Raw genomic sequence first — 60948 nt, forward strand, 5'->3', positions numbered from 1 at the left:
ATATTTTCTTTATTCTTCTCGTGGCTTCTTCAAAGCCGTGTTCCAACATTTTTCTTTCTTCCATTTTGGCGTTTCAACCATCATTTGTCAAGATCAACTTCTGCAACATCTTCTTCATTCTTCCTTGGCGGTCCCTTCAACATTTGCTGCATCAATGCTTCTAGATGTAGCTTCTAGAAGTTGCAGCCAAAAACTTTGACAGTTCCTGCAATTACAAAATTCGATCCCACTCCCTCAACACTGTTAACACAAGACGGTTGCATTTAGGTTCACTCTTTTTTTATTATTATAATAATGTTGTGTATTATTAAATGTTAATTAAGGGTCTTTTGTGAGTCCAAATTTAAACAATGAGGATGCATTAAACACAATGTATTAATTATATTATTTAATGCAGGTATATTATGTTAATATTGTATTATAATAATATTGACTTTATTTAATATTACATTGTACTATATTCATTTTATATTAATATTATTTAAATTTATCATTAAATTATTCTTTTACATTGATTATAAGTATAATAATAGTATTATTGCATAAAATAATATTATAATATAATTTATAATTTTATTTATTATAATGAAAATTAAAATAGAAATAAATATATTTAATACTTCGTTTGAGCCAAAAATTGGTGCATTACAGAGACCTGAGTGGAACTCAAGTTTGTGTAATACTCAAGTTTGGTGCTTCTAAAATTTCCAATTACAAACATATTAAACAATAAATTAACGTGAACAGTTATAAAATACAGTGTAACATTATATTTTCCAAACACACCCGATAGAACAGTTCCAGCCTCTAATGAGCATGGAAGTACCACACCAATAAAAGCAACAACCAGTGAGCATTTTAAATACATGAGTTTTTCACACATAATCAGATTACACGGATGAGCAAGCTTCTCGCACAAGACACTGAAAGCCGATGCATCTAATAAATAAACATTACGAGTCCACACAGTTGCAAGCACTCCTGTGGTTCTCTTCTGTTTCAGAGATTTAAAAAGGCTATTAATCAAACAGGTTTTGCAATGCAATAATAATCGATTATGTGAGTACAGAAATAATAAATGAGTAATGGTATTTAAACAAAAATATCAGACAAAACGCTGACAAGATCAACTGTAAAACAGATTAACAGAGTAAAGCAGATCAGCTTTACCGTTACTTATATTAGCATTCTGTTAGGTTTAAGTTTTTTAGCATCATCGGATACAGTTATGAAGACATACAGTTTTTTTTTTTTTTTAAATTCAAGCCAAAAAACGGCGAATCAAAGTCTCAGAATTCGTAGAAAATTAAATTAAAAAGAGGTTATGCAATTGCAACGTACCGATAACAAGAAAGAAAGATAAATTTCACCTGAACATCTCGTCAATCACATGATGCTGCAGGCATTGGGGAGATCTTCCATTAAGGCACTACAAAAGTTGTGAAGCAGCATTAGATCTAACACAATAAAAGCATTCGATGAATTCAACATTCATCTGTTATACATTGAACGAACTAATTAATTAATAATACCATATATTTTATATATGTTATGACTCCACCGGTGCTCATTGAACTGACATTTGAATAAAAAGATCTAACACAATGGAAATAAAAATGACTCAATACTACAATCCGGCACAAGTTTTGAATCAACACTGTAATCCCGCATGCGCTTTATCACCATTGCATCAGCTTTAGGCTCTCCATCATTTATTTTTCTAACACACTGTAACAAGTTTATAACATTATGGAGTACCTTTTCATTACTGACGCTTCATATGTGTAACATGGCTCCAGTTCGTTGCTGTTAGGAAAATCTGAGAATCGGATGAATTTTGAACTGAAAACATCCTTAGTGGCATCATCATCCCACGCCAGTTGGTTCCACCATTCTTCTCCTCCTATCAAAACTGTATTTCTTTTCCCACTCTGAGAGTTCAAAGGGAGTTTTTTGAGATTTTGGCACTGACTTACATATATACTTTCGAGGGAAGGAAAGGCCATGGCGCTGCCGCATATACTCCTCAGTTCTGGAAGACCATTCAAATTCAGTTGCTTAAGATGAGTGAATCCAATTATGGGCTCCTCAGCTTGATGATTAGCAATTATTTCTTCTAGTAAGGGACAGTTAGTTGCAAATAAGAATCGAAGGAGAGGAATTTTGACAAGGCATGTCAAATATTGCACGGAACAATTGCTGATAAATAGATCTTGAAGGTTCTGAAAATCGCCATCGTGCAGCATTGTTGTGATAGATGATGTTGAAGATGATTCTGGGGTCTTGATGATCAGTCTTCTGATACAACTCTGTAACTTAGAGGATGATTGGAATTTCTTCCTAGACTCAAGAGTTGATAAGACGACACTTACATCTTGAATGTGTTTCAAGCTCTCCAACTCAAGCAGTGACGAGACACTAACACCAAAGACGGATGACTTGTCTTTGTATGATTTATAGTGAACAGTTGGTACCCTGCTGAAAACCTGTAAAGCTGAAAGCTCTGATAACAGTCCTTTCGGAATTGCCTTCAGTTTCTTAGTACCATCTAGCAGTAGGATTATCAGTTTACAGCATCCCTTAATCTCAATTGGCAACTCTGATATAACTGTATCTGACAGATTAAGATACCGCAGGTTAATCAGTTCACCCTTCTGCATAGGCAACTTTGTCAAGTTCCCATTCCGTGACCACTCAAGAACTCTCAAGGCAGGCATCGATTGAAAGAACCATTCTGGGAGTTCCTTCATACTAGCATACCTTACGAGCAGAGTTAAGAGACGGGGACAAGAGGGCGGCGCTGTGGTGAGGGATTTTTTAAAAAATCTCCATAATGAGAATGGTCTCGGTGCGAGGGATGTAACTAAAAAACTCCACAACGATACTCGTACAGCCTCATTCCAGGTAACACTTTGTTGTTCTATAATCAACTCATCATTTTCAGGCTTTGAAGCCAAAATCTTGTTGCCCTCATCTTGGGAAGCTATCCACAAAGCCAAATCCCGAAGCAGATCATGCATCTTAACATAATTTCCAAAGTAAGTTTGAACCTCTTCCAATAGACAAACACCTATCAGACTATCAATTATACATTTGCCTTGCATTCGAGCAACAGCAATATTATGAGAACCACGTAAAAGTCCCTCTCCAATCCAAAGATCAACAAGTTCATCTTTCCTAATAAGTTGGTTCTTTAGGAATAGCGAACAAAATAAAAAACAAGTTTTGTGGGTTTCACTGCGCAGGTGATCGTAGCTGAACTTCAAACGAGGAAGGATAAGGTCCCCCATACCTGGAAATTCGGCCGGATAATTTCTCAATTCCACAACTGCATTTTCCCACGCATCACGGTTTCTTCTATTCGCCATGGCTCCTCCAATAGTGATAAGAGCAAGCGGCAACCCTCCACACAGGTCGGCCACAGTTTCAGCAAGTTCTAGAATATCAGGATGGGAGTTGAGTACATCGTCCTTCACCATGAGTCGGAACAAATTCCATGCATCATCTGGAAGCAAACAATCGACTTTAAATTTCATTTGATCACCCATCGCGTTGCACGCGTCCTCCATTATGGTTGTATATACTATTTTCGATCCATTTTGAACAGGAACACCCGCTTCAGCTAAATTTATTGGTCCTCGTAAGTCATCCAGCAACAAAGCGAACCTTCTCTGGCTTAACCTCTGGAATATTTCTGCTGCCCTACCTTGCTGATTTTTGTTATCCCACACTTCATTCGGTATCGCTAGTCTGTATTTTAAAACTAACTGAATTGTCTCAATATTTATTACATCTGTGTGCGACTCAACCAAAATCACCCGATCAAAGTTACGCCCGGCATTGCTGAACTTGTGGTTGAGGTTTCTTAACAGGGTAGTCTTCCCCACCCCTCTTATCCCATACAAGCAGATGATTCTCACACTATCGTCTTGAACGTATCCCCAAACTTCATTCAGTCTAGATTCCATGCCCACAGTGATTTCCTCTGGTAACATCTCCACAACAGGCGGAGGCGGCGGATCGGCAACATCTTGGAATCCATTCCCGGTTTCTATTAATCCCGGCAAAACGTCGGTCATCCTAACTACTTTTGAACTAACACTGTATGCCGAGTAACAATTCCAGGAACAATGACCTCGCAAGCATAGCTTTGCTTTCTCATCTACACCTCTCTGCAAAAGGGAATTCACTCTCTGGTTTCTGTCATCATCTTGTACATATCCCAACCAGTGTAACACTGTCGGTCTAGGCACGTAACCATCTTGTCTTGCTTCCTGGACCCTTCCATTGACTCCACCATAGACGCCTTGGAGTTCACCTTTTTTCCCGCTCAAAGTATTTACTTTTTCTTCGAGATCACGGATGTAACCGTAAACATAGAAAGAGCACAGGAAGCAATCCCTCAGAATGGTCCAGATGTCGCCCAAAATCATGATTTTGGAAGGCTACGAAGACAGAAACTGAGAAATATTGGAAAAAGGCGTCCAGTTAAAATCTTGCTTAAGTCAATTGGGAACGAAGAATATTGAGAAATGACTAAGGGGTGATTAGTTTCTGAGGTGGAAGAGAACGAAAAAGGTTGGTTATATACATACACGAATAAACACCATAATTGATCAATTTCACCACTAAGGATCCTTCTCATTATTATAATCTGAGCACAACTTTTAAAATTTTAGAATTTTGTTATTTAGGTATTCCTGATATTTTTTTTTTGTTTTTTTTAGTTATAGTCAGTGTTTTGATTTTTTTTATTTCTTGGGGAATAGTTTACCCTACAATAGATAAAGAGGTCTTTTTATTATTTTCATAGTTTCCAATTAATAAAAATTTCTCTTTTATAATTTTCTTTGAAATTGTCTATTAAAATCTCTCTTGTAGAATTATTTAGATTCGAACGAAATCTAATCACGGTTCGATTAGAGTGTAATCTAATCACATTAACTTGGACCAACACTAAAAAGATAACTAATGTTTATTTACCTTATTAATCCCACTTTCGCAACCTCGCTCCGTCACAACTTAACTCTAAAAGATCATTTTAAATATGAATCACACAAAAATATTATTTCTTGAAGGTTCTTTTACCATGTCTAGTCTATGGTTATCACATGATGTAATATTTTTCGTATTTTATTTATTTACTCCCAAAAATGATTTTGCTTTCTCTTGTACAGTTATAGCAGTGATAAATCATATATTATTGCATATGATTTATTCTGTACAATCGGATGTAGTATAAAGGTATTTGTTAAAATAAGTCACGTGGGTTCTGGGGTGTTTTCGCTATACAAATATTTATGGTTCCATTCCAGATCCCCTCCCTCGTTCCTTCCTTTTTACTTTTATTGCTCATTTGTCTTGGCACTCATGTTTTCTCCAATACCGTGGTGTTTGGTTTAAAGAAATGGAAAGAGAGGAGAGGAGTATTGTGGAGAGTAGGGGACAAAAAAGGAGATGAGAAGAAAGTAAAATTGAAATTGATTGTTTAGTTTAACATAGAACTTTAAAGGGAAAGAACATTACAAATTTCTTTTTTGAACTAGTTTACCATTTGCCTTACATACTAAACTTTCAACATTAGTTATAAATATAATACTAAAACAAATTAAACAACTAATAAATAAAATAAATTGAAATTGTATTTAAAAATTATTTATTTAGAAAATAATTTAAATTTTAAAATCTCATTGCCAAATAGCTAATCATTGTTTGGAATAGAGTTTTTCATCTCCAAGATTACACTAAAATGATCAGAAACTAACGTTCTACTCATTTGAGAAATAAAAATATCCAAAAAATTTACAATTGTGTTGGAAATAGAAGAGTTAAAAGTTTCTCAGATATTTACAATGAGGTTTGAGCCCAAAAAAAAGACATCTAGTGCCATTTTCATTACCCTAAAATTGTAGATCGGCTCTTAGAAATTCAGTTGGTATAAAAATTGATGAAGAAATCATGTCGACAACGGTGGTCTGGCAGCTTTCCGATGTCTGTATGGCGGTGGTCAGTGATGATCTACTAATAATTTCTAATTAATTAAATAATAGATATATATTATTTCTTTTAAACTATTTATTATGTCACTTTAACTTATTGAAGAACAACATTGAAACTTTTCTTTTAAAATTATGGAGCAGAATTAAAATTCCTCAATTTCATTGATTTTAATTTCCTTTAGAAATTGATTTCCAATCAACTAGGACCAACCAAACAAAAGAATCATGAAAGAATATGAACTCATCTCCTTTCCTCTCAACCAAACATCACCTAATTCAAGCTAAATTAATCTTTCGTTGTTGGTGTTAACGATTGACAAAAAAAAAAAAGAACACATATAATTTCTTGATAAGCAAACGGATTAATTTAAAGACAAATTGGCCACTTGATGGCTTAATATTTAATTTATTATTCTCTAACTATTCACAGTTGAAAATGTAAATGCAAACAAAATAAAGATCCTTATCTTTAACATGGAAAGAAATAATTTCTTGTTGACATTATTTTTTTTATTAGTTACAGACAGGCAAGAAATGTAAGAAAATAAAACGAACAATCTAACGTCATTTTCTTTATTTTTTTGTCCTAATTTTGTATAATATTAATTTGTTTTGTCCTTCAGAAGTTGTCGATTATGGTAGCTTGTTGGCTACATCATTGCGATGACCTTTTTTCTGATATTATTCTTTTTTTGTTAAAAAAAAATCTAATCCTAATACCTTATACTTATTAGATAGTTCAGTGTAAGGTGTTGACTGACTTTTTTATTTAGAGTGATGATACAGTCACAAATTATTGTACAAACTTATCTTGTACAAACTAAAGTAGCATTAATTCATTGGTTGAATGAAAATATAAAATAATAGAAATAAATCATGTGGGTCAAGAGATATTTAATTCAACTAATGAATTAACACCACATCAGTTTATACAAGATAAGTTTATACAAAAATTTGTGGTTATACCATTACTTTTTTATTTATGGTAATATTTATTAATGAACAATATTATCAATAGTATGGATGGTTAATTGCGGTTTGGACCGGGCTAGGGTATGGCCTAGGCTTTTTCATATTTTTTTAATTATTTTTTTAAATGATTGTAAATTCAATCATGGATTAAAGAAAATAAGTATTTTAAAATAAAATAATAAATAAAGAAATAAATTAAATAAAACTCAAAAATTTAATTTTTTACCACAAATGTAATTTTTTAATACTTAATTCTCTAATTTAAAAACCTTAATTAATTAAGATTTAAGAGGAATTCTCTAATTTAAGCATCTTAATTAATTAAGGTTTAAGGTTTAAGAGGGGGTCTAGTATTATAATTTTAAGTTTTTTTTATCATCATTGATTTATGAATTAAAGATTTAAGTTTTTTATTATTATTATTATTTAGATTTTATTTTCTATTTTAATTTATAAATTTAATTTAAAAAAAAAAAAGAGGGTCGGATCTAAGCCCACGAGCCTAAGCTAGTCCGAGAGTCAAGCTGGCACAGGCTTTTTTGCCAAGCCTAATCACTAGAATGTCGCTACCAATACCATTATGGATCATCAATGTAAGTATATATACACTTACTAATTAGCAGAGTTGATTTTAGGGTCTTGTGCCAAGTCAATGACAATTTGGTGTTCTAGACTAAGCTGAATCAACAGTATGCTTGGTTGTGATGAACATTATATACTTGTTATAGGAACTAAATAAATATTTTTATTTTTTAAAAATTAAAATTACTATATTTTTACATTTTTAAAATAGTGAGTCCCACCATAACACTCACTATTCTATTAAATGGTAAGAGTCTAACTGCACAAGTTTCTTGGAAAAAATGAAAGCAATGTGCACGAAACACAATTTGATTCTTGCTAACCTTTTTACTCATTTTTATTGCTCGTCTCAGCGTGCATGTTTTCTCCAACAATTGAAGCTAAATTAATCATCTATTATTGATGTTAACCATGGGGGAAAAAATAATATCTTGATAAGCAAGCTGATTAATTAAAAGTTGTCAAATAGGGCTTTTGATGGTTAATTTCAACTAATTAAGCACTGTATTTTATACCCTTTAACTAATCCCAGTTGAAAATACGATTGACATAACCACACGTTATGTTAATTTAAATGGGACTTGTTGGCTTTTGCATATATCAAGACAAAACTTCACGAGATTCGCTTGGAAAATTTTAGTTTGTTTATTAATTACACGTAGACATACATATGGAAGCATGGTGTGCTTTTTTTTTTTTTTTCCTAGTGGATTTATATGCAGATAATGTGATACTAATCGTGAATCAAAGATTCTTTCAACTAATATTCATTAAAATAATAATAATAATAATAAACTTTAAACTATGTTTCATCATAGATTAATAAGATGAGCTCATCTAACCTAATAATTAAATCTATATATGTGATCTAATTTTGAAAAGAGAAAGAAAGCATCACAACATTAAATTTATAAATGACCACGATTATAAAAGACAAAAGGAAATGAAAATATTAAGATTAAATAATTTTTTCTGTTGAAAATTAAAGAAAAAAAGATCAAATTTTTTTTTGTCTATCTTTCATCGCAAAATGTTATTTTTGTCGGGATAAATTTCAGATTTTTTTTTTTATGAATTGATTGTCTTTAGATCACTTTTCTTATTTTTTAAAATCTCAAATTATCCCTTTTTTTCAAAAGATAAAGGAAAATTAAGGGTGGGTTAATAAATTTTTTTCTTAAAAAAATTTGAGGTTAAATTGAGATTTTAAAAGGTAAAGTAAATAATTTTAAGATAGTCAAATTCACCAGGGATAATCCAAATTAGTCCTTTTTGTCACGGTTGTGTATGCTGCCACAAAGCACTTCTTTCAATTGATTAAGAGATCGAGGGCACTTGTTTCGTTTAAGGAATTTCTATGGGTTCAATAATTTTAACATGCTGGTCATGAATTATTATTCCAGATAGTTGCTGAAATATTTCCCGGGCATCAGCTTGTAGTATTATTATTATCATTATTAATTTTTCAGAGAAGACATTAAAGTAAAGATATAGCAAAAGTATAAAAATAATATAGATTTCAATACACTACCAGATAAAAATAAAAAATAAATTTTTTAATGTACTTAACTATGTGTTTTTTTTAATATTTTATTGAAATTCTTACTTTAACAAAATAAGAATGTCGTCATTAGAGAATAACTATCACACACACAGACTCTCTCTCTCTCTCTCTCTCTCTCTCTCTCTATCTATCTATCTATATATATATATATATATATATATATATGAGAAATGTTCCAGTCAGGAATTTTAAAGTGTGGGAAAATACGGGAAACCTTTTAAACCGCATGGTTTTAAAGGTTTAAAACTGTAAGCCTTCAAAGCCGTGTGGTTTTAAAGCTTTCCCGGACTTTCCCGCACTTTAAAATCCCTTATCAGAAAACTACTATATATATATATATATATATGCTTGTGTGGTATTGAACATAAATCGCAAAATAATTTTCTCAAATGATGATTTTGTAAAAAATTTATGTCACATTTAATTGTTTCATCAAAGGGTCTTCAACGGTATCAAATCTGGCACCTTTACTTTGTTGTTTTATTTATCTTGCAGATCACGACGTTCGATTTCTGAAGTCATATAACATTGTCCTAAGGAAGTTTCACAACCCGATCTCCATAAACCCAATCACATCGTTAAGGCAAATTTGGGGATCAACACACTCTATTTACTTATAAAAAAATTAAATAATTTTTTGCAATTTGCACCCACTATTTTGAGCAAGACAAGCAAGGCTTAAAGGAAACCTTAGGTGAAAGAAAAGGACCTAAACAAGCCGATGCCATAGCATCCTTTGGTTAGCACCAATAATAATCTGGTTACACCGCTGATAATGAACAACGACGGACAGTCTGACCCTATTATTAAAGTTAAAATTCTCTGTGCATGAAGCACAATAGAAAATTCATTAATCTTTTTTCTTTTTAAATCAGAAAATGGTTGCTAGCCAGTTTGTGCGAACTCAGTGTCAAGAAATAAATGATATCCTAATCTTTTTAATTCTTTCTAGCAACATCCTATTTGATCTTCAAGCTCTAATATCATTTTATGTTGGTTATTTGCTTGAATCAATAGTTTCAAAGAACAAGTATACAAGAAAAATAAAAAAGAAAACAGAGCACATACAAACAAAGGCAGCTGCTAAGTTACATATAATATTACTTACAGTAAACTAAAACTTGTTAACCATTATCTCCCACTCTTACTAATTTCACATGTTACAATTTTTATTATTTTTTTTGTATTGGGTAATTTTTTTTTATACTTATTTCAAATGTTAATTTTTTTTATTAGGTAATTATTTTTGAATTGTTATAAATTACATATGATGTATCGTTAGTAAGACCCACGAACCATAATTGATCCTTTCACAATTATGGGGTCAAGATTTCTTCCCCGCCACCCCTCCACCCCAACAGCCCAAATAAAAAGAGTACTAAAACTCTCCATGTTTATGATTCCAGTTAACTCCACTTGTACTGGTGTGTACATTTAAAATCATATATATTTTGTGACAATAGTTGTTTAGCTAGCTAGTTGTTAAATTTTTCATATCTTTTGCAACTTAATTTTTGAAGTATTTTAAAGAAGATTTTAATCTAATTGATTTCTATGAAAAAAAATATCATAAAATTTTTGTTTGTTGAAAGGCTGACAGTCCTCTTTAGCATTGAGGTGCTGAATCTTTTGTGACAAGAGTCATTCAGCTAGCTAGTTTTTAAAGTCTTGTATCATTTGCAACTTAATTTTTGAAATATTTGAATGAAGATTTTAATTTAATTGATTTCTTTGAAAAATGATAATAAAATTTGTATTTGTTGAAGGGCCTGAGGTCCTATTTATTATTGAGGTGTTGTATTCTTTAATTTACAGTTTCTATAAAAAAAAAAAGTTGTAATTATGAATTAAAAAATAAAAGTGTAGTAAATATGATTTTTGAATAATAATTTTGACAAAATTAATAAAGATATTGTAAGTTTTTCATATAAAATGATGAATCATATCAACTTTTCTTTTAAACATAAGAAATAGAGTTTGTCAAACACTTTAGTACTTACTGCCCAACCTTAATACGGGCCTCAGTAGTTGACTTGGTAACTTGCTAACCCTTGTTGATTTTTGTTCTCTATAAACTTTATTTAATGTTGAAGACATCAAAACATTTAATATGATTCAAATTTAGTCATATACAATTTTTCTTACTAGACATTGAATATGATTCACTCTTAGGCCTCCTTTAGGATTGAGGTTGAAATTCTATAAGTTGTTTATTTCATAATTTTGACAAAAATTGTGTTGGGTAAATTTTTAAAAAACTACTTATTAAGTAATTTTCTCTATTTTTACAGCAGCTTTTAAAAGCAGTTAGGTTATTTTTTATAAGTAACATATTTAATAAGCTATCACACCTTTTTTAAAGTTTCTATTATAATTTTAATATTATAATAAAAAGACAATTATATATTATTTTTAGGGGTGTTTAGAATCTAATTCTATCCACTCAATTCATTTGATCTGTAGAATTTTGATCCGTAAAAATCTAATTTCTGGATTGATGGATTTGATTGGATTAAAAATTTGATAATCAGCAATCGATGGATTGAATATGGATTTACAGAAAATAAAAAGTATTTATTTAATTAAAAAATAAAACTTGTAAATATGATATTAGTACTTACTAGTACATAAATAAGTTAAAACATAGCTACATGAACATCATATTATATCTTATCCGATAATATATAAAATAAAAATAATTAAATAAACAAATATAGCTTCCTAATCAGTTAATTTCATGTATTGATCTAAACAAATGAGGTTTATTTCTTTTTGATGTGTTATATTTTGAAACTTAAAATTTATTTTCTAGTTTATTTAAACAATTAATTTATCAAACATCAAATTGTTTCTTTAATATACAACTTATTTCATTTGCATAGAAGAAGTAACTTATTTTATCAGCCACTGCAATTCTAAACTGGCCCTTAGTCATTCAGTCGTCTTTGATTTAATGACCAAGATAAATTTGTAAGAAGAAAATCCTTAAAACATTTTATTTAGAAATGAAAAAATTGCAGAAATTGCAGATATTTGAATTTAGCTGTTCAGATTTTTGTTAAACTCATTTCTATTTTGGCTCCATATTGAAACAATATGCGGCAAATGACCATATTTTTCAATATTGAAAAATATTGAAAATAAAAATCACTTGAAGCGTACAAATGACCATTGAAACAATCGTATGATATTGCTGAATGATACCAATCTTGAGTGAGTCACACACTTTTTTTTTTTAATATGCACGTGACTATTTTCTCCTACAAGTTTTATTTTTGTTATTCCTCTTGAAGGTAATGCCAGGACCAAAATTTTTTACATAAAAAAAGATGTATCAGATGCAACACGGGTAATTTTCAGATACCTCCCCTGAGGTTTACCCCTGCTACACTTAGAGAGAAAGTATGAATATATTGACATATAGCACCCCTGACGTATATAAGTGTTAGGGAGCCGTTTGGTTTGAAAGGGTGATAATGTAATTGTAAAATTTTACAATTTTTAAATGGTTAAGAAACAGTAAACTGATTAATCTAAACACTTGCATCCTGCACAATAGCTGCTGAACGAAAGCATTGTACATACAAAATGCACAGTGACAAAGCATGGAACACAATGAAAACCAAGGGGATAGCGACCCATCTCTACTTCTTCTCATGGGTTGACTTTCATTCCCATATAATACCCACAGGTTTCAACTTATATGAACTTAAAAAATACAGTGAGAAAAATTCTCTGAGATTAAGCATGTCAAAAGCTAAATTTCGGCCACAACCAGCATCTGAGCAGTCAATCAATGAAGAACGCACCAGGTGTGTATTTCCATAAAATCTGTAAGCTTAATTTTGGTTTAATTTATTCTGGGATTCTGTTCAATGGGTTGCTAGTTTAGTTGACTAGTGAGCTTTTCTCTTACGAGTTCAATTCTTATTTGGATGGTGCATGTGCTAATGTAGAAGATCCCGTAATTGTTTAGAACTTGTATAAGAGGTTTAGGCTTTGTCATGAGAGAAGGTAAAATTAAAAATGGCAAGGCTTGGGCTGGAACTCAGAGATATTATTCCATCATTTCTTTCGGCAAGCATAGAGTAGATATTTTGGGTACAATGTTGGGAGGTTTTCTTTCAGTTTTTATGAGTACACAATTAGAATATGTGGTTCATATGGCTGGTACAAAGAGCTTCACAAGGCTAGAATGTAATACTTGCGACTACCCAAGGTCTGTGGTTCATATGCCAGTTTCAGGAACTTGCTACAATTGGCAAAGTTGAAAGGATTGCTTATTGCATTTTTTATATTCTTGTTTGATTTTAGGAATTTAACACTGTATCATAAGCAAAGTTACTGAGATTTACACATTTGTAGATGCCCAATATGCCCAAATACTAATAATAATAGCATTAATTCACTCATCAGTCATGTAATATCAGAGCTTAGCATTCTGTGAACTACTATTGAAAGGGATTGGATTGGTGGTGCTGAATTTCCCACATTCAAGAGGTTTTTCTTCTGTATTGACAGTAGTAGAAGGAGATTTTTTGAAGGGTGCAGGTCATTCATTGGGGTTGATGGCTGTCATTTAAAAGGGCCGTATAAAGGTGTACTCCTAACCGCTGTCAGCATTGATGCAAACTATGGAATTTATCATTTGGCTATGTGTGTGGTTGACACTGAGAATAATGAGTCTTGACTGTATTTTTTGGAAAAATTATATGATCAAGTCGGCTGTAATGGTGGTGAAGGTTTATGCTTCATGAGTGATAGGCAAAAAGGTATCCTCAATGCATTAGAAAAAGTATTTCCTCTGTCGTTCAAGAGGTATTGCTGTAGACATATCTATGCAAACTTCAAGAACAAGTTTCCTGGGTTGTTATTGAAAAAAGTTTTCTGGAGGGCTTGTAGGAGTTCTAGTGCTGCTGACTTTCATTCCCATATGAAAGAATTGAAGAATATAACTCCCGATGGTTATGAATGGCTAATGAAAATTCCCATTGCATGTTGGGCAAAGCATTTGTTCTCCCCACACACAAAATGCAATCATGTCACTAATAACATGACTGAATCTTTTAATAATTGGATTAACAACTACAGAGGTTTGCCAATTGTGAGGATGTTTGAGGAGATACGAAGGAAAATTATGCGCTTAATTCACAAAAGGCATGAGGCAGCCCTTGGATGGAATGATGAGCTACCACCAGTTGTGAGAAGAAAGATAATTGAGGGAAGAGTAGCAGCAAGATCATTGTCTATTATTTTTGGGCATAATGAAACTTTCTAGGTAGTTGAAGATGCGACAAAGATTATTGTTGTTGATTTGCCGAAAAAGAATTGTGACTGTGGTGAATGGGGAATATCTGGACTTCCTTGCAAACATGCCATTTGTTGCATAGATGCAAAGAGATACCCTGTAGAAGACTTTATACATCCATATTTGAAAAAAAACAGTTTTTATTGGGACATACAAACATCAGTTTACACCAGTTCCAGATGAAAAAAAGTGGCCACTTGAACTCCACGACAATTTGCAGCCACCTACAGTCATAAGATCAGCTGGCAGACCTCAAACTAAAAGGAGGAAAGAAGCAGATAAATCTTCAACATTTAAGCGAAGTTCAAGTTTGAGGTGCTCTCATTGTGACCAGTGGGGACATAACAAGAGGACTTGCCCAAGGACAACTCGTGATAATGAGAAGAAAAGGGCTAAGAAAAGGGTTAAGGGCAAGGTAAAACAAATGTATTGAAATTATTCTTAATGAAAACTGCTGCAAACACATGATTTATGAACTAATCACTAATTTTCATTTTCTAGGCACCAATTAGTAAGACCAACTCACATGATTTAGGCAATCCATCTAGCCAAACCCAGTCATCTGCCCATGATAATGGTAATAATGATTTTGGAAACATTTCAAGTTACTTAATATTCTTAATTTTGTAGTTTTTATACTGAATATGCAATATGCTTGCAGGGCATTTGACTCAAGAATGATTACTAAAGTTAAAGCATCCAGCAGATTCAAGAACATAGAGCTAAAAGTATGTGACAAGACAGAGCACATATAAAACCCTATACTCGATTTTTTTGAGGGGATTAGATGATGCAACACCTTTGAATTTCCAGAGCATCAATAGATGATGTATCATCTGTTACTCACCTAACATATAGGTTTGAGTTCTTTTGATTTATATTTTGCTGAAACGTAGAGACTTTCATACTGCCAAAAATAGGTTATATATGATTGTCTTGGCTTAGTTACATGAAACTATGATGAGAGATATAACTATATATATTTATATGTTGTACTTCTGTCATTTGTAAAGGCTCGGTGTGTTGTAGCCAAAGAATGAATGTTTAAACTGAGTTTCTGTTGGAATGACAATTATCCATATGGCCATGCTTTGTGGTTTCATATTATATATTATGCTTTGATTTGAATTTATTGCAGTTGCTTGTTGTTTTAATGTTCTGATGATATTGAGATGGAGTTAAGTGAGCTTGGAGTTGAATAAACTTGAATGAGATAATGAGCAACTGATTGAAGCTTGTACTGTTCTAAATGTCTCATGTCATGTTGTTTCCTGGAAAGCTGTAAAATATCTCTTCCTTCCAATTTCCTTTTGGTGGCTGGTAGCGGCTGTCAATGTTGCATAATGCCTACTTTGCAGCTAAAATTACACCCATTATTAAAACTATAATAGCACAAATGAAAAAGAACATGCTCAGGAAACATATTTTCATACCACTGCATTTCCCTATTGTTTTATGTGTGTTTTGCATCAGTAACTTCAAATCTGTCAACTCTTTTTGCATGTTCAGCAGCAACTCATAATTTGCTTGACATGTTCCTACACCTTCAAATATTTCACCTTTGTTGAAATCATTAGGGGATGCCATTCAGAACTTGAAGTAGCCGCAGCCATGTCCATACAGTAATAATATAGCTTGTTTGGGTTGTCATCCGATTCCGAAATCTTCACACTTGCTCTTCCGTTGCACTTACATATCTTATTTGCAAATCAAATGAGGTTTCCATTAATCTCATCCCTCCATCCTCTGCATTCACGGCTGCTGGATCTGGTTGTTTGTTGTGAGCTTGCTGAATCCATAACAAGCATTAGATTGTGGTGAATCTTGGCAAAAAATGACTGTTATTTGCTCTTAAATACAGCTCAAGAAGGCTGATATTACCGTTGGGTTGTTCTAACGGTAATATCAGCCTTGCTTTGTTGCTTTTCAATTGAGCTGTTGCTTTGTTGCTTTTAAATCAGCCTTGCTTTGTTGCTTTTAAATTCAACTGTCAATAAATTTTTTTAAGGGGATCTTAGCATTTCCAGCAATCACATGAATTTTGTCTCATTATATCATTTGTTTATTGTCAAATTAAGTTATTATAAGAGTATAATATCAGCCTTGTCTTTGTTCTTATGCACTTGGCGCCAAGAAGCAAGGGATGATTTGACAACTCTGTAAGGTAAGACCAATTGCCAGTTCTTGCACTGTAGAATGAAGGGCATTATTGTATTTTTATTTTCAAACCAAACGGCTCCCTAACGCTTATATACTTTCAGGGGTGCTATATGTCAATATATTCATACTTTCTCTCTAAGTGTAGCAGGGGTAAACCTCAGGGGAGGTATCCGAAAATTACCCGATGCAACACTATTGATTGAATTAAAAAATTAAATAATGAAAATAAATTATGTGTCCCTTTTTTATTTTTCTATTATTTTTTAGATTTTAATTTAAAATATTAATTTTTTTAAAAAAATAGATGCCCGAATTGGTCCAGACTTCTTTTTTCTTAACCTTTTGTCCAAGCTCCCATGTAGAGAGGCAGGCCTAAGCCCGTAGGTCTGAGTCGGGCCCTTTGAGAGTTAGGCTAGCACATGCTTTTTTACTAACCCTAATCAACAAAATATCCCTGCCATTATGGATCATCAATGTCAATATATATTTATACTTACGAATTAGCAGAGTTGATTTTAGGGTCTTGAGCCAAGTTAATGACAATTTTGGTGTTCTACATTGGGCTGAATCAACAATGCACTTAATTATGATCAATATTACATACTTATATAAAGATTAAATGAACATTTATTTTTTTAAAATTAAAATTAATAATTTTTTTACACTCTTAAAATAACGTATCCCACTATTCTACCAAACGGTAGAATCCAGCTACACAACTTTCTCTCGAAAATAGGAAAGCAACTAAAGAAGTGTCAGGCTCTTTGCGCATTAAGCACAATATAAAAAATTGGTTTTACTCTTCCCTTCTTTTAAACCAGAAAATGTTTAGCTATCCAATTTGTGTGAACTCAATATAAAGAAATATATAATAACCTAATCCTTTTACTCATTTTTGTTGCACGTTTTGTCTCAGCATGCATGTTTTTCCAACAATTAAAGCTCAATTAATCATCTATTGCCGATGTTAACGATGGGGAAAAAAATAATACATTGGCAAGCAAATTGATTAAACTAAAAGTCAAAAGATAGGGATATTTGAACCCACAAAAATACTCTCTTCACTCAATTTTTCAATACACTCATTATGAAATTTTAAAAATCACATTTTTACTTTTTAGACCCATTAAATTTTAATTGTAATTCCAATTTACTCCTCTATTCATATTTCTTCTTTCTTCTCAAACCCACGCATGAAGAATTCTTTTCCCCTTTGCCATTAATACAAATTGCTGTTTAATAAAAGTTAGAAGTGAAAATGGCCATAAAACTTTTTCAAATCATCCGAAAATTCAACAAAACTTTGAGTTGCTTGCCATCATTTGACTGAAGAGAAAAAAAGAAAGGAAAAATAAAATTCATGTCGAGTTGCACAACAGTAAGGTTTGAACAGGAAACGATAATGATGTGATATAAATACTAAAAAAGAGAAAATTCATTCTTTATCAACCCACGTATAAATTTTGTAACTTAAAAAGCATGGAAAGATCAAAGGAACGTATATGCGGAGCCTTTCCTCCTGCGTCGGTATCTTTACACCAAATGCACAATTAGGGGTATTGATTATCAGTAGCTAGTTACCAGAAACGAAAAGATGACACTTGAATAAATAATTAATTGGCAAGTTTAATACCATGAAACTTTCTCTCTTACTTTGAATAAAAATTTATGAAAAGAAAATAGGCATATTTATGAATCGTGATAGGTTGGGTGTATATATTATTTTAAAGTAATGATAGAGCCATAAACTCTTGTACAAATTTATTTTGTACAAACTTATGTGGCATGATAAGATTGGTTGAATTAAATATTACTTGACCCACATGATTTGTTTTTATTATTTTATATTTTTATTCAACCAATGAATTAATGTCACGTCAGTTTGTACAAGATAAATTTGTATAAGAGTTTGTGGCTCTATCATCACTCATTATTTTAATCTATTTTGTCCTTTTAACTTTTGAATAATTTCACTTAAGGCTATTAAAGTAATTAAAAAAATTACATAAACATGGGTGTTAAGAGTACTGATGTGGGTTCAAATAATCTCACCCAAACTCAAATTTGCCTTTTGATGGTTTACTTTCAACTGAAAACTGTATTTTATATTGTTTAACAAATCACAGTTGAAGATGCAAATGACATAATTACATGTTATGTTAATGTAAATGGGACTTGTTGGCTCTTGCATTATAAGTCTTCACCCCCCCCCCCCCCCCCGGCGACAACACGCACACGAGATTCGATTGGAAAATCTTAATTTGGTTATTATATATAGACATTCATATGGACATATGGTATGTTTCTATTCTAAGGGTTTTCATGCAGATAATTGATACTAACCATGAATTAAAGATACTTTCAACTAATATTCATTTAAAAAAAAAATCAACTATGTTTCATATCGTAGGTTGATACGATGAACCCATGCATCTTACCTGATAATTAAATCTATATATGAGATCTCATTTTGAAAAGAGAAAGAAAGCATCACAAACATGTAATTGTAAATGATCATGATTGTGAAAGACCAAAGGAAATCAAAATATTAAGATTAACTGATTTTTTCTGTTCAAAATATATATATATATATATATATATAAATTTGTCTATTTTTCAAGCGTAAAAGCCTATTTAGTCCCGGTATTTTAAGATTAGTATCCATTTAGTCCCTATATTTTTTAAATGCCTCGAAACATCCTTGCCGTTAAAGTATTGATACTTCTACCGTTACTTTTTATTTCTTTTGTCTTACTTTTACAATATTGTCCTTTTATAATAATTTTTTTGTTTGGACATTAATAAAAAGAAAATAATTAAATTACCAATTTAACCCTAAAAAATTAGATTAATTTTTAATTGGCAAAAATTAAATTGTAAAAAATTGTATGCAAACTACCAAGTGTGCAAATGGTGCTTGCAAAAAAATTAATATAATTTTTTTAATTTTCTAGGGTTAAATTGGTAATTTGATTATTTTCTTTTTATTAATGTCCAAACAAAAAAATTATTATAAAAGGGTAATATTGTAAAAGTAAGACAAAAAAATAAAAAGTAATGGTAGGGGAATTAATAATTTAACGGCAGGGATGTTTCGAGGTATTTTAAAAAATATAAGGACTAAATGGTTACTAATATTAAAATAAAGAGACTAAATAGGTTTTTACCCATTTTTCAACACAAAATGTTATTCTTGTCCACGTAAAATTTAAATTATTCTCCTCATGAATTGACTTCAAATCAACGCTCTTACTTTTGAAAAATCTCATGTTATCTTTTTTTTTTCCAAAAAATAAGGAAAAAATACAGGTAGGTTGATAAATTTTTTTTTCAGTCTTAACAAAAATAAAAAGTAAATTGAGATTTTAAAAAAATAATTTGATGATAGTCAAAATCACAAGGGCAAAATCAATATTAACCATTTTTGTCCTAATGGCTGTGTTTGGTGCCATAGCACTTCTTTCAATTGATTAAGAGATCGAGGCAACTGTTTCTTTTTTTTTTTTAAGTGTTGAATTACGAAAAATAATTTTTCTCCCAAAATATGTAAGCATGATTCATACTTCATAGATCAGATACCAATATCAAGAGATTTTATCAATCGAATAAACAAATGTTAGATAAACTTATAATTATAATATAAGTGAAAATTGAACCAAGATGTAAAAGATTATGAAGAGCCTAAAACCCTAAAATATAAAATATTTTAATTGTGACTTAGTAAGAGTCGTTATTAAAAGAGGGAAAGCTAGTGTTGAATTGTTGATAAGGTAATTATTGCAATAATTTTATGCCGAATTAGATTTTTGTGTTTTCAGGAATGATTAATTTTGGAGTTTTATCACTCTGGCCTCTAAGGACCTGCCCGTATGATTTTTACTTTATTTGGTTGGCACACCAGGGAAGAAAGTACAGGATTAAATTAATTTAGTTTTTGTCCACCTCTCTACCTTTATAAATATAAAATTATTCTCTAATGATAATATCCTTATTTTAATAAAGTAAGGGTGTCACTAAAATATTTAAAAAATACATAATTCAATATATTAATAGCTTAAGAACACTGTTTTCGATATATTAAAATTTGAGATTTTTTTCTTTTAACTTGTTCCTTATTTTATTAAAATAATAGATTTCCTTATTGTAAAATTACTCATATAATAATAATAATTATTATTATTATTATTATTTTTTCGATGAGGACATCAAAGTGAAGATGTTACAAAAGTATAAAATATATATATATAAATTTCAATGCACTAATAGACAAAAAATAAATTCTCTAATGTACTAAAATATGCGTTTTTATTATTTTAATGAAATTCTTACTTCAAAAAAATAAATTCTTTTTTTTTCTCTCTATCCCTATATATATCACCATTCTCTAGTAAGAACATCCTCACTTAATTAAGATGGGGATGCAAAAACACAGTTTTTAATATTTTTAAAAATCTATATATATATATATATATATATATATATATATATATATATATATATATATATTTTCATTTTAATGGTATCTTCACTTTGTTAAATTGAGAATGTGTCACTATTGAAGGATTGTATATATAGTGCTGATCTGATGAGGATTCCACACGTTAGAAAATTTATATAAATATCTAAAGAGTTTTGAATAAATATATTATATACATAAAATTGATACCCATTTGACATGTTCGTTATTCATATATAAAATAGGGCATGCTTATATTGTTGAACCGCATTCATATCGTGTGCGACACTCATAACAACACACTTTAAACTTGTAATGTGAAAACGTAAATGTTTGAGGGAAATACTCCGACGAGACCAGACATGATGAGCAGATGTTTGGTGGCAGAAGTCTGCGAGCAGGTGTGTCCTGTAAGAGCCAGGTAGCAGGGGAACAGGGGTAGGAATATCCTGCTCATCCACGAGCACGTCATCCGCGAGGCCAATTTCCTGTAATAAGCATAAATCCATTCCTGTTGTATTCTTGCTAAGGGTTTATTCGAGGAGACCCGGTCAACGACAGTTGGCGAGGCACGCTCTCCAGCCCGAGAATCTAGGCACGAAGGCCACGCAACCACCCACGACTACGGAAATGGGGAATCCACATCCGAAGGTGGGGAGAATAACGGGCGTAAACTGCGGAAGGTCGGGACTCAGAGGAAGCCTATAAAAAGGTAGCCAACAAAGGTAAAATGGTTAGATTTTTTGCTATTTGAACTAAGAAAAGAGAGAAAACAACCTAACAGCCATAAGATTTGTGGCAAGCGTTCCCCGAACCTTCATATCTGACTTAAGCGTCGGAGGGTTTGCGCCGGGAAAACAACCGGCGTACTCTGACCTGTCTGTGTGCGCAAGAACCTCTGGAGAAGAAGCTTTACGAAGAGAGATCCTGGTCGTGGTGAAGTTGATCGAGCAGAGACCCTGGTCGTAGAACGAGGATAACCAGAATCTCGCATCAACATTTTGGCGCCGTCTGTGGGGAGCTGAGCAAAAAGCTTCTGTTGATAGCAAGAAGAGAAGGAAAGCAACTGAAAAGCAATGGAGATAGGAGGAAGTAGCGCACAAGGGGGGGATATGAGGCTTAACGATTCCGTGACGCTGAGGGAGATAGCCAGCGAAGCACGGGAAAAAGCCATGTTCGACCGGATGGAACGGATGGAAAAGCAGATGGAGACCTTGACAACCATCTTGCATGAACTGCGGAGCGAGCCAAGGGTACCCGAAGAGGAAAGGGTGAGAGGTGGTGGAGTGGCAGCAGGTCTCGATAGTGTGAGGAGAAGCCAAACCACCAGGAGATTTGGTGGTGAGAGAGGTAACATACCTTTGCGGGGAGAATTTCATAGAAAGGAAGACCAGTCCCCGGCAAGATAGATTTTTGACGAGAACGACAGGGTGGTGAATGCAGAGGAAACAGAGTTGAGGCAACACTTGCATGATGTAGAGCAAGAGCGGGATCAAGTTGCAGCACGTGACCCTGGTCGTGCAGTGCAGCTGGAGGAGGAAGTGCGCAGGCTAGCGCAGATAATTGACAACATGTAAGGAAGGAGCAGAGCTCCTGGTTGGAGGATAATGCTGGACGGAGAATCACCGCTTGCAGCAGAGATCATGAGGGCAATTATTCCGAGAGATTTCTGCCTCCCAGACCTCAGATACTCGGGAACAACTGATCCGCTGGTGCACATAGAACGCTTTAACGACATAACTGGGGTACAAGGATTATCTCAATCCCAAAGGTGCAGGGTGTTCCCACTATCCCTTGAGGGACGTACACGAGAGTGGTACAGGAAACTTCCTCGGGGCAGTATTAAAACCTTCGAGCAGATGTGCCAGGAATTCGCAGAGCAGTTTAGTGGGGCAATGGCACCAGAAGATGACATGATGGAGCTGAAAAGCATGAAACAGGGGGAGCAGGAAACCCTTCGGGAATTCATCAAGAGGTTTCATCGTGTAGTCCTCGACTTGGGGGCCTTCAACAACCCTCAGGCGTTAAGGGGATTGAAAGAAGGGGTGAAGATAGGAAGGCTGTGGTACAACTTAAGAAGCCTAATTATTCAGACGTATGCGGCCGCATACGAGCAGGCTAAGAGAGACATTGAGATTGAAGAGGAGAAGGCCGCACGGATTAAAACAGACCAGTTAGAAGGGTTGGGGAGGAAAGAGAAGAGAGCATTACCAGGGAATGGGCCGATCAGGAGGAGGGACCACCAGACCTCGGGTAGTGGAGCAGGAGGTCGGGTAACTGCTTACCAGCCTCATTAGAGGCCACCACAGTACCAGCTCAGCAGGGTTCAACCTCCTCGTTCCCCAACTAGGGAGCCTTGGAGAAGGTATGACTCGGCATATGGTGGTCTTCATCAACACTCCCACGATAGTAGAGGGAGCAGACTAGAAGTGCTGCCACCGCCTCCAACTCAGAATGGAGCAAATAGAGAAAGGACAGTGCACCTGATCGACCAGAACCAGGACTATGGGCGGTATACTTCCTTGAAGATGTCCCTGGACGAGGTTTACGAGGTCATAAAGGATCGAGGATTGCTGTACCCCCCTGCCCCAATAACAAAGCTACCCAACAGGAGGGATAGGGGACGCTATTGTAAGTTCCATGGCACTCATGGCCACACCACAGCAGGTTGCAAAGATCTCAAGACCCAGGTTGAAGATTTGGTGAGAAATCGCTATCTGGATGAGTTTATAGATGGGACCTTCCCAATGGTAGCCTCAACAAGTGAAGGGGAGCAGAGTGACAGGAGCTTGAAGCGCGAGCAGCCTGCAGTAAGGGTGATAACTGGGGGCCCGACATTGGCCGGAGATTCCAACAGGTCGAGGAAGAATTATGCTAGATACGCCATGACCAGCAAAGAGGTATTCTTCAACACCCCAGCAGCCGAACGAGCAAGGGTCAGGCAAGTGCCAATCATGTGGACGGATAAAGACGAGGAAGGGATTCTATACCCCCACGAGGATGCTTTGGTCATCAAGGCTACGGTCGCTAGCAAGAAGTTTGACCGGATATTGATTGATACAGGGAGCTCAGTTGATGTGCTATTTAAGTCAACTTTGGAGGAGATGGGAATAGCAGACCGGAAGTTGGAATACACCAATACCTCCTTAAAGGGGTTCGGAGGGGGAAAGCTGGTCTCTCTGGGCGTGGTCGAGCTGTTTATCACGATTGGGAGCTCCCCGACGGAAAGGACAGTGATACTAGACTTTGTGGTGGTGGATGAAGAAGGTCCTTACCAGATGATCCTAGGTCGGCCATTTCTAAGGATGAGCAAAGCGGTATTGTCCATCCATTATCTGGCTCTCAAGTACCGGGTGAACGGGGTAGTTGGTGTGGTACGAGGGGACCAGAGAATCGCTAGAAGCTGCTACTCCTCGGCAGCAAAGGAGGCAATGCAGATAACATCCCTCAACACCCGAGTAGAAAGCAAGAAAGGCAGACAAAAACCTGTAGAGGAGCTGGAGACAGTAAGTGTGGGACCAGAGAATCCGGGAACGACGATCAGAATCGGGTCGAAACATAAGGAAGAGCAGAACCAGGAGTTAGTGAAATGCTTACAGGCTCATGCAGATGTGCTCGGTATTGAATCTTGATCTACTAACGGAAAAGAGAGATCAAGCAGCCAAGCGATCAGCCATTTACCAGCAGAGGGTTGCTCGGTATTATAACCAGGACGTGAATGTATGCAGTTTAAGGTTGGAGATTGGGTGTTAAGGAGAGTAAATCAGAACACAAAAGACTCGACTCAAGGAATGCTCGGTCCAAATTGGGGGGGGCCATATAGAGTCAGGCAGCTAGTTGGACCAGGAGCTTACAAGCTGGTCCGCATGGATGGCCACGAGGTGAAGCGCCCATGGAACGCAGCACATCTCAGGAAATATTTCCAGTAAGAGTTGTTAATATTTTCAAGTTCTTTCTGTTCGTATTTGCGGTTATTTATTTTATGTCCAAAGCAAGTTCATGTAAAATCAAAACCTGCAATTAATGGAACGTCGAGAAATGTCATTCACTTGAAACTGTGATAGATCATCTAAGGCATGCAAAGGCTCGTCAAGTCTCAAAGCCTGTTTTATGGCGAGATAGAAGCCAAGCATGCCAGGATCTGCTCGGCCACAAGAAGGGTAGCAGAATCCCAAGCTTTGAAGAAATCATCTAAGGCATGCAAAGGCTCACCAAGCCTCAAAGTCTGTTTTATGGCGAGACAGAAGCCAAGCATGCCAGGATCTGCTCGGCCACGAGAAGGCTAGCAGAATCCCAAGCTTTGAAGAAATCATCTAAGGCATGCAAAGGCTCACCAAGCCTCAAAGTCTGTTTTATGGCGAGACAAAAGCCAAGCATGCCAGGATCTGCTCGGCCACGAGAAGGCTAGCAGAATCCCAAGCTTTGAAGAAATCATCTAAGGCATGCAAAGGCTCACCAAGCCTCAAAGTCTGTTTTATGGCAAGACAGAAGCCAAGCATGCCAGGATCTGCTCGGCCACGAGAAGGCTAGCAGAATCCCAAGCTTTGAAGAAATTACCTAAGGCATGCAAAGGCTCACCAAGTCTCAAAGCCTGTTTTATGGCGAGACAGAAGCCAAGCATGCCAGGATCTGCTCGGCCACGAGAAGGCTAGCAGAATCCCAAGCTTTGAAGAAATCATCTAAGGCATGCAAAGGCTCACCAAGTCTCAAAGCCTGTTTTATGGCGAGACAGAAGCCAAGCATGCCAGGATCTGCTCGGCCACGAGAAGGCTAGCAGAATCCCAAGCTTTGAAGAAATCATCTAAGGCATGCAAAGGCTCACCAAGTCTCAAAGCCTGTTTTATGGCCAGACAGAAGCTAAGCATGCCAGGATCTGCTCGGCCACGAGAAGGCTAGCAGAATCCCAAGCTTTGAAGAAATCATCTAAGGCATGCAAATGATCACCAAGTCTCAAAGCCTGTTTTATGGCGAGACAGAAGCCAAGCATGCCAGGATCTGCTCGGCCACGAGAAGGCTAGCAGAATCCCAAGCTTTGAAGAAATTACCTAAGGCATGCAAAGGCTCACCAAGTCTCAAAGCCTGTTTTATGGCGAGACAGAAGCCAAGCATGCCAGGATCTGCTCGGCCACGAGAAGGCTAGCAGAATCCCAAGCTTTGAAGAAATCATCTAAGGCATGCAAAGGCTCACCAAGTCTCAAAGCCTGTTTTATGGCGGACAGAAGCCAAGCATGCCAGGATCTGCTCGGCCACGAGAAGGCTAGCAGAATCCCAAGCTTTGAAGAAATCATCGAAGGCATGCAAAGGCTCGTCAAGTCTCAAAGCCCGTTTATGGCGAAACAGAAGCCAAGCATGCCAGGATCTGCTCGGCCACGTGAAGGCGAGCAGACTCCAAAGCATTCGAAAAATTTTCAAAGGCATGCAAAGGCTCACTAAGTCTCAAAGCCTGTTTTATGGCGAGACCAGAAGCCAAGCGTGCCAGGATCTGCTCGACCAAGTGTAGGCGAGCAGACTCCTAAGCATTAAAAAATTTCCAAGGCATGCAAAGACTCGTCAAGTCTCAAAGCATGTTTTATGGCGAGATAGAAGCCAAGCATGCCAGGATCTGCTCGACCACGTGAAGGCGAGCAGACTCCAAAGCATTCGAAAAATTTTCAAAGGCATGCAAAGGCTCACTAAGTCTCAAAGCCTGTTTTATGGCGAGACCAGAAGACAAGCGTGCCAGGATCTGCTCGACCAAGTGTAGGCGAGTAGACTCCCAAGCATTAAAAAATTTCTAAGGCATGCAAAGACTCACCAAGTCTCAAAGCCTGTTTATGGCGAGACCAGAAGCCAGGCATGCCAGGATCTGCTCGACCAAGCGAAGGCGAGTAGACCACCAAAGTTTCCAGTCTTGATTCGTTTCACTGTCAACATTAGAAACTGGGGGACCGGTGTTTGAGGGAAATACTCCGACGAGATCAGACGTGATGAGCAGATGTTTGGTGGCAGAAGTCTGCGAGCAGGTGTGTCCTGTAAGAGCCAGGTAGCAGGGGAACAGGGGCAGGAATATCCTGCTCATCCACGAGCACGTCATCCGCGAGGCCAATTTCCTGTAAGAAGCATAAATCCATTCCTGCTGTATTCTTGCTAAGGGTTTATTCGAGGAGACCCGGTCAACGACAGTTGGCGAGGCACGCTCTCCAGCCCGAGAATCTAGGCACGAAGGCCACGCAACCACCCACGACTATGGAAAATGGGGAATCCACATCCGAAGGTGGGGAGAATAACGAGCGTAAACTGCGGAAGGTCGAGACTCAGAGGAAGCCTATAAAAAGGTAGCCAACAAAGGTAAAAGGGTTAGATTTTTTGCTATTTGAACTAAGAAAAGAGAGAAAACAACCTAACAGCCATAAGATTTGTGGCAAGCGTTCCCCGAACCTTCATATCTGACTTGAGCGTCGGAGGGTTTGCGCCGGGAAAACAACCGGCGTACTCTGACCTGTCTGTGTGCGCAGGAACCTCTGGAGAAGAAGCTTTACGAGGAGAGATCCTGGTCGTGGTGAAGTTGATCGAGCAGAGACCCTGGTCGTAGAACGAGGATAACCAGAATCTCGCATCAACAGTAAACTTTATAGACTTGGTACTTATGTCAATTGTTTCATCGAAGGGTCTTCGCCGTAATCAATCCCATCACGGCAGCACCCTTACTTTGTTATTTTCTTTGTCTTGCAAATCATGGCACTCGATTTCTGAAGTCATATAGCATTGTCCCAACAAAATTTCACATCCCAATCTCCACAAAACCCGATCGCATCGTTTAGCCAAATTTTGGGATCAAAGTAAATAGGGCGTGCCGTATTTACTTTTATAAAAAAAATTAAATCATTTTTTGCAATATGTACCCACTATTTTGAGCAAAACAAGCAAGTGCTTAAAGGAAACCTTAGGTGAAAGAAAAGGGCCTAAACAAGCATACGCCGTAGCATCCTTTTTTAAGCATCAATAATAATCTGATTACACCCCTGCTAATGAAGAACAATTGTTGTTGTTGTTGTTGTTATTTTCACTTTTCCAGGCCAACGTATGCAGCTCGTTCATGAATACATGTGTTTTTAAATTAAGATTCTTAACTTGAAAAGTTTTTACTTTATCTTAATTGAAGAAATAAGAGATTTGTATTGTTAAATTTTTATTCTAATTAATGCAAACGGATTTAATTATCAACATAATCAATACGATTACTATCATGATCATCAAACATTTGAGAATTTGCAATGTCGTAACTCATATCGACATTTCACAATTTCTTTTAGGATTATTATGACATACCGTTTCACTATCTTATCACAAAATCTTACATTTTATTATTATTTTTTTATTACCACTTACTAAAATTATGACATCAACATAATGTTATAGTGGTAAAACAACTTTGTACCCAATTTTAACTAAACTTGTTATATCATAAAATTTGAAAAACAAAATTGTTTTTTCAACCCCAGATGTTAATTTACTAATTTTCTTCACACCCTCTATATGTCTCATAATTCAAACTCTAATGACTTATCAAGTAAAATTACTTGAAAACTAATTAGCCAGACTTTTGGAGATTTTCATTTTGTATTGGTAAAATCATAATGCTAAATGTTAAAAATAAAATTTTAGAATCTAAGATTTCATTTAAAAAATATCGGCCTCTATCATTACTAAAATAAATAACAGGTTTTTTTAAAATAAATAATATACAACATTTTTTGGGTAAAAGAAGATTATATCTATTTAATACAGTATAAAGATTAAAAACCTAGATGAGAATTTTAAAGAATAATCTGGTTGAGAAAATACTTTTGTTAAAAGTGCACAGAACTTGCAACGTCAGCTAGGCAGAGGACAGAGCAGCTCCGCGATAATCGAGGCGAACGTGTTCCGTCACTCACTGACAGCAACAGATCCACGATGCGCACGTGTACAGAGGAACCCTGTTCGCCTCAGGGAAATAATATTTAGATCCCTTTTGTTTATCGTTTTTACAAAACGGAACATATTTGGTCCATTTATATCAAACAAGTTCTACTTTTTTTTTTAAAAAAAAAAAAGACTAAATATCGTTTCCACTAAAAACTTTGAGGGATGACGAAATTTAGCAACATATTTGATCCATTTGTATCAAAAAAGTTCTACTCTTTTTTTTTTAAAGACCAAATATCGTTTCCACTAAAAATTTTGAGGGATTTTCCAGAATATTGGCAAATTTAGTATTTTAAATTAAAAACAGATTGCGTGGTTGGTTTGGTATTTTGAAAAAAAAACCACATTTTTTTGTAATATCTATATTTTAATTTTAATCATAAAATTGCATTAAAAATTTAACCATAAAAATATGTAAGTTAAATTTATTGCTCGTGACACCTAGCTCATCGCAGCCGCACTTCCTATGCCTTCTAGTAATATAAGATTGATGCAATAAGCTTTTAATAAATATAAATTTTGTATTTTTTAAGTTTAATATTATTGATATTTTATTTTGATCTGATTAATTTTATTTATTTTACTTTAATGACCTGAACCTAATGATTGATTAGCAAAGTTGAGTTTTAATTTATTTGATTAAATGTTAACAGTAATTATCCGAAATTTACTTATTAGTATAGTTGACAATACTTGTATATTAATTAAAAGATAGAGTAAAGCATTAATCTTAGAGATGATGATTTATAACAGAAATATTTTATGTTAGATTGGCATATTTTGTGTATTTGTATTAATGTTGATGTATTTTGTGCATTTGTTTTATTGCTGAAACTTTAATTTCTCATTTAGATTAATAAAATTTAGAATTAAATTTTTTATGCAGATTTTTTAGGTCATTGTTATAAATTTATAGTTTGAATTATATAATTTAAATTTTTACATATTATTGAAGCCATTTTTCTAACATTTGTAATTTCAAATCTGTAAATTTCAAAAAAACCACTGTAGGTTGATAGATTTTTTTTTAAAAATAAAAACATGTAGCGGACTACAGGTGGATTTAGGAATTTAATTTTTTTTTTAGTTTGTGTCTGGTAATGACAAATTCACAATATGCCACACCCATTGTCATCCCTAATTTGAATCTCGGAGGATGCAAAGTAGCTTAATATATTAGATGGAAAGCTTTTCACTCACACTATAAACTCGTTAACATGCAAAGCTAATCTAACCAGTTCACGAGCAGCTACAATACAAGAACAACACACATGATGAAAACTAAAATATTGAATTTGTTGCAGCCTTTGTAAAACATTTCTAATTACTCAATAAAGGTACTTGTTATCTTATATAATAATGTAAGGTACACAACTGTCCTTCAATCGTTCGATGAAAATCTAACGGCTGTAATTATTTAATTGTATTTTGATAAAACTAATAAGATTTTAGTATAAATATTTTTAAAAACTTATTAAAAATATTTTTTTTAATCATTAACTCATGCACTTATTGAAGCTCGAACTTAAGGCCTATGCGGCTAAGCTCTAATAAAGCCTTACCATTGGGGTTAGATATTGATTTAAAATAAACAATTAAACATGTAAACTTTTCTTTTTAAAAGATATTAAAATATATTAAACTAGTAATACGATTCATTGATAGATTGGGTGAAGCTAAAGTTTGGCTTCAATGGGAAGGAGCAATCTTCCTAAAATTCAGGTCTTAAATTTAACCCTAAATGGGTATGTGAATTAAAAAATCGACTTAGTATTTTACATTCTCTATGTGATTATAAATAAATTAGATTTATATCGACCAAAATTAATAGCACAATAACTGGCCTAGCATACGAACTAAAATGCCCACCTTAGGAGTGCGTTTATAAGATAGGATAAGATTTGTCTCAAATAGTCAAATACTGTGTTTTATCCCACGGTCAAACATGCCTTAAGGGTTAAGTTTAGCTCATAGGAGCATTCATAATTCAAGTTAATCCGCTCAATCCTTTTAATCCGTAAAAAATTGACTTGTGGATTGGTGAATTGAATTGGATTGAAAATTTAAAAATCCACAGTCGGTAAATTGGATATGAATTTTCTTTTGTATATTTGCAAAAATCAGTGAAGCCGTAAAAAAATAAAAAATAATTATTTAATTAAAAATAAAACTTATAAATGTGAGATTACTACTTACTATTAGATAAATAAGTTAAATGTAGTTATATTAACACTATATTATATCTTATACAGTAAAAATATAAAATTAAATAAAAATTAAATAATTGAATAATTAAATAAACAAATATAATTTCCTAAACAGTAAAAATTCTAAAGCAAAACAAAAAATTCTAAGCCAAACTAAACACTTTAGCATAAAAACCGAACCTTTATCCCATTAAACTCACAGAGCCATCACTTTTTACCTCACCATTTGAGGTAATTAAGTTTAATTTCTTACTTTCTTTTCAAGCTTTTCATACATTGATCTAGATTTATTTTTTCTTTTTATTTATTTTTTCCTTTTGGTGTGTTATATTTTGAAACTTTGAATATATTAATTTTAGCTTTATTTAAAAAATTAATTTTGAATTTAATCAGTAGTAAAATAATTTTTATATCAATTTTTTAATTGTTTCTTGAATTCGATAAAATTAAAAATTTTTAATCCACAAAATAATGAATTAGATATGAATTAGGTCAGACATCGATCCCCAAGCATATGGATTAAATTTATTATTTTACGGATTAGATTAGATTTAAAATTTGTAATCCGCAAAATCGTATGTTGCATATGCATTAATGTCCGATTTGCAAAATTCGATTTGTGAACACTCCTAGTAGCTCATAAGGAGTTACGGGATGGGGACCTATTTGATATTAATCGAAAATTATGTTCTTATTTATGGAAATGCAATACTAAAGGGATCAGAGTGTCATCACTCCTCCACATATATAAACAAGTTCAAAAATGGAAATTTAATTTTTTACAAAATTATCTTCTTCGTCTCTCTTCCATCTTCGAGACCCCCTTTCTACAATTTTCCACCAAAACCCTCGAATCTCTGATACTTCAATCACTTATCAGCAAATCACAGCCGTTGATTTGAGTCTATGGTCTCTCGATCTGTATTACCTACCCGAAAATTCCCTCTTATTTGCGTTTCTGCCATCGTGAATTGAATTCGTCCTCATCTCAACTGTGTATGTTGCCCTTGATCGTTTACGTTTCTTATTTTATTAAAGTTATGTCTTATTTATTCTTTTTAGCTCTTGAATTATGAAAATTTAATTTAAATCCTCTTATTTCAGATTCATGTTTAAAGGGTTTAGTTTTTTTCTCTTGTAATTTGGAAATTTTAATTTTATTTAATTTTTCTAAATTTTTTGCCTGGTTAATTGAAAAAGAAAAAAGAAAAAATGGAGCAAGAATCACAAAAGAGAAAGCTAGAAGAGACTAGCCACGAGACTCAAAACGCTCCAATTTATTGTGCAAATAATTGTGGATTTTTTGGAAGTGCAAGCACTAATAATCTTTGTTCGAAGTGTTACAAAGATTATCTTTTGAAGCAATCCAAAAACCCTAACCCTAGCCCAATTGAAGAGGAAAAGAACAAGAATAAAATGAACATTGAACAAATTGAAGCCAACCCAGTTGGGGGTGTGGTTGAAAATAGAGATCCGGCTGCCCAAGTTGTTGTTGTTGATGAAGGGGCATCTTCGGAGAACCCTGAAAAGCGGCCTGCTAACCGGTGCAGCTTTTGCCGCAAGAGGATTGGTTTGACGGGGTTTAAATGTAGGTGTGAGCAGACATTTTGCTCCTTGCATCGATATTCTGATAAGCACAACTGTGTGTTTGATTACAAGAGTGCAGGGCAGGATGCCATTGCTAAAGCGAACCCTGTTGTGAAGGCGGATAAGATTGAGAAGATCTGACAAGGAGTTGTGAAATGTGGTGGGCTTTAGGTGGTTCGATGAATGGACTATGGTTTTAATGATAATAAGCTGCTAGTACTATTGCTTCGGTATTTATTTGTGTCTGTGTACAGTTGGTTGCTTTATTATTGCATAATGGAACTCAATGTCAAAACATTTGGTTTATATATCGTTCAGTGATATTTCATTAGCCTTGAATTGTGCTGAATTGATGTTGTTGTGTATATGTTTCATTGCTTTTACCAGTTGTTGTTTGGTAGCTATCTGTAGCTTTCGTGTCTTTGTTCAGTTATTGTGCCATAGCAGTAATATCTTTTCCATATATATGGAGACATGAGTTATGTTTAGAAAATGATATTTGATTGATGAAATTACCACATCTTTGGGATACAATGTGTGTTGTTAATGAATTTGGTTCTCTTCTAATATGAACTTTCTTAGCTGTAAATATTGTGCATTGAAAGTCCGTACAAGCAGCGAATTCATATTCTCCATATAATAGTTTAGGAATGGGGTTTAATTAATTACGAACGCAATCATCTTGACTTTGATGCTGATACAGCAGCAGCTTAGGATCATCTTAAGGGATATCAATTATACAAAGCATCTGTTTCTTGATTTAGCATTTGATGACCTGCGCATTAGATCTATATGAAATTCAGTACATGTTATTTCTTTTGCACATAATCCTCTTCTATTGCTTTTATAGTGGAATGATCCGATATCTATGATTGAGCTCTTAGTGTTGTTGGCACATTGCTTCCGATTATTCCTGCTGTTCCCATTATGCTTTTTTAAGGGATGTTACTATTGGAAGAAAATGCTGATATTTTCAATAATGTTTTTTAAAACTCTTTCGTCCAGTCTTTAGCTACTGCTTGTCAATGAAACCCAAACTTTACATACCCTGGAAGTTTGAAATAATCTTAAATAAATGAATATTCAGTTTCTTGTCCCACAAATCACAATGAATGGAAGGAGAGATTTTATATATATATTTATACTAATTTGATTATTTGATTTTATTTTACTTGTCTACTTGGGCATGTTTCTTATCTTGTTTAGTATACTACTTTTACGGTAATCCGAGCATGCTTTCAAAAGTCAGAATGTATAATTTGAAAATCAAAATTATGTTTTCATAACTAAAAATAAAAAATGGTAAAGATACAAAAAATTCTTATTAGTTGTCTAAGCTCATGGCATAAAAGTTTTCGTTTTAGACAATTAGGTGATTTTTTGTTACAGTGATAAAATAGTCAAATTAAAATTATGTTAAAATAACATTAATGATCAAACAACAGTTGGGAGATTTATGTTAAAAAAATTTAATTACTTAATTGTTTAAAATTTTTCTTTATTTTAAATTTAAAAACGTAATATGTATTTTTTGTAAATAATTTTTTGAACTGGGTGGATTTACTACACGTATAGTGGAAATATATCCCTACCTAGTCATAATATGAAGTATGAAAATTTATGGAGGGTAAATTATCATTTGCGTACCTAATTTTTTAGATATGTTCGACCGACTAGTAGAAGTACCTTTTTTTTCATTTAAGATGATTCAAAATTTTTATTTTTGGAAAAAAATTATTTCCTGAAACAATTCATTTTTTATTATTAAGAACCTTTTAAATATAGATATATGCCCGAAGAAATACACAATTAATGTTTAAATCCGAAGCTTAACAAATAAAATTTCTAGAAATATCTTCAGATTAATGTTGTTGTATTAATTTGTCAACATAATTTATATCACGAAACCGTATCATTCAATGATCTAATTGCCACGTTAATGAAAAGATGGTAAAAATAAATATCACTTAATACATGCAAATAAATATTGACACATAAAATTTATATCAGAATTACTTTTCACTAAATTATAAAAGGAACCAAAAATATTCCCGGGTGATGGACGGCTGAGATCTAACGCCATCATTTGAAAGTCAGCCAACTGAACGTCCGCCAAAAGGCAGAGATTTTCTGCATGCGGACGCCTCAAACGCATCGTGGTCTAAACAGTGAAATGTCGAAAAAACCCTTAACTTGCTCGCTCCGCCAGAACCCAGCTTCGAATCCTAAAATTCACGCCCTCTGGCACGCCACTCTCTCCTCCGAGGATCTTCTCAGAAATTATTATTTTTATTTAAAAGAACGAAATACAAAATCCTTTAAGAGAGAAAAGTTTAAAATTCAAAGAAAGCAAAATAAAATATTGAGAATTTTGTGATTTGCAGCGATGGCTTTTGTTCGTTAAACGACAATCCGTTTTAGGCTTCAGGTTCTTTCTCGAATCCTCCTCTATTGCATTTCCTTTTTGAAGTTCAATTTGTTTGTGATGTGATAGGGTTTTAGTGATGCTTCCTTTTGATTTTCTAACTTCATTTCTGTTATACGATGTTGTTTTGTGCGTATATTTTATATGTATTCGATAACTATCGATGACGTAGTTGAAATTTGATTATCCGATTTTAATTTTTTAATTTTCTTTTTTTTTGGCTTCTCAACTGCTCTATTAAGTTTAAAGTACCTTAGCATGTATTCAGATTAAGGCTGTGTTTGGTTGCTTAATGCTTAGAAGTGTTGGAAAGTGAAATTAGGTGAGATGTTTAGTTGAGAAAATTAAGAGCTATTGATTATCATTTAGTGATATTCAATTGATAAGTAATCATGATTTGTTTGATTGTAGTGTTATTTCTCTAAGCTTGTCATTGGCGGAAAAGGAGAGTTCAGGTACCATTTGATAGAAAATATGAGTTAAGTGACTGATTTGAATTGTTTTGCAAATTATTTTTTTCAGTAACTGTTTCGTCATATGAAAATGGGAATTAAATTTTGTGCTTTTCGTGTTAGAGAATTGTATCTCTAAAATGGCAGCAGTTCCTCCTTTTCAGAATACAAAAATTGGTTTTGAGTGTATTACAAGATTTTGGAAAATGAAATTCACTAGTGCTTGGAAACTAGTAATAAATGTATAATCTAATTTGCTCGGAGATTCGGAGAAATGTAACACAAGTTTTGGGGATGATAACGAATGCACCCTAGTGTGTCATTTGCACCTTTCTGTGGAATTAGTAGTTAATGAAATTCAATCAATTATTCTTTTCTGAACTAACATTATTGACGTGTTTTAGAGTGAGTAGTGAGAAGAATGTTGGAGATAGCTTGTATATAAACAGCCAAACTGTGTAATTGAAAATTTGCATTCCGAAATGAGTCGAACTCAGATGGGTAAAAAGCCTTTCCAATTGCTGAATTCATGTAAATCAATTCTTATTACATTGGATTACAATATAAGTTTCTCTGTTTGCTATTAAAAAAAAAATTGTTATAACTTTGAATTCCATTAAACATTTTAACCTTCTGTTATGAATGATTTCTGATGTAGGTGAAGTGTCTAATTATTTGTTTCTTTGTTATCCCTTCATATCATTTTACTGATCAGTACATTTTGACTAACTTGAAATGGTTTTTGACTTTGCCTTATGAATGTAATCTTATGAGTCGTCTCTTTGCATTTATTGGTTCTCAACCGAATTCTATTAAAGAGGTTTTCTTTTCTGCTTCACCTTTCCTTGAATGGTATCATGATATTTATGCTGACTATTGCAATCTCAGTTCTCATATTTCATGTTCTGGTTCCTTTGTTCACTCATAGGATCAAAATGGGTTGTTCTGTTGGGGATGAAGGTATTGCAATACTTCAGTTGCGCAAATGGTGCCCCTCCCAGTTCCCATTCGACCTTTCAGAATTTCGTGAAGCCTTTATATCTCCAACGAAAGAGCTATTATTGCTGCTTTCGTATCATTGTGAAGCTTTGCTGTTTCCTCTAATTCCAGGTAACATTCTTTCCTTACTTTGTCTCTTCCAGACTGTCAATACTTGAACATATGTTTGTTTGTTGCCTGTGATACTACTGCATATATTTTTCACCTAGTTTGGTTGTACTACTGTTGTTGTTTTATCCATGTCAGCTTCCTGATTTGATTATTTTTTCCCCGTGATTGTCATGTGCAGGGGATTCTGTGGATTGTAACAATGTGGAAAATTGTTATGACGGAAGTCTGCAAGATCCATGTTCATCTTCTCTTAGTAGGTCAGATTCAAAGGACGACGCCCCATGCACTTCTGGATCAGTAGTGGATTTTGATAATGGTTTTTCTCATGAACGTAATTTTTCAAGATCTAATAGTTACTCTTTTGTTTCTGATGTGAACTCACTGGCTTGGGGTGTATGTGGGGACACCTATAATCAGCACAAGGATACCTCATTTAGAGAGCTTCTTTTTGTGTCTGGCGACCAGTGTGTGACAGTCCATGCTTTTCGTCATCCTAGTGATATCAGTTCAAAGGCCAGACGTGCTATGCAGGATAATTTTGGACAAGGGAGGTGGGTGGAGTGGGGGCCTTCTTCTACTTTAGTTCATAGTGTGGAGGTAGAAGAGTCTTCTAGTTTATTTTGTGAGGCCCCTGGAGATGCTGACGATGAATACATAACTAATGGAAATAGGGAAAATTCACACGATATGCACATGGAAGCTAGGGATGATGAGTCATTGAGAGGTGTTGGTTCGAAGAGGTGGTTGAGGTCTTTTTTCACCAAAGCTGAAACCATCAAATCAGATGGTGGCTTTTGGACAAGGTTTCCTGAGGAGTCTTCATTTCCTGAGTCTGCAAAGGTTGTTTCATTTACGATTTTTGATAGTAATTTATCAAATCTCGAAATCCCCGCTAATGGTAACTCTGTATCACTTAAGGAGGATAGGCAGGAGAATGTTTTGGATCTTAAGAAGGATGTGCCTACAAATTCTCATTTGGCTTCATCTAGCCTAAATTTTCAGTCTGACGTGTTACCGGATCTTTTAGGTATTGACAATAACATTTCATTCAAATGCACCAGAGTGTTTTCTAGGAATTCACATGATTTACTTGGGTTCCTTTTAGCATTAGTCGATCCTTTGTCTGTAAGTGTTAGGGATGGCAGTGAGAGAAACAGAAGCAAACATGCAGTTCTTGTTTCTAGGTTGAGTAGTTGGGGAATCCAATGGGTTTCTGCCGTGAAGCTTGAGGAAAGTTTAAATGGAGGGTCAATGATTGAGTGGACTGATTTCTGCTTTACCGATGAGCTTCTTGTTTGCCTCAGCTCTTCTGGCTTTATCTTTTTCTATGCTGCTATGTCTGGCGACTATGTGGCAAAGCTTGATATTCCAAGTACCTATGGGCTCAGCCTGTGCTCAAGTTTGCAGGAGCAAGAGAAGTTATCCACGGCTGCTGATATGCAAGTTAAACAGGAAGATGAAGTTTGTGGCACACCAACTTGTCATCAACATGGCCATTTTGATGGGAGGATGTTTAAAAAGTTGATTGCTGCTTCACATACCACCCTCTTAGCTGTGGTTGATGAATATAGTGTAATATATGTCATAGGTGGTGGTGATGATATTCTGGAAAAATATAGCACTTCCACGAAACTGCTTGCTCATTCTTCGCAGTTGGGGCTTGGTATGTTGGTTGGTTGGGGGGCTGGTGGTTCTGATATAGGCCATCAAAGGGTACATTCTTGTTTTTCAAGTTCTCATAATCATGGTTTTAATCAAATCTTTCATGGAAAAGGAAGGCGGAAAGATATCTTTTTGAATGGATTTTCTGCTGCGTCAAAGACAAATGACCAGACTTCATGCGATTCTGAAGCACAGTTGCACCTTATGCGGAAAATATTTCTCCCCACTGATAGATATGCTGAGGATGATTGCATCTGTTTTTCATCTTTGGGAATCACTCGGCTCGCCAAGAAGCATCATACTAAGGAGCAAAATGGTGCTAAAGTTGTTCACTTTGATCTTCATATGAGTTCAGCAGTTCATGATGACAGTTTTTTAAATCCTGGTTTGGAAACTTTTTCTCTAAAAGGGAGAAAAGAAAGTTCTGTTGTAGAAGCAGTGGGTTGTACTTTCCAGGGATGTTTTTATTTGGTAACTGAGGGTGGTCTTTCCGTAGTTCTCCCTGCTATTTCAGTTTCACCAAATTTCCTCCCTATTGAAACCATTGGATATCGGCAGGCATGTATAAATACAGGTGTAGGAAGTCAAATAAAAAGCAATCTCGAAATGGAAGAATTTAAACAGCCCTGGTCGCCTTGGAAAGTTGAAATTTTGGATAGAGTTCTCCTGTATGAAGGCCCTGAAGAGGCAGATCGCTTGTGTTTGGAAAATGGTGAGAGTAATTCTTCAAGTTTTTGCATGTGGTCTTTAATTTGGTGTCTATGAATGTGTTTAGGATCAATGCTTCAATTCCGTAGTTATCATCTAGTAAAGTGTAACTACTTACTCCATATCTGGCTTTTTGATCTTCATTGAGACTCTGAAGTTAAGAATCTAATGTTGCTAAATTTAGCAGTGGTCAAGTTTATGCCTCGATTTCATTAACACTAAGTGAGATTGATGAATTACAATGAACCTATTGTTGACACTAAACAATTGATGAAGTACAATGAACCTACTGTTGACACTAAACAATTTAATTCAATATAATGACACAAAAAAAGGAGAAAAGTAGATTGAAACTTGACTTTGTTGCTGCTGTTGAAATGATGATTTTAATATCTAGGAGTAGTGACAGGATCATAACGAGGATTGTTATTGTGCTGAAAGAGGCTATATACGAGGAACGGTGTGTTCCTTGACTACCAAGTCTCTTAATCTTATTCCTAGGTATATTAAAGAATGATTAGGAGCATGAATGCATCTTGGTGTTAATTGGAACGGTTTGGTGCTTGCATTTAGTTTTGTGCACATCACACTTTTGTTCATTAATCTTTGCCATGACTGTCAAAAACGGGTTGTCTCTTGTATATTCTGAAAAAACTCATCTTGTCTTGGCTGTTGTGGTTAGATATAGTCCAGCAAGCTGCTGTGGACACTTGCATTTTTCTTGTTTTCTGTTGCAAATTTGTCATTTATGCAAGAACTGCTCGCTCCTCCTGCAGCCTAAAATTTAACATTTGATGTGGTTGATGCTTGCTGTTAGAATTCCTATGCTAGGAGGAGCTTGATTTTCTTTTCTTAGTTGACAGAGAGGAAGAAAGAACTTGGCTCTCACTGGAGGATCCTCCTTTTCTATTTCATTCTTTACCCTCTCTTTTCATGTTTTTCATTACTACTCTCCTTTGAAGAGTATGAGACCAAAATTTTCTTAACCATGTTTCCATTTTAATAGTCAAAGAAAAAAATTTCTTAAAAAAGAATAAGAAAATAAAAATTTCTTGTAAAGCTGGATACAAGCTTTACAGTAATAGGAACTGCTGAGACTTGAAGTGGTCTATATCTGGGGGAGCAGCAATGTCAATCATTCCTTCTTAATCGCAAATGGATTATAGTGAGGGCAAACACATGATATGAGATCTTTTATCTAATATTCAATTACTGTGAGGTGTAGCTCCTCTACTGAATTTTTTTTATGTACTAGCATATTGTGATAGATACTTGTTGCTTGGATAGAGTGGCCACTATCAAGCATTTGATACACTGTTTCTCAATGTAATCTTGACATGTGTGTTACTGCAATGTCAGGGTGGGAGCTGAAAATTTCTCGTATGCGTCGATTGCAAATGGCATTAGAGTACATGAAATTTGATGAAATAAAAAAGTAAGATTCTGTGCGAGCATGCATACACTCATTTTTATGTGTGTACATTGTGTGTTTGTATATTCACTCTTTTCTATAACTGCTTTGTCCTGATCGATGAAGTGGAAATTTCATTGAATCCTGTTGTTAAGTAGATTTTATATAGGGGAAAAAAATTTACAAAAGGTGAACAAGATGTCCCCTGGCCTCAAAAACAGCTTAATAAATTAAAATTAAGAGAGCATCTCGAAGACAGTTAAACATTATCAACATCTGAAAGAGAGGCAAAAGCTTCCTGAAAGACAAAATCAATCTAACCTTAAACTCCTTACCAATTCAAATGTATGAAATAAAGTGAAGTTATGATATATATCTTTGAATATCATGCAAGAGGCTTCCTTTAAATATGTATTATTTATTTATATTTCACTTATTTGAATAATTGTAACTGAATGCTAATAGTGATATGGAGCAGAGGAAGTACTGACTCAGAGAATAGGTAGAATGTTATAGATGATATACTGCAGTGACTGTAGAGCGGGTGTTCTTGTAGCTTGCTAAGAATAGTTTATTTGGGACTGCAGCTGGGTTGTTGATCGTAGATTTTATTGTAATAGTGAATTTGGAAGTGCATCACTTTTAGATTAAATCAGTTGGTACTTTTCAGGATTATTTTTTAGCTTAAATAGGGAATTGTTTTTTCAGGGGCTTTGAATTGTCTCAGATGGTGTATTTCCTCATAATGTGGTCCAAAAATTTGTCCTCATTCTCCTCCCCTCTTTTTCCTTATAGAAACTTGATTTGAGTGCTAATGCAAAATGATAAGAGGAGAATGTTTTTACTTTTTAGGTGATAGTTTGTGATAATTATAGAGGTAGTACTCATATAGCTAACTCAAGATAGTTTTGGGACTGAGGCTGGGTTGATTTTCATAGCGATTGTTGGAATAATGAATTGAGAAGTGCATCACTCTTAGATTAAAGCAGTTATTACAGTCTCAGGAGTACAGTTTTACATTAATTTGGGAATTGTTTTCTTGGAGGCTTTCAATTGTCTCCGGCAGTAAATTCTTGAATCCTGTCCTTAAAGAAAATTGATAAGATCAATAAAGCACCAATCTGAAAATACTAGGTGAGATAGGGTGGGGTAGACTTGAATATGTTTATCTATTTGTCGTCGTGCATATCTACTTCGCATGCCTTTATATTGATTAAAAACTCGGAGTTGGTTGGAAATATAAATTCTGGTCTTGTTTTCTGAAATCCTAATTCTTCTTTTTAATATAACAGACAAGCATTTGATTTTTGAACATCATGTGCGTAATGGACAAACTGAGCTGTAGGTTTTTACAAGGGCTTGACTAACATTTTTGATTATTTGGTTTTACTATCCTGATAAATGAACAGATCTTTAGAAATGTTGGTGGATGTCAATCTGGTAGAAGAGGGCATTTTGAGACTAATCTTTGCTGCAGTTTATCTGATGACTCGTACAAATGGCAATGACAATGAGTCTTCTACTGCTTCAAGGTAAAGACTTATCATCCATTTTCTTTTGTTGTTGTGGATTTGCTAAGGTCTGCATTTTTGTTATTCATTTGCAAAGCAAGTTAGCAGAAGCTTCTATCATCTCCTCATGATGACTGTTGAAGGTTTCATAATTTCGGACAAAACTTGTCAACAATTTAGATCTTATCTTGATCAGTGTTTAAATTTGTGAATAAAATTTTGTTCCACATGGAATCGTCGGTTATTCCTCCTCTAGATAATTCAGGAGAGAGGTGTAGGTACACTGGTGTTTGCCTCCAGATAGAAAGCCACACAGTCCATCAGGGATTTCTTTTTTTTTTGTAGGTCTGAATGCAACATATTCCTTAAGTTTGCTTCTGTTGATATGAGTTGTTCATTTCTTGTATTTCTATTACTTTGGTTAAATATTTTTCGGACACATTTGTGTCCCCCTCCCTCTTGGTGTGTGCTGTAGAAAAGAAGTGCAGAAACTTTTAAACCTTTTCCTTCATCGTTTTAGTCAAAGTTGTGGAATAGATTACGCAAAGAGGCTAGTATTTTTTCGGTCATCCCGGTTTCTTGTAACTCTCTTCTTATGAAGAATTCCTTAGCTTTTGGTAAAGGAATAAAGGCTAAAACTCTTTGGAAATGTGCAGTGGCAGCTCTCTTTTGGGGTATTGTGGCAGTAAATATATATATATTTTTTTAAATTTTGAGGAGATAGATGTGGATAGTTTAAAGAATTGTGGGATGGAGTCCATCTTCTAGGATTACTTTGTGCTTTAGTTTCTAAGGAGTATCATGTGGGGGTGGGCAAAGACCAACAACCCACAACTAAGCCCAAACCCAAACCAAATTAGGTTATTGGGGTTGGTTTGGATGGGTTAAAAATTTATTTTGTTTGGGATGGGTCCAGCTAAATAATCTACTCAGCCCATAATTTTGGGGTCATTGCATTGACATCTAAACTTTCTTGGTTTGATTTGAGTGGAGAAAACTGAAACCAACCTAATGTTTTTGCAACCCCAGCCAACCCAACCCATTTTAATTTGGTTTGAGTTTCAATTCGAATGACTTTGGTTAACTCACCTATCATATAATATTATTAAAAACATTATCAATTGTCATGCATTTGAATAATAAATACATATTAAAATTATCTTTTTGTTCAAAAAAATCCAGTAAGGTGACTGTCCCCTCTGGTCTCTTTGTGTCCCTCTATTTGAAGTCTCTTTTTATCATCAAACTAATGCTTGCTACCTTCTTTCTGTCATCAAATTAATGCATGCTACCTTCACTGTATCCCAAAAAAAAAAAACAGTGGGCAAATGCCCCCTCTAGTCTATTTGTTGATGTGCGGCACCTTTACCTATATTGAAAATTGATTTTATTAAAAAACCACCAGTAAGGGCAGTCTGCGCACTGATCTCATTGCGCCATTAATCAGTGGTACCTTCACCTGTATTATGGACTGAGTAAATTTGATGCCTAAAATATTATAATTATTGGCTGAGTGGTTAAATGGGTTGGACCCAACCCAAACTAAATTAAAAGGGGTTGAACCCAACCCAATCCATATCAGTTTTCAACCCAAACTATCTAATTTTGTTTGGGTTTGGTTGGGTTATGGGTTGTCGGTTTTTTGCCCACCCTTAATTACTACCAAGATTCTTCTATTGTCTTCATTCATCTAAACTAGGAGGGGGTTTTTGAGATGGGGTGTAAAGGCTGGTCAAGCTTTGTAGAGGGGTAATCGGATATATTTTTGTATAGAACAGAAATGTTTTAGTTTTTGCTTACTTTGTGGACAACTATCCACTTCACTGTATTGATTTTTCATCTTTAACACAATTTTGAGTTTCTAATGCAAAAAATAAGGATCTTTTTTTTGGCTTTTTTTGGTATAGAGAAGTTCCCCTCCCCTGTTTTTTGTTCCCTTTGTGGATGACTGGTTCTCAGATGTACCTCCTTTTATTTTTCCTGTATTAATACAGCTTTCTTTGTCTCTTTTAAAAAAGTGAAGAATAACATCTATGAATAGGTGGGAGTGTTTTGGGACAGGTGTCTAGGCTGGTCTAGTATTGTAGAGGGGTGATTAGTATATTTTCGTACAGCACAGAAAGTTTTTGTTATTTTGCTTTCTTAGCGGACAGCTGATCCACTCCTTGTAATGATTCCTCGTCTTTAATACAATATACAGTTTCTTATCAAAAGAAAGAAAGAAAAAGGAAAAAAGTCTATCAATCTTAAAAGTTGTCTCAGGTTACAGAATCATGAAGTATATGATTCTGGATGTTAATCAACTTTGGTATCATAATGCATTAATGATTATCATTATTTTTATTTTGCATTTAGTATTCTAGATATTCCAGTTACTGATGCTCTTTATCACAGGCTTCTTGCAGTGGCTACTAGCTTTGTAACCAAAATGATTCGCAAATACGGACTACAACAGCAAAAAAATGATGCATACTTACTACAGGGCTTTAATGGAAATGGAATACTTCCTCTTCCACCAATTTTACCAGATGAAGAACAAAATGAGATGGAAAATTGTAAAAGGCTTTATGAGATGGCTCAATTTTTGGAGATTATTCGCAATTTGCAGAGCCGACTTAGTGCAAAACTTAAAAAGCCAGGCCAAGGACCGGTATGCTGTTGTTTTATTTCCTACGTGTTGATATAGTTCATACATATATCATTAGAATCAAGCAATGCGTTTTCATCATGGTACAGGAGGAAAGTGAGGAGGCATTATGTTTGGTGGATCCAAATTTGCCACAGGATGAATCTCAACTGTCTATAGTTGCAGCAGATGTGGGATTGTTGGATACTGTAAATCAACGTGAAATTCCATTTACACTGTCTGAGGCCGCCGCTAGTGACGTTGAGAACCTTGCATTGATGCCTCACAGTTCCTTGAGTTCTAAAGCTGTGTTGGAACTGGAAGATTCTGGTGAAACATCTCTTCCAGTGCCACAAGGAGCAGCTCTCAGGAGGAAGGTTCTTCCCTTGGAAAATCCAAAGGAGATGATTGCACGTTGGAAAATAGATAAATTGGACTTGAAAACTGTAGTCAAAGATGCTCTACTCTCTGGTCGTCTGCCTTTGGCAGTTCTTCAGCTGCATCTTAATCATTCAACAGAATTTTCCAGCGAAGAAGAGCATCATGATACCTTCACCGAAGTTCGCGACATTGGAAGAGCTATTGCATATGACTTATTTTTGAAGGTAGCTTTATTGTTACTCTGAACAAAGCTATAGTAGTTTTTATTTCTGCACTAATGGTACATGAACAATAGGGTGAAACTGGACTAGCTGTGGCAACACTGCAGAGACTTGGGGAAGACATCGAAATCTGCCTCAAACAGTTGGTATTCGGTACTGTGAGGAGATCACTACGAATGCAAATTGCTGAGGAGATGAGAAAATACGGATACTTGGGATCATATGAGTGGAAGATGTTGGAGAGGATGTCACTCCTTCAGGTATGTGATTGTTATAAAGTGATATTTGTAATTCTCTTAATTGCAAGCATGTGCTCCATGTTTGAGGTCCAAAGTCTGATTATTTCTTTGATCTCCCTTCTTTGTGCTTCTCTATCTGGTGGAAAAGAGGCTTTACCCTAGCAGTAGTTTCTGGAAAACATTTCATGGCAGGCAAAAAGAATTCATAAGTGATTCTTCAGCTTTAAAGTCTCCAGGAGAAATATATTTGTGCCTGTTGGATTCACCTTTATTTAACAATCTTACCATTGAGTGTGGTGAGGTGGATGGGGTTGTTTTGGGTTCGTGGACAAATGTCAATGAAAGTTCATCGAACCCTGTGATTGATGAAGAAAATGCTCATATTGGATATTGGGTTGCTGCTGCAGTGTGGTCAAATGTGTGGGATCAAAGAACCATTGATCGTGTAAGTCACTACTTCTGTGTCCTACCATTTAAAATATTACATTTATCCTTTTGAATTTGTAGTGGAAGGAAGTTGTCGTTGTAGTGAGATAGAATCTGGTCCCTGGTCAAGGTTTCGACTAACTATATTTAAATCGAATGTATGTTTTCACTAAATACCTATGAACAAGAAATTTATTGCACAATAACTTTTAAATGTTTCTTGTGTATGTGATCAATTGAGAATTTACTAGATATACGATCCACTTATTTTTCTCAATTTGAATTGTAGGATCTTTTAAATTTTAATAATTGCTGTAATTAAAGTTGAGCACAAAGTACGGTTCATACGATGATTTTAACCTTTTTATGCTTCAGGATAATTACAATAAGCTCATGCTACAAGATATCAAAAAGAGGCAATAATTGATGCTGTTGAATGAATTCTTTACTTCTCTGTCACCCTACAGTTCTACCATAACTGAATGTTGAGCTTTAGGTATTAGTGTTCTAGATTCATATGCTTAAGCATGAAAGAATGGCTCTCTTCTCCTTAAAAGTAAGAGAGCTATTATTTCCTCTGTGCCCCTATAGTGGTACATGTTCTTCACGATATCTATAGTATTTCTTTCTCTTTCTACAAAATCAATGGCTTTTTCATTTTTACTTTATAATTCACAATAATCTATACTTTCTCAGTTATTTATTTATTTTTATTTTTTTGCTTTAAAACTCAGTTTATCTGTCAGTGAACTCATGGTGGTCCCTCAGTGAATGTTTATATTTGAAATTAAGATAAGTGTATATTTGCATTCCATACTTATGGTTATTTTCTTTATCTTCTTGCTCATCTTAATCTCCATATCTTTATTGTTGAATACTATTGCTGTATTGCACCGTATTATTATGGTTCTTGCAACCATAATTTGGTTTCATTTCTCTATATGGCTTAGTACTTAAATATGAATTTTTAAATATTTTTCTAATAGATTACTTATTTGTACAGATAGTACTGGACCAACCTTTTCATATGGGTGTTCATGTATTGTGGGAATCACAATTGGAGTACCATATATGCCATAATGACTGGGAGGAAGTCTCCAAACTTCTGGAGTTTATTCCTGCGTCAGTGCTATCAGAGGGAAGCCTCCAGATTGCTTTAGATGTTTTGCAGCCTGCTACTGTTGGTTGCAATAGTGAGTTACCTGACTTTGGCAATTATATATGTTCTATTGAAGATCTGGATGCTGTTTGCTTGGATGTTCCCAAAATTAAAGTTTTCAGGTTTTCTGCCAATGGTATATGCTCCACGTGGTTAAGAATGCTCATGGAGCAGGAGCTGGCAAAAAAGTTTGTCTTTTTGAAGGAATACTGGGAAGGCACAGGAGAAATAGTATCTCTTTTGGCCCGTTCAGGCTTCATTATGAACAGAAATAAAATGTCACCTGAGGATGATTCTATTGAGAGTTTCTCAGATCTGAATTTATCAAATATTGGAAGATCTACTGTTGACACACTGCACGCTTTGCATAAATTACTCGTACATCACTGTGCAGAACATAACTTGCCAAACCTTTTGGACCTCTACCTTGATCATCACAAGTTGGTTCAAGATAATGATTTACTCTGTTCATTACAAGAAGCAGCAGTAAGTGTTTTCTCATTAAATTATCATCTTTTGTGTTGGATTTACTCTGATTATTTCTATCAATCACAATTTTGCATCCAAATGTTTATTGGCTATAAATTATTTATCATCAAGTCATCATCTTTGAGATTCATGTTAGTTGATGAAATTAATTATTTTTATCTCCAAATATTTTTTTTTTCAAGGAAGAGTAGTCCTTATATTTCTGATTCAAGACACAGAAAATAGGTTTTGATAATGATAATCTACCCTTATTATTAAGCTCCATTTGGTTAGTTGGAGAAAGTCTGAACTAAAGGCATTGGTGTTGGTAAATCTTGGCGTTTTCAGAAAATTAATGAATGAGCCAGCACAAAGCAAGCCCTTCCAAAATAAATGTGTTATTTCCAGCTAGAATAGTAATTTTCTTCTTTTATTATTCTTTTTTTTGGTCCAAGCTCAATTCTTTTTTTTTGGTCCAAGCTCACAATTCTGTTTTGTGCGGACTGGAACATAAAATTGTGTGATACATGCTAATGACAGTCTTAGAGATGGTGATTTCTTAGTTTTCACGCAGAATTACTTTAGTTGAGCTAAGAGAGTGCTGTCACCATTTAATTTTGCTGAGGAGGGAAACTTGCAGAATGGTGGTTAAACAAAATTCCCCTGCCCTTGCATGCTCAACTTCTTTCCTAATGCACTCTGAAGTAGACTTCAAGATTAAGTGTAGTTTCAAAACATATCAATATTGAACTGTTTTGAGTGTTATAATCAAGGTGCAGTCTCCACTCTGTTGTCAATTGGCTTAGGATAAGCAATGTTTAAGCTCCTTGATACCATTCGTGTTTTGCTACTATTTACACATGGCCCTTATGTGACAAATACTTTGTGTGTGCGCTCTTACCTATGTCTTTGTTTTCTGTAATACAACTGTTCAGGGAAATTGTCACTGGGCCAGATGGTTGCTCTTTTCTAGGGTTAAGGGGCATGAATATGATGCAGCATTTTCTAATGCTCGTTCAACAATGTCGCATAGTCTAGTGTCTGGTAGCAACCTGAGTGTTCCTGAGATTGATGATATAATTCATACTGTTGATGACATTGCTGAAGGAGGGGGAGAAATGGCTGCTTTAGCAACACTAATGTATGCTCCAGCCCCAATTCAAAACTGCCTAAGTAGTGGTAGTATAAGGCATAGTAGCTCTTCAGCCCAGTGCACACTAGAGAACTTGAGACCCACCCTGCAACGCTTCCCTACATTGTGGCGCACACTTGTAGCGGCATGTTTTGGAGAGGAGCCAAGGTGCAATTTTTTGGGTCCTAAAGCAAAGAATGGTTAGCTTTAAAACTCTTATTTTCTTTGGTTCTTTGATTTGTACATGTAAAGATTAATCCTTCGGTGGTCTTAATTTGCTAACGCATAATTTTTTTTCTATATTTGTTAATTCAGATTTATCAGACTACCTTAATTGGCGTGACAGCATCTTCTTCTCTTCTGGACGTGATACTTCACTTTCACAGATCCTGCCTTGCTGGTTTCCGAAGGCTGTAAGAAGGTTGATTCAGCTTTATGTGCAGGTCAGTCTTTTTATCTCCTGCTAACATGTTTTTGTGCTCCTCATCTGCTATAGTTATGGAAATGTTTTTTCATGCAAATTCTTTTGGGTTAGGATGCAGAAAATGAGGGCTTTGATTTCCTTTGGGATAAAGTGCATTTTCTTGGGTCTCTTTGGTGTTGGTTTCTGCTGAGTTTAGGGGATCTCTTCTTTATTTGTAAAATTGGGAAACTGTTGTCAAATGATGTTTTTGTTCTGCATTTTGTTCCTGTAACTTTTTTTTTTGGGAGTTGCAACTCTTTTTTATTATTATTATATTTTCCCATTTCTTATTTGTTTATTTTAAAAAAAAAAAAAATCTCTTATGGTGTTGTCCTTTCAAAGTTATTTTCTAGCTTTTTGGTCAAAATTGGTTTCACAGTTGTTTTCTTACAACTCAGTGAAAATATTTATTGTATGCTTATATAATTGTATGGAGGCAGTTTAACTATTACTTCTTACTGATCTAATATGTTTATCTTCTTGGTAATTGGGAATGGCCTTTGCGGATTGCAGGGTCCTCTAGGATGGCAGTCACCTTCAGGTCTGCCTACAGAAACTTTGCTGCAAGGGGATGTCGATTTTTTCACATTTGCTGATGGAGATGCTGAGGTCAGTGCTATTTCGTGGGAAGCAACTATCCAGAAACACATTGAAGAGGAACTTTATGATGCTTCACTCAAGGTATGTACTTTTTTGCATAAAACAATCAGTTCATGCAATTTAGATGAAACGTGATGAAATACTGTTTTTTTAATCCAATTTTGGCAGAGTTTTCCTTTTTGCCCAAGGATTATTTCCTGAAATCCGAGTAGTTAGTATGGTTGCAGATGGAACTATTAGTATTGTTGTAGGTGAAATTTCTTACATGTGTTGAGATATCTTTATTGAGGAGATTCCAAGTGGTGTTTATGATTGGTTCCCTATATAAAGGATACTTCTATGATATGCTTGATATTTCACTATTAGTAGAGAGCTTAAGCTTAACCTTTCATGTCAAGCTAACTTAACATGGAATTAGAGGTATTAGAGGTCTTCTGTTTGAATCTATCTCCCCTCACGATCGCTGTTGTATTTGTTTATATTGTGTGTGTGTGTGTATTTATCTCTCCTGAGTCTCTTTCTGGGCCTGGTCCACATGATAAGCCCGTTTGGTATGGGTCTTGCGGCCTATTTGAGAGCTTCAAACTATTTTTTTCTGGCCATCACTGAGCGTAAGCTTGTAGGTTAAGCAAGTTTTCAAACATTTACAATATTATTTTCTATTTATGCAAAATTTAAGCAAATCATATTCCCTGGTTGTTTAACCACACTGTATTGATTTTTTTTTTTTTAACTCCCCATTCAACTTTGTTAATTTGGCCATATTATAAAAAATATTTAGTTATATTAAAAAGTTGATTAGAGTTTTATTAGGTAATAATACAAATATTCTGGAGAATGTTTTTAAAAATATTAAGGGGCGATTAAATAAAATTAAAATCATGGTAAAAAAGTTACATGACTAATAAATGGGTTTGGTTAGTATTTGATATTCTTGACATGATTAATACACGGTCTTAGTACCTGTTGGCTAAAATACGGCATATTACGGATAAAACTCTATGCCAACCCAAATTACCATGCCTAATCTTTGTGCATTGACCGTCAAATTATTTTTGAACACTATGGGCCCGCAAATGAAAATTTTGAGCTGTGCCCATGATCTTTTTAATAATCATTTGCCATATTAGAAAGTAGATTGAAGCTATTTATAAAATAATTATCATTGACTCAAATCCTTAGATTAAAGACATCCTAATAATAAAGAAAAATCATTGTTGAAAGAATATAAAACGATAAAGATTCCTACTGTACAATTCAGCTACAGCAGCATGAACAATGTGTTTCTGCAGTGAATGAATTGTGTATTTCACTACAGTAGTGATAATCGAAGGCACTATCATTAGCTCAATATTTTTCCTAATCAAAACGTGTAAACACCAAACATGTACAATCTATCAATTACTATGGAAATTTCTAAACCCAGATTTCTTGAGGCGGGAAAAAAAAAAGATTAAATCCAACTTGACCTTAAAAATCAAGCTTGCTTTGAACTCCTTTGAATGCCCAGGAAGATCTTGCACAGAATCTTAAGTGCTTGAAAGACAAAAATCTGACCAAAAAAGCTCTTTTCATGGCTGCAACGGAATCATCTGGATGCTGTTACTGTTACTTCTGTTCGGCTCATTGGCTGCTTTCATGTTGCTTGGATCACGTATATGGTTTTGTCACACTTTCCTCCATTACCTTTAGGAAACTGGAATTGGACTTGAGCATCATTTACATCGTGGTCGTGCACTGGCAGCTTTCAACCAGCTTCTTGGTGTTAGAATTGAGAAGATGAAATCAGAAGGCCGATCAAGTTCCTCAGCTCTTGGATTGGCAAATGTTCAATCTGATGTTCAGACACTTCTTGCTCCCATCATAAAAAATGAAGAGTTTCTACTTTCATCCGTAAGGATCAATTTTCTTATAATCTATATTTAGTCACAACTGAATGAGTTTCTTTTGCTTTTATAAGTTTTATGCTGTTATTATGTTGTAGTCAGGTTACTTATTTTAGATATATGCAACTTATATTCTGTTTTATGTTACAATAATGTTGTAGTCAGGTTACTTATTTTTAGTTATATGTAACTGATGGCGTGTAAATTTTTAGGTCATGCCACTTGCTATTTCGCATTTTGAAGATTCTGTATTGGTTGCTTCATGTACCTTTTTTCTGGAGCTTTGCGGTCTATCTGCCAGCTTGCTCCGAGTGGATGTATCAGCCTTGAGAAGGATATCCTCTTTCTATAAATCTAGCGAAAATGCTGAAAGTTATAAGCAACTTTCGCCTAAGAGTTCTGCTTTTTATGCATTACCCCATGAAGGTGACATTACAAAATCTCTAGCTCGAGCACTAGCGGACGAATATCTGCAAGAGGGTAGTGCGACCAAGGCTAAGCAAAAGGGATCTCCAAGTTCAGTTGCTAGTGCACGGCCTTCTAGGGCTCTTCTGCTTGTCCTACAGCATTTGGAAAAGGCTAGTCTTCCAGTGCTGTTAGATGGAAAGACATGTGGGTCTTGGCTGTTAACTGGCAATGGTGATGGCACCGAATTAAGATCTCAACAGAAAGCTGCAAGTCAGCACTGGGATTTAGTCACAGTTTTTTGCCAGATGCATCAGCTTCCCTTAAGCACAAAATATCTTGCTGTATTAGCACAAGACAATGATTGGGTATATCTCAACTGTTTTTGATATTTTGTTTTTGCGAGTGATGAATTGTTTTCCGGCTTCAAATCTTATGTTATCATTCTTCTTTTGTAAGGTTGGATTTTTGTACGAAGCTCAGGTTGGAGGATACCCTTTTGAAATTGTGGTCCAGGTGGTAAGTTTCACTTCCATTTTTATTATTGTATGATTGTAGGTTAGTTTTTGCTCTGATCAATGAAAATCACAGCTTTACAATGAAAATATTTACCATTTTGTGTCCTTTTCTGTGGTTCAGGCATCAAAGGAATTTAGTGATCCACGTCTCAAAATTCACATATTAACAGTTTTGAGAAGCCTGCAGTCAAGAAAAAAAGCTAGCTCTTCATTGAACTCAGGTGCTACAGAAAGCAGTGAAAGTTCCGTATTGGATGAAAATTTATATATCCCTGTTGAGCTCTTTAGGATTTTAGCAGATTGTGAGAAGCAGAAAAGTCCTGGACAGGCCCTACTGATTAAAGCAAAGGAGTTATCCTGGTCTGTGTTGGCAATGATTGCATCATGCTATCCAGATGTGACTCCATTATCCTGCTTAACAGTTTGGCTGGAAATTACTGCAGCCAGGTTACCATCAACATCTTATCATAAAATGATCCTTATTAGTTCTTATTTTTGAATGATTTTTCAAGTTAGAAATGTTTGAGCTTTAGGTTGCAGCCCCACATGCTTGTTTAATTATTATGCTAAAATGAGTGTTTTTGTTGCTACTATTTAAGAGTTGTCCTCTCTGTGAAAACATTATATTGCTGATTGCCAAGACTTACATACAATCATGCTCATCAACTTACAGGGAAACTTCTTCTATAAAGGTGAATGACATTGCTTCCCAGATAGCAGATAATGTTGCAGCAGCTGTGAAAGCTACTAATGCTATACCAGCGGATGGTAGAGCTCTTACATTTCATTACAACCGACAGAGTCCAAAACGTAGGCGGCTTATAGAGCCAATATCTGCAGATCCTTTGGTTGTCTCATCCGATGTTTCAATTAGTTATCCTAGTTCAACTGTAGTTATTGCCCAAGGCTCTACTGGGGAAGAAGGAAAAAAAAAAGTTAATCAATGTTTAAATTTTCAAAGTGATTCAGTTGAAGGATCTGCTTCTCTCTCCAAGATGGTTGCAGTGCTTTGTGAACAACACTTGTTTCTGCCACTGTTAAGGGCATTTGAAATGTTCCTTCCGTCATGTTCTTTTTTACCTTTTATCCGTGCTCTTCAGGTTGGTAACCAAACTATACTCAGCTTTTCCATCCATACCCTGGATTGCATTTCTTAATTGGAGAAACTTTTTTTTTTTTTTAAATTACGAGTCTTGGCTGTGTCAGATGGATCTACCTCTCTGACGCACTCACCGAATGGTGGTTCATGCATCCTGATCTCTTTGGAGGCAGGCTGTAGGTTTTATTCCTTAATGTCTGAACCACTCAATTGAGTGACCAATGATCCTACGAATATAGATGGATATTCGCTTAGCTCCAAAGCAAGTAATTAAAGTACATTATATAAAATAATTTTAAAGAATACGATCATCTAAATTCGTTACTTTTCCTTCAGGAAAATAATAAATTAATAAAAATAAAAATATCCAAAAACTCTGCCTTCTTAGCTCATCTCACCAGATTGTTCACCTTTGCTAATTTCCTTTTATCTATACAATCTGTTTTCTCTTTCTATTGAAAAGGAATGAAGTTTAATTAGTGTTATCTACATGCTCCTTTTGGAGTTCAAAGGAGAATACATAATTTCAGATGATGGGTTATTAAGCAGCCCCATTTTCTTGTAGAACAGAACCAAAGCATTAGACCTTTTATTTGATAATTTGAGGTCTCTAACCGTTTTGGACCGTAGTGCAACATTTTCATTTAAGTGTTATTGTGGGCAGAAATTTTTAAGTGTTATGTTTTAAGAATTGCCTAATTGATGGGGTTTTGAGGAAGAAACATAAGGGATTCATTAAAGTCAAAGCTTACATGGAATATACTATTGGCTGACTATAACATACCCTATATTGCCTGCTTCCTCAGTTATAAGTTTAGGTATTTTCACTTGGGAATAATTATTGACTTGTTTGAGTAACAATAGTTGTTGACAGTGTATTTGCATTTGGAAAAGAGTTGAGGATCATTTTCTAATACAACCTCATTTGTTTATTATTTTGTTTAGGCATTTTCACAGATGCGCCTATCTGAAGCATCAGCACATTTGGGTTCCTTCTCTGCCCGAATAAAGGAAGAATCGAGCCAGTTGCCAGCATATACAGGAAAAGAGGGGCAGATTGGAACTTCATGGGTTAGCTCAACTGCTGTGCAAGCTGCTGATGCCATGCTTTCAGCCTGTCCATCTCCTTATGAAAAAAGATGCTTGCTGCAACTTCTTGCTGCTACTGACTTTGGTGTTGGAAGTTCTGCTGCCACTTACTATCGACGACTCTACTGGAAAATTAATTTAGCAGAACCCTCATTGCGGAAAGATGATGGTCTACACCTAGGGAATGAGACTTTAGATGATGCTTCGCTTTTAACAGCTTTAGAAAGGAATGGCCAATGGGATCAAGCACGCAACTGGGCAAAGCAGTTGGATGCTAGTGGTGGACCTTGGAAATCTACTGTTCATCGTGTTACAGAAAATCAGGTACTATAAATACAAAGGAAATCTTTTCTTCCTTCCGAAAGCTACTGTGTTGCATGACCAATCTCACAACAAAGGATTTATGATTGGATTTGAAGTAAGAAAGAATAAATAATTTAAAGTGTGGAAGGATGAACTATGAAGTCCACACGAGTATGAATTTAGTGCATTTTCTTAAAGTATTTTATCCTTACATTCATTAACTCAATAAGGATGGGCTAGACATTTTATTTCCAGAATATCAGGTGATTGGAGGACTTCTATCGATTTCCATTTGCATTCTTAAAATGACTTTGTTACCTGAAATTGAGAGTGATAGTAGTGATATTATTGGTAAAATGTTTTCCTTAGATGCTGAGTGCATTAAAGTCTCTGGTATTGTTGAGGCCACCCTGATAGTTGTTTCCATTCTTCTAAAACAGGATTATTATTCCAAGACTTCCCTTATTACCTAAAATTCAACAAGTGGATAATTACATTTTTTATGACCCTAGACAGTTCTCTAGTACATTGTTGTTGAATTCTCTTAGTGATGATCTTTTCGTGCATAGTGCTTAAGTTTTTGTTGATGGCAGATAAGTTGTATGTTCTTTTGTACATGTGCTTGAAGACGCTTCTAATAAGAAGGTTTCAGGGAAATGTTCATCTCAATGTTTCAATTTTTGAGATGACAGTCTGAAGTGAAACCCAATGTTAATATTATATAGAGATTGAAGAACAGTGTCATTTACATGCAGTTGGATTGAATAAGTATCATTTACATGTAGTTGAGTTTTAGTTTGGACACTGTTTGAGGGTAAACTATTTTTCTTTTCTTCTACCTGGAGTTTTCCTTTCTGTTGTTTCCTTTTAATGCTTAAATTCAGATTAATGCCTCTTTGCTGATGGTTGCTCTGCTACATACCTCCGCATTATTCACGGTTGCATGGATTCTTTACTTTTAAGCTGTAGCTGGTATTATTTTGAACATCCTTAATGCCAATTCCTTTCCTATCTTTTCAATTTTTTTTGCTTTTCACACTTTTAGGCTGAATCCTTGGTGGCTGAATGGAAAGAGTTCCTTTGGGATGTCCCAGAAGAGAGAGTTGCTTTGTGGAGCCACTGCCAGACGCTGTTTATAAGATATTCCTTCCCTCCTTTACAGGTATGTTCGTCTGTGCAATCAATACTCTCCAAGCAGAATCACAACTTTTCCATCTGCTTGCATATTATTTAAAGGATCAACTGTCATTTGGTTTGCAGGCTGGACTATTTTTCCTAAAACATGCAGAAAAGCTGGAGAAGGATCTTCCTGCTAAAGAGCTTCTTGAGATGCTGCTGCTTTCACTGCAGTGGCTAAGTGGGATGATAACCCAGTCTAATCCGTAAGTGATTTTAATGTAGATCCTGTTTCTGTTATGATTCGTAGTGTATAACCATCTTTTCTGACTGCTGTGATGATTAATTTATCAGGGTTTATCCATTGCATCTTCTGCGGGAAATCGAGACTAGAGTGTGGCTCTTAGCAGTGGAATCAGAAGCACAGGTGAAAAGTGAAGGAGACTTCAGTTTAATCAATTCTACCCGGGAAAATTCTTCAAATATAATTGACCAGACTGCAAATATAATAACAAAAATGGATAATCATATCAATACAATGAGGAAGAGAATTGTAGAGAAACATGATCTTAGAGAAAATAACCAAGCGCATTTCAAGAGCCAATTCTTAGATGTCAGCTCTTCAACCACTGCTGGGGGAAGTTCAAAAACAAAACGGAGGGCCAAAGGCTTTGTTTCTTCTAGACGACAACTAACGGACTCTGTAGATAGAAGTACTGATTCAGAAGATAGTTCTGGTCCTCCTAACTCCAGGAATGATTCACTGTTGCCAGATGAAAGCTCGATGGTAGAAATGTCTTTTCCAAAGTGGGAGGAAAGGGTTGAACCTGCTGAGCTGGAAAGAGCTGTTCTTTCATTGTTGGAGGTTGGACAAATAACAGCGGCCAAGCAACTGCAACATAAGCTGTTTCCAGCTCACATACCATCTGAATTCATTCTTGTGGATACTGCTTTAAAGCTTGCATCTATCTCCACACCTAGTAGTGAAGTATCAATATCAATCCTTGATGAGGGAGTGCTTTCTGTCCTTCAGTCATGCAATATACCGCTTGAACGACAATTGATCAATCCATTGCAGGTTATTGTCCAAATCTATTATTTTCTTTCTTCTGTTACTGGCTGGTCAATGTAAATAAACTACGTTTTCAATGGTAAATACCAGATATTGAGGCCATTTTAACGTGATAAATGTTGACCCTTTAGTTTCTTTGGTTCTTTACCTTTTGATGGTCTCCTGTTTCTATTTTTTGTTGGACTCTAATATTTGAACGTGCAAATATAGGTTTTAGAGAGCTTGGTGACTTCTTTCCCTGAAGGTAGTGGACGTGGAATTTGTAAGAGGATAATAGCAGTTGTAAAAGCTGCAAATGTCTTGGGTCTTCAATTTTCGGAGGCATTCAACAAGCAGCCAGTTCAATTGCTACAGCTTCTTTCTCTTAAAGCACAAGAATCATTTGAAGAAGCCCATCTTCTTGTGCAAACTCATTCTATGCCAGCTGCTAGTATTGCTCAAATTCTTGCTGAATCCTTTTTGAAGGTGTGTCATGCAAATTTCATTTTCACTGGAATGCTTAAATTATGATTCTAGACTTTTGGATTTGCATTAAGAATTGATTTTGGCCAGACAATACTATCCTACTGATATAGACTTTCGAACCAGAAACTTATCACTTTCGTCTATGATAAATTATGTGCAAACCCATTCCTCTAGTCAATGGGATTTGTAGTCTGCCATATGTTTTGGTTAAACATTTTCCATTTTCTCCAGGGTTTATTGGCTGCACATCGTGGGGGTTATATGGATTCTCAAAAAGAGGAAGGACCAGCTCCTCTATTGTGGAGATTTTCAGACTTCTTGAAGTGGGCAGAGCTTTGTCCTTCTGAACCAGAAATCGGCCATGCATTGATGCGGTTAGTAATTACCGGACAGGAAATGCCACATGCATGTGAGGTATGGTTGTTATTTGAGAAGTGTGTTTTCATTGAGATTTTCACATTCAAAAAGAATTTGTGAAAGTGCCAACCAATTCTGGTGATAATCACTACAAAAGATAAAAAAATGATAACTATATATGCTGTTTCTCTCTCATCTTGTTTTTGACTTGCAAGTCATCAATTTCGTTGTCAGGTTGAGCTTCTCATTCTCTGCCACCACTTCTACAAATCATCAGCTTGCCTTGATGGAGTTGATGTTCTTGTCGCCCTTGCTGCAACTAGAGTTGAAGCCTATGTATATGAGGGTGATTTCCCATGTTTAGCTCGCTTGATAACTGGAGTGGGGAACTTCCATGCTTTAAACTTCATTTTGGGCATTCTCATTGAAAATGGTCAGCTGGATTTACTTCTGCAGAAGTATTCTGCTGCTGCAGACACAAATACAGGCACTGCTGAGGCTGTCAGAGGATTCCGAATGGCTGTTCTCACTTCGTTGAAGCATTTTAACTCTAATGACCTTGACGCATTTGCAATGGTTTGTATATGCTTCATTGACTTTATATCTTGGATAACTTTTTACATCTACTTGTGTGGTCGTACATCATACAGATGAGAGTTAGGCACTGATGAGTCGTGGTATCGGTCTTCAAGAATATAGTTTCTTGTCAGACATGCTGGCCCCTAAATCAGACCATCAATCATTTCTAATTATATATATGTTATCCCTCAATTTCTTCTGTAAAGCTAGTGTAGGGGATGTTTATATCTGGGTTGGAGATCCTGGGAAATCCAAAGCTATTAGACTGTTTGAAAGATTTTGAGTCAACACAGCTACTTTATTTATTATGTTGAGATATGTATGTGGAAAAAATCTTTGCTGAATTATCTAATGAATGTATTCTCCATAAGGATAACCTAGTTGGTTGACCTCTTGCTGCTGAAGCAAGAGGTCAAGGGTTCAATTCCTCTTTGCATAGGCTCATGCAATATGTCCTTTACTTTTCTTATTTATATTTTGGACCTTTCGGCCATGTATCAGTTTTTGTCTTATCATCTTTATCCCTTTCTTCCTTTTGCAGGTCTATAACCACTTTGACATGAAGCATGAAACAGCTGCTCTTTTAGAGTCACGAGCAGAGCAATCCTCTCGGCAGTGGTTTTATCGTGTCGACAAGGACCAGAATGAAGACCTCCTAGAATCCATGCGCTATTTTATTGAAGCCGCTGAAGTCCACTCTTCTATTGATGCTGGCAACAAAACACGAAGAGCTTGTGCCCAAGCTTCCCTTGTGTCCCTTCAAATCCGAATGCCCGATTCTAAGTGGCTCAACCTATCTGAAACCAATGCCAGGAGAGCACTTGTTGAGCAATCTCGTTTTCAGGAGGCTCTAATTGTTGCAGAAGCCTATGGTCTTAACCAGCCAAGCGAGTGGGCTCTGGTGCTTTGGAATCAGATGCTCAATCCGGAACGAACGGAAGAGTTTGTGGCTGAGTTTGTGGCTGTACTTCCCCTCCAGCCTTCTATGCTAGGAGAACTGGCAAAATTTTATAGGGCTGAGGTGGCAGCCCGAGGTGACCAGTCCCAATTCTCAGTTTGGCTAACTGGCGGAGGATTGCCTGCAGAATGGGCTAAATATCTGGGTAGGTCATTTAGATGCCTGTTGAAGAGAACTAGGGATCTGAGGTTAAGGTTGCAGTTGGCAACTGTGGCAACTGGGTTCAATGATGTGGTCAATGCATGCTCGAAAGCATTGGATAGAGTTCCTGAAAATGCTGGGCCACTTGTGCTGAGGAGAGGACATGGCGGGGCATACCTTCCATTGATGTGATCTTGATGGGCAACTGTTATAATATGAGTGCATGCTTATAATGATGATTTTGAGAGGGCAGTGATACAGCATTTCAGATGTAACACCTTGATCGTGGTGAAATTAAATCTTCGGAATGACTCTTGAAGAATTAGCAAGAAGATATATGCATAAAAATTAGTACAGATGTATGTAAACTAGTTGATGTGCTCTGAAAATTAGTTTCTTCTTCACGGATTTCATTGAGTACACCTGAAGGTAGATAAACTGTGGCTTCAAGATTTTGTTCAGATTAGGTTCAGTATGTTTTTGGCTAGCTAAGTCTTTGTAAAGTAGTTGAGTTCTTTCATTTTTTGACATATCACTTCTTCAGATGACAAGTCAGCGCAAAGTAAAATTCCCATTGAATGAACTATGTAGTGAGGTTATGTCAATTTTGTAGCAAATGTACAATATGTAAATATCAGCCTTCAATACAAATAAAATTCATTTGAGTTTTTTTTTTACCTTTTTTTTTTTTTGACCTTTTCTCACTAGTCTTCAGTAATGTTTCTGTTGTGGAAGATCAGTTTCAACTGCGACCACAGAGCATACTTTATTATAGAAGGTTTAAAAAAACTTCTTTTGGGAGTATTGGCTCTGATACTAAAATAAAGTAAGAAAAACACAAAGGATGATTTTATTACTTGAAGAAAGAATATAAGATTTTACCTAAGTATTTTTACTACAATTTTATATTATAAAATTTCAGGACTCGATGCCTCAACACGTTATTAGGGAATCTTTTTTATAGGCACCAAGGGAATCATCTTTTACTATTTACATCATTACACTTTATCATAAAGGAATCTCCTTTATGATTCATCATAATTTATATTACATCACACAATACACCCTTATCCATATGAAATATACTTTACAACTCATTATAAGTGACACCACACACTCGCCACTTATTTATTGGATACTATTTTAAAGCAATTAACTATTCTGGAGAATTGAATCAAAATTTT

At 35.1% G+C, this 60948-nt stretch overlaps 3 protein-coding genes across 6 annotated transcripts; 2 read left to right on the forward strand and 1 right to left on the reverse strand.

Annotated features, from left to right (window-relative positions):
* Window positions 1–680: 680 nt before the first annotated feature.
* Window positions 681–4761, reverse strand: LOC102627473 (probable disease resistance protein At5g63020). Of its 2 annotated transcripts, none has more exons than XM_006464449.4 (3): window positions 1759–4761; window positions 1342–1429; window positions 681–994 (listed from the first exon to the last, which is right to left on the reverse strand). In XM_006464449.4, exons 1-2 carry the CDS (start codon window positions 4431–4433, stop codon window positions 1387–1389), a joined length of 2718 nt encoding a protein of 905 aa, XP_006464512.1. In that variant the 5' UTR covers window positions 4434–4761; the 3' UTR covers window positions 681–994; window positions 1342–1386. The 2 variants fall into 2 exon arrangements, with proteins under 2 accessions (XP_006464512.1, XP_006464511.1); XM_006464448.4 differs by having other exon boundaries at window positions 682–994; window positions 1371–1429; window positions 1759–4760.
* Window positions 4762–31967: 27206 nt separating this feature from the next.
* Window positions 31968–33131, forward strand: LOC102627186 (zinc finger A20 and AN1 domain-containing stress-associated protein 6-like). The gene is made up of 2 exons (XM_025092428.2): window positions 31968–32191; window positions 32396–33131. The coding sequence occupies exon 2, from the start codon at window positions 32408–32410 to the stop codon at window positions 32921–32923; it is 516 nt and encodes a 171-aa protein (XP_024948196.1). The 5' UTR covers window positions 31968–32191; window positions 32396–32407; the 3' UTR covers window positions 32924–33131.
* Window positions 33132–34956: 1825 nt separating this feature from the next.
* On the forward strand, window positions 34957–60429 carry LOC102626916 (uncharacterized). 3 transcript variants are annotated; one of them, XM_052431507.1, is made up of 27 exons: window positions 34957–35210; window positions 35619–35662; window positions 36588–36769; window positions 36948–39143; window positions 40499–40574; window positions 41960–42082; window positions 44456–44711; window positions 44798–45292; window positions 45364–45549; window positions 45677–45973; window positions 46958–47599; window positions 48517–48913; window positions 49029–49156; window positions 49690–49857; window positions 51469–51669; window positions 51875–52435; window positions 52527–52586; window positions 52707–53032; window positions 53259–53685; window positions 54630–55097; window positions 56122–56238; window positions 56337–56458; window positions 56547–57270; window positions 57475–57729; window positions 57961–58143; window positions 58321–58662; window positions 59207–60429. In XM_052431507.1, exons 3-27 carry the CDS (start codon window positions 36595–36597, stop codon window positions 59954–59956), a joined length of 9675 nt encoding a protein of 3224 aa, XP_052287467.1. In that variant the 5' UTR covers window positions 34957–35210; window positions 35619–35662; window positions 36588–36594; the 3' UTR covers window positions 59957–60429. The 3 variants fall into 3 exon arrangements, with proteins under 3 accessions (XP_052287467.1, XP_006464509.1, XP_052287468.1); XM_006464446.4 differs by lacking the exon at window positions 35619–35662; XM_052431508.1 differs by lacking the exons at window positions 34957–35210; window positions 35619–35662; window positions 36588–36769; window positions 36948–39143 and adding an exon at window positions 39162–40358.
* The last annotated feature ends 519 nt before the right edge of the window (window positions 60430–60948 follow it).

This window comes from Citrus sinensis, chromosome 7 (genome assembly GCF_022201045.2).
Source record: "Citrus sinensis cultivar Valencia sweet orange chromosome 7, DVS_A1.0, whole genome shotgun sequence".
Lineage (NCBI taxonomy): Eukaryota > Viridiplantae > Streptophyta > Magnoliopsida > Sapindales > Rutaceae > Citrus > Citrus sinensis.

What these genes read in the sequence shown, in the direction of transcription:
- LOC102627473 (XM_006464449.4), bottom strand. Translation starts at nt 4,433, where the DNA reads ATGATTTTGGGCGACATCTGGACCATTCTGAGGGATTGCTTCCTGTGC. An exon ending in GAAGCGTCAGTAATGAAAAG is followed by an intron (nt 1,430 to 1,758) that starts GTACTCCATAAT and finishes CAACTTTTGTAG; the next exon opens with TGCCTTAATGGAAGATCTCC.
- LOC102627186 (XM_025092428.2), top strand. Translation starts at nt 32,408, where the DNA reads ATGGAGCAAGAATCACAAAAGAGAAAGCTAGAAGAGACTAGCCACGAG.
- LOC102626916 (XM_052431507.1), top strand. Translation starts at nt 36,595, where the DNA reads ATGGGTTGTTCTGTTGGGGATGAAGGTATTGCAATACTTCAGTTGCGC. An exon ending in GAGTCTTCTACTGCTTCAAG is followed by an intron (nt 42,083 to 44,455) that starts GTAAAGACTTAT and finishes TCTTTATCACAG; the next exon opens with GCTTCTTGCAGTGGCTACTA. An exon ending in CTTTTATCCGTGCTCTTCAG is followed by an intron (nt 53,686 to 54,629) that starts GTTGGTAACCAA and finishes TATTTTGTTTAG; the next exon opens with GCATTTTCACAGATGCGCCT.